General features: G+C 50.1%; 1 protein-coding gene across 1 annotated transcript; it reads right to left on the bottom strand.

Annotated features, from left to right (window-relative positions):
- Positions 1-27503: 27503 nt before the first annotated feature.
- Positions 27504-49343, bottom strand: LOC140389575 (cysteinyl leukotriene receptor 1-like). The gene is made up of 2 exons (XM_072473822.1): positions 49293-49343; positions 27504-31634 (listed from the first exon to the last, which is right to left on the bottom strand). The coding sequence occupies exon 2, from the start codon at positions 31616-31618 to the stop codon at positions 30470-30472; it is 1149 nt and encodes a 382-aa protein (XP_072329923.1). The 5' UTR covers positions 31619-31634; positions 49293-49343; the 3' UTR covers positions 27504-30469.
- Positions 49344-72089: the final 22746 nt, after the last annotated feature.

The raw sequence follows: 72089 nt of genomic DNA, 5'->3' as shown, positions 1-72089 counted from the left end.
CAACCACAAAGTTCTATGGACACAAGCATAATATCTGTTATTATCTTGCTTAAGATCTCATATGTCTGTCCTCTTATTGCCAATCAGCCATGATTGAATGGTGGAGTGGACTCGATGGGCCAAATGGCCTTACTTCCGCTCCTATGTCTTATGGTCTTATGGTCTTACCTATTATAATTGGTCACCATCTGTGACTACCTCATTTAAAAAAAAAAAATTTAAACCAAATATTTTGGACAAGACATCCGAGAAAACTGACACACTGTCACGCAGCCTGTGCGATCTACCATCCCAGTGTTTGAGGATGTAAATGGAATCTGGAAGCAACCTAAGGGTTGCCATAAAGAAACAAAAGAGTTTTGAACTTAAAGAGCCAAAATGGGGTGCGTATGGGCTGTGGCGGGTAAGAATGGGTGGAATCCCCGGGTAGGACGGTGACCAGTGCCGTGTGTGCTCTACCCGAGCACAGCTGACCCGAGGGGGCGTCTTCAGACAGGGTGGGGACAAGTGCCGTTTCTCCACTGCCTGAGCGACCGGCAAGAACGGAACGAATATGTGGTCGTCGTGGGGGCTGCCTCTCGTGATTACCTTCAAATCAGGAGAGTAGCTATGATTGGTTGTCTGCCAACAAACTAGTTCCTCTAAACGGTTGTCTGTCAACAAATTTAGCTGCCAGTGGGCGTTAAAAGAGTGGGCGTGGGGCCATGAAAAACTTTAAATGGACAAACAACATTTAACATTCACAATAACAAACAAACATTCATTACAAACATGGGGCAGGTTCCATCAGAAAGGACACGGTAACTCTCCATTGGTTCCGTTTTACCATCATCTGGACACCTCATTGCTCAGTAGCGAACAGAGTCGCAAAGGGATTCGTTTGGTGGGAGTCAGACTCTATGTCATCATCTTCTCCCGGCTGCCATACTCTTGACTGGAGTAGGTTTGCTAAAGCTGCGTGGGGCGAATTGTGGTCCATCTCATCATTCTGGATGAGCCTGAACGAATTGTCGCGGTGCCAGAATCTTGTGTCGAGGTTGGAGTTGCAAGGATTTAATCCGTCATCATCGGGTGGTGGGTCTGGGTCAGGGGCTTTAATGTACGTTATCTCGAAGGGGTTGCTGGAATCATCGCTGGGAGTGGGGCCTGGTGCAGGGGTGTAATTGTAGTGTGGTGTGCTGGGGTTGTCGCTATCGCCATTGCTGTCGCTGTCGCTGCTGGTTGAAAGAAGGGAGAGGCGGAGTTGTGCCCCTGGGGGTGGGGTCGAAGTCGTGTCTGAGGATGGGCTGGACTGGTTGGGGGAGGGTAGGAATGCGTAATTCATGGGCAGGGTGTGCTCATCTGCTGCTGCAAGCGAGATGGGGTGTGCATGGTTGTTCTGCGAGCCGTAAGCCTTAAGCTGGTTTATGTGAAATCACGCAGACTTGCCATTAGGATATGTGATCTTGTATACAGAGGGGCTGACTTTGTCAGAGATGGAGTATGGTCCAGAAAGTTTTGGGGAAAGGAAAGAACTGGGGTTGTATAGGGATAGCATCACTTGCTGCCCGACTGCAAACTCGGTGGCGTGTACCGTTTTATCAAAGCAAGCAGAGATTTAAAAAGAGCGGGAGCTGCGAGTCGGAGCAGAGATTTAAAAAGAGCGGGAGCTGCGAGTCGGAGCGGAGATTTAAAAAGAGCGGGAGCTGCGAGTTGGAGCAGAGATTTAAAAAGAGCGGGAGCTGCGAGTCGGAGCGGAGATTTAAAAAGAGCGGGAGCTGCGAGTCGGAGCGGAGATTTAAAAAGCACGGGATCTGCGAGTCGGAGCGGAGATTTAAAAGGCACGGGAGCTGCGAGTCGGCGCGGAGATTTAAAAAGCGCGGGAGCTGCGAGTTGGAGCGGAGATTTAAAAAGCGCGGGAGCTGCGAGTCGGAGCGGAGATTTAAAAAGCGCGGGAGCTGCGAGTCGGAGCGGAGATTTAAAAGGCACGGGAGCTGCGAGTCGGAGCGGAGATTTAAAAAGTGCGGGAGCTGCGAGTCGGAGCGGAGATTTAAAAAGAGCGGGAGCTGCGAGTCGGAGCGGAGATTTAAAAAGCGCGGGAGCTGCGAGTCGGAGCGGAGATTTAAAAAGCGCGGGAGCTGCGAGTCGGAGCGGAGATTTAAAAAGCGCAGGAGCTGCGAGTCGGAGCGGAGATTTAAAAAGCGCAGGAGCTGTGAGTCGGAGTGGAGATTTTAAAAGAGCGGGAGCTGCGAGTCGGAGCGGAGATTTAAAAAGCGCGGGAGCTGCGAGTCGGAGCGGAGATTTAAAAAGTGCGGGAGCTGCGAGTCGGAGCGGAGATTTAAAAAGCGCAGGAGCTGAGAGCCGGAGTGGAGATTTAAAAAGCGCGGGAGCTGCGAGTCGGAGCGGAGATTTAAAAGGCGCAGGAGCTGCGAGTCGGAGCGGAGATTTAAAAAGCGCGGGAGCTGCGAGTCGGAGCGGCGATTTAAAAAGCGCGGGAGATACGAGTCGGAGCGGAGATTTAAAAAGCGCGGGAGCTGCGAGTCGGAGCCGAAATTTAAAAAGATCACGGCCAGTTTCGGGAGCCGTTCGGAGGAGGAGGAGCAGTCTCTGTCAGGGAGAGAACCTGAGAACATCTGAGACCCTCAGAAGGTAAGAAGGTAAGTAAGTGATTTTTACTCATTTTTACTTTTATTACCTTTTCAAATTGTGTGTGTGGGGGTAGGAAACTGAAGTGATATCACAGAAAAGCTGTGACCTGAGTGGCTGGTTGGGAATCTACACTAAATTAAAAAAATTAAGCATTGGTAACTAATTAAACATAATTACTTAATTATAATTTAGTACTATATTTAGCTTTCACATTTATAGTAGAAATCTAGTGCTAGGAAACAGATAGTTAACAGTAACTTTATAAAATTTTAAAAAAAAAACTTTTAATTTTAATTTACTAATTAATTGACGCAATGTCAGTTAGAGGGGTGCAGTGCTCTGACTGTGAGATGTGGCAGGTCTGGGAGGCTTCCAGCGTCCTGGATGGCTTCATTTGCAGAAAGTGCACCCAACTGGAGCTCCTCACAGACCGCATGGTTCGGTTGGGGCAGCAATTGGATGCACTTAGGAGCATGCAGGTGACGGAAAGTGTCATAGATCGCAGTTATATAAATGTGGTCACACCCAAGGTGCAGGCAGAGAAATGGGTGACCACCAGAAAGAGCAGGCAGTCAGTGCAGGAATCCCCTGTGGTTGTCCCCCTCTCGAACAGGTATACCCCTTTGGATATTGTCGGGGGGGGATAGTCTAACAGGGGAAAACAGCAGCAGCCAGAGCAGTGGCACCACGGCTGGCTCTCATGTTCATAAGGGAGGGTCAAAGCGCAGAAGAGCAATAGTAATAGGGGACTCTATAGTCAGGGGCATCTGTGGACGTGAAAGAGACTCCAGGATGGTATGTTGCCTCCCTGGTGCCAGGGTCCAGGATGTCTCCGAATGGGTAGAGGGCATCTTGAAGGGGGAGGGCAAACAGGCAGAGGTCATTGTACATATTGGTACTAACGACATAGGCAGGAAGGGGCATGAGGTCCTGCTGCAGGCATTCAGGGAGCTAGGCAGAAAGTTAAAAGACAGGACCTCTAGGGTTGTAATCTTGGGATTACTCCCTGTGCCACGTGCCAGTGAGGCTAGAAATAGGAAGATAGAGCAGCTAAACACGTGGCTAAACAGCTGGTGTAGGAGGGAGGGTTTCCATTATCTGGACCACTGGGAGCTCCTACGGGGCAGGTGTGACCTATATAAGGAGGACGGGTTGCATCTAAACTGGAGAGGCATAAATATCCTGGCCGCGAGGTTTGCTAGTGTCACACGGGAGGGTTTAAACTAGTATGGCAGGGGGGTGGGCACGGGAGCAATAGGTCAGAAGGTGAGAGCATTGAGGGAGAACTAGGGAATAGGGACAGTGTGGCTCTGAGGCAGAGCAGACAGGGAGAAGTTGCTGAACACAGCGGGTCTGGTGGCCTGAAGTGCACATGTTTTAATGCAAGAAGTATTACGGGTAAGGCAGATGAACTTAGAGCTTGGATTAGTACTTGGAACTATGATGCTGTTGCCATTACACAGACCTGGTTGAGGGAAGGGCAGGATTGGCAGCTAAATGTTCCAGGATTTAGATGGTTCAGGCGGGATAGAGGGGGATGTAAAAGGGGTGGCGGAGTTGCACTACTAGTGAGGGAGGATATCACAGCTGTACTACGGGAGGACGCCTCAGAGGGCAGTGAGGCTATATGGGTAGAGATCAGGAATAAGAAAGGTGCAGTCACAATGTTGGGGGTTTACTACAGGCCTCCCAACAGCCAGCGGGAGATAGAGGAGCAGATAGGTAGACAGATTTTGGAAAAGAGTAAAAACAACAGGGTTGTGGTGATGGGAGACTTCAACTTCCCCAATATTGATGGGACTCACTTAGTGCCAGGGGCTTAGACGGGGCAAAGTTTGTAAGGAGCATCCAGGAGGGCTTCTTAAAACAATATGTAGACAGTCCAACTAGGGAAGGGGTGGTACTGGACCTGGTATTGGGGAATGAGCCCGGCCAGGTGGTAGACGTTTCAGTAGGGGAGCATTTCGGGAACAGTGACCACAATTCAGTAAGTTTTAAAGTGCTGGTGGACAAGGATAAGAGTGGTCCTAGGATGAATGTGTTAAATTGGGGGAAGGCTAATTATAACAATATTAGGCGGGAACTGAAGAACCTAGATTGGGAGCAGATGTTTGAGGGCAAATCAACATCTGACATGTGGGAGGCTTTCAAGTGTCAGTTGAAAGGAATTCAGGACCAGCATGTTCCTGTGAGGAAGAAGGCTAAATACGGCAATTTTCGGGAACCTTGGATAACGAGAGATATTGTAGGCCTCGTCAAAAAGAAAAAGGAGGCATTTGTCAGGGCTAAAAGGCTGGGAACAGACGAAGCCTGTGTGGAATATAAGGAAAGTAGGAAGGAACTTAAGCAAGGAGTCAGGAGGGCTAGAAGGGGTCACGAAAAGTCATTGGCAAATAGGGTTAAGGAAAATCCCAAGGCTTTTTACACGTACATAAAAAGCAAAAGGGTAGCCAGGGAAAGGGTTGGCCCACTGAAGGATAGGCAAGGGAATCTATGTGTGGAGCCAGAAGAAATGGGCGAGGCACTAAATGAATACTTTGCATCAGTATTCACCAAAGAGAAGGAATTGGTAGATGTTGAGTCTGGAGAAGGGTGTGTAGATAGCCTGGGTCACATTGAGATCCAAAAAGACGAGGTGTTGGGCGCCTTATAAAATATTAAGGTAGATAAGTCCCCAGGGCCTGATGGGATCTACCCCAGGATACTGAAGGAGGCTGGAGAGGAAATTGCTGAGGCCTTGACAGAAACCTTTGCATCTTCACAGTCTTCAGGTGATGTCCCGGAGGACTGGAGAATAGCCAATGTTGTTCCTCTGTTTAAGAAGGGTAGCAAGGATAATCTAGGGAACTACAGGCCGGTGAGCATTATTTCAGTGGTACGGAAATTACTGGAGAGAATTCTTCGAGACAGGATCTACTCCCATTTGTAAGCAAATGGACGTATTAGTGAGAGGCAGCATGGTTTTGTGAAGGGGAGGTCGTGTCTCACTAACTTGATAGAGTTTTTCGAGGAGGTCACAAAGATGATTGATGCAGGTAGGGCAGTGGATGTTGTCTATATGGACTTCAGTAAGGCCTTTGACAAGGTCCCTCATGGTAGACTAGTACAAAAGGTGAAGTCACACGGGATCAGGGGTGAGCTGGCAAGGTGGATACAGAACTGGCTTGGTCATAGAAGGCAGAGAGTAGCAATGAAAGGATGCTTTTCTAATTGGAGGGCTGTGACCAGTGGTGTTCCGCAGGGATCAGTGCTGGGACCTTTGCTGTTTGTAGTATATATAAATGATTTGGAGGAAAATGTAACTGGTCTGATTAGTAAGTTTGTAGACGACACAAAGGTTGGTGGAATTGCGGCTAGCGATGAGGACTGTCAGAGGATACAGCAGGATTTAGATTGTTTTGAGACATGGGCGGAGAGATGACAGATGGAGTTTAATCCGGACAAATGTGAGGTAATGCATTTTGGAAGGTCTAATGCAGGTAGGGAATATACAGTGAATGGTAGAACCCTCAAGAGTATTGAAAGTCAGAGAGATCTAGGAGTACAGGTCCACAGGTCACTGAAAGGGGCAACACAGGTGGAGAAGGTAGTCAAGAAGGCATACGGCATGCTTGCCTTCATTGGCCGGGGCATTGAGTATAAGAATTGGCAAGTCATGTTGCAGCTGTATAGAACCTTAGTTAGACCACACTTGGAGTATAGTGTTCAATTCTGGTCGCCACACTACCAGAAGGATGTGGAGGCTTTAGAGAGGTTGCAGAAGAGATTTACCAGAATGTTGCCTGGTATGGAGAGCATTAGCTTTGAGGAGCGGTTGAATAAACTCGGTTTGTTCTCACTGGAACGACGGAGGTTGAGGGGCGACCTGATAGAGGTCTACAAAATTATGAGGGGCATAGACAGAGTGGATAGTCAGAGGCTTTTCCCCAGGGTAGAAGGGTCAATTACTAGGGGGCATAGATTTAAGGTGAGAGGGGCAAGGTTTAGAGTAGATGTACAAGGCAAGTTTTTTACACAGAGGGTAGTGGGTGCCTGGAACTCGCTACCGGAGGAGGTGGTGGAAGCAGGGACGATAGTGACATTTAAGGGGCATCTTGACAAATACATGAATATGATGGGAATAGAGGGATACGGACCCAGGAAGTGTAAAAGATTGTAGTTTAGTCGGGCAGCATGGTCGGCACGGGCTTGGAGGGCCGAAGGGCCTGTTCCTGTGCTGTACATTTCTTTGTTCTTTGTTCTTGTTTTGCTTCTTCCGTGTCCCAAGTCTGACAGCTGCTGCGAGCTGGGCTGCCTTTACATTATCAATAATCTGCTTTTTCATGCGTGAGGGCGGTGACTGTGGGGCTGGCCAAATCGAGTCCTAATAAATACTCTGTCCCTTTCATGGGACGCCCGGTCATGGGGGTGTGGGGGGTGTATCCTGTGGACGTGGATACCGTGTTTCGCATGATCATTAAAGCAAATGGGAGAACTGTGTCCCAGGTGCTGTTGTGCTGTTGTACCATTTTTCTGAGGGTGGCTTTTAGAGTTCTGTTCATCCCCTCTACAATGCCGCTTGATTGGGGGTAGTATGCTATATGAAACTTTTGCTTTATTCCAAAAATTGTGAGGACGTTTTTCATCACTCGTCCTGTAAAATGGGGGCCCTGATTGGACTCCATACTGCGTGGGAGTCCCCATCTTGTAAGGATGTGCTGTGTTTGGATTTTAGCTGTCGTTTTGGCCATGTTTGTTCTGGATGGAAAAGCTTCCACCCATTTTGTGAAGGTGTCGATGACGACCAACACATACTTAAAACCATTTCTGCAGGGGGGTAGGGGTCCTATATAATCAATTTACAAATTCATCCAGGGGCCGTTAACGGGGCGGGTGTGACTAAGCTGAGCCTTTCTTGCATATCTGTCCGGATTGTTCGGGGCACAGATTAAGCAATTTTTAATGTAATGAGTAACATTGGCTTTTAAATCGGGCCACCAGCAGAGAGGTCTGAGGTGGGCTAGGGTGGGTTCAATGCCCTGGTGTCCATGATTGTCATGGAACTGACAAATAATTTGGTTCCTGTCCTGGCTGGGGACGACATAAATTTCTTTTTTTTAAATCACACCGTCATGTGTGGTTATCGCGTTTTTAAACTTATCATAAGGGGCTGGGAAGTTGCTTTTCAAAACTTCCCTGAGCTTCTCATCTTCTTTTTGAGCCTTTGCCAAATCTTGAATGTTGGTCTGTGAGACCTGAACCGCGTGCACTGGGGCGCTTTCGGGGGGGGGGGTTCCAAAAGTGACCATGCCTGGAACCTGCCTTCGCTAGGGCATCTGATTTAACGTTACCAGGGGGGGAAGACTGCGAACCTTAATAATGCCATATTTCCTATCTTTAGCTGTCACTAGGATATGCCGGAGTAATGGGGCGGAGGGTAGGGGCTTTCCACCTGCGGAAACGAATCCTCTAGTTTCCCACAGGGGTAGGAATTTAGTTAAACTGTTGCAGACATATAAACTGTCCGAATATATGTCAGATGGGGTCGGAAACGGGTCGGGGTGACGTACTGTATACGCTATGGCTGCCAGTTCTGCTGCCTGCGAGCCTAAGTGTCCTGGCAATTTTAACGAAATCTCTTCTGGGGCACGTCCCTGAGCGTCCTCTACATAAATACCGCAACCGGTAATTCTTTTCCCATTTAAAACTGTGGAGGAGCATTCCACATAGATTCTAAGGGGTGCGCACATGTCTGTGACCTGGGGTCTCTGGGGTGTAGTACCTGCTTTCCTGGGAGCTGACTTAGGTATAAAGGGTCCTGTATTATGTTTAGTGGAGATGATCTCACACTCATGTGGGGTACCTGCACAGTGTAAATTATCGGTTAGGAATGTGTGGGTCTTGGTTCTCTTAACTGTTATGTGCCGTCGCTGTAAAAGAAGGGTCCAACGGGCTGCGCGGATTTGGCTGACTGTGCCGTCCTTAAGTCGACCATTCAGTAGTAGCTGTGTTGGGTTGGGATGATAGGGTTGAGTCCTGTAATGTAGACGAAGTACTGTACTGCCCAAAAAACTGCGAGCAGGTGCCTCTTGCAGGCAGAAAATCTTTGCTCGACTGGATCTAATACGCGTGAGGCGTATGCCATGGGGCCTAAGTGATCATAGAATTCTTGGAGGAGCACGGCCGAAAGGGTCCGGACGGTGCTTGCAACTTCAATTGCGTACGGGGAAACTGGATCTGGGCCCTGTAATGCGGGGGCTGCCCTGAGTTTTTTTTTTAAAGCATCCACGGCATCCATGTGCTCGGAGAGGGGCGCTGCTTTTGTGGCGAAACCGTCGATATGGTTTTGGCAGTACCCAACCAGTCCTAGAAATGACCGGAGGGCTGTGACGTTATGGGGAAGGGGCAATTTGACGGTCGAGTCAATTCTCTTTTGCTCGATCACGCGTTTACCATGTGTGATTACTGTACCCAAGTAAATCACTTTCTCCTGCAAAATCTGGGCCTTCTTGAGGTTCACTTTACATCCAATCTGTTGTAGGAGTCCTAAACGTTCGGCGAGAAGCGAGATGTGCTCTCCCTTTGTGTCCGTCTGTAGTAGCATAGCAGATCATCTACATGTTGGACCAGACAATCGGGTCGGGACAATTTTGCTAATCCATTTGCCAGCTGTCGGTGGAAAATGGAAGGGGAGTTGTGGAAGCCTTGTGGAAGGCATGTCCACGTATATTGTTGTCCCTGGAATGTGAATGTGAATTTATATTGGCACGCTTTATCCAATGGAATGGACCAAAAGCCGTTGCTAATGTCCAAAACCGAAATAGATTTTGACTGTAGTCCCTGTTTGAGCATGGTCTCGGGACTCGTGGCTACGGTGGGGGCTGCCACTGAGGTTACTTTGTTCAGTTCCCGGTAATCAATGGTCAGTCGCCATGATCCATCGGGTTTCCTGACGGGCCAAATTGGTGCATTATTCTTGGAGGCTACTGATCGGAGTACGCCTTGATCAAGCAAACTCTGTATTACCTTTGAGATTTCTCCCTCTGCTTCTTGGGGAAAACCGTACTGCTTTTGGGGTCTGTGGTCGGGACCTGTAATATTCACTAAGCCAGCGATCTTGCCGCAGTCGTGCTTGTGCTGAGCAAATGCTGCTTTGTGTTGCTGCAGAACTTCCCTAACTTGTTTGTCCTGACTAATAGCTTGAGGGTTGAACCAGAAGTCTCCTACTGCACTGATTCTGTTTGCATACTCTCCAACTGTGAGCGTGGCGGGGGCTCGTGCTGCCTTTGCCTTTCTCCATACACATTTATTTACCGGATCAAATGATAGATTGTGGGAGCTCATGAAGTCAATTCCTAAGATGTGTTCGGCTGTCTGGGGTAGACCGACCAGAACTACGGGGTGTTTTGTTTTAATGTTCCCTATCTCGATTGCTACAGGGGCTGTGATGTGTCCCTGCTGTAAATGGCCTATAAAACCGCTGAGTGTGATGGTGTCCGTGGTGGGCCACGTGTCTCGCTGAAACATCATGGAGGAATTGAGCGTGTTGCGGGTCCCTCCTGTGTCCCAAAGGAATTCTATGGGGTGTCCCCAGACTGTGCCTTCCACTACCGGTCTACCGGACTTGTCCCAAAGGGTGTCGCAGACCCAAGTTGGGGAGCCCGAACACTGTCAGTCGGTGCCGTTCATATCTGCGTTCTCAGAACGGGTGCTAACGCTGTGGATTGGCTTTGCCCTATTCTTATTTAGGGTGCCTGTCTGTTGGTTTCTCTGCTGCTTCTGGGGTGCATTGCACTCTCGTGCATAGTGTCCTAATTGTCCACAATTGTAACACTCCTGGGATTTGGGTAGTGTGGGCTGTACCTGCCCTCATTTACCCATGCGGGGTTCTGGTGAGGCCTAACTGGATGCATGTCTGCCTGTTCTTCCTCTGTTTTAACAAATGCGGATTTGCCTTGGATGGACTGTTCCTAAGTGCGGAACAATCTCTTGAAAACCCATTTCTCGTTGTGCGCCTCGTAATTTGCGCAAGCCCTCGGATCTGCCTCTGTCGCATGAGAGACTAGGATGCGGGTCCATTTGGCCATATTATCTGGGGACAAATGGGCGCAGGCTAACTCTCCAAATACCGCTGTGAAATGAATCCACAAGCGTTCAGCAAACGCTGTGGGGTGCTCTATCTTTTTCTGCCTACACTTGTTTAGGCCTTCTACTTTGCTCTAGCCGATCGCATCTAGGATCGCTGTGTGCATTTCTTGGAGTGTGCCTCCTCCTACATTCTGTGGGTCGGGAAGGGCTGCCACGACTGAAGGGTCGAGGCTTAAAACTGTGAGCTTCACTTGCTCCTTTTCATCCAGGCCGTACATGGTCGCCTGCTGTTTTACTCTTGCAAAGTAATGGTGGGGGTCCGATGTGGGTAGGAATGGTGTAATCTTATCGCACGCGCCCCGTAATTGAGTGACTGTTAATGGGGTGGTGTATAGAAAATCTGGGTCTCCTTCTGTTGTGGCCCTGTGCTGTGTGGTTACAGGGTTCATAGGATTGTGTTCTGCCTGTGCAGTCGGGGGTGGGGGTGCTTTTTGTTCTTGTGGTTTGTCCTGCGTACATGTTCCATGTACATATCTATGGGCAGTCTTATTTAATCCTGCCAATCGGGGCCATTTTCCTGGTCTAACTGGGGTCCAAACGTGCTCTGAAACCCATTCTGAACGGAAAGCTGAGATAGCAATTCTGCAATTTGCTTCCGGCACTTTGCGTGATCTACCGAGCTCAGCCTTTGTTCCGTCGTGGAAGTGTGGCGTGCTCGTAGGGCTGCTTTTAAATCGCTGCCCTGTTTCTGTAACTGCTCAACCTGTTGTTCGGTTTCTTGGTAGGCCTTATCATATTGGGTCTGAAAACTACTCAAATGGGCGAGACAAGACTAGTGTGCCAGCTTGGCATCAGCCACCTCCTTGTCCCTCGCCGCTAACTGCTCTCTCAATTCCTTGTCCTCCTTCTCGAATTCGCTCACATCTCCTTCACTATTCCTGTCTCTCTCCTCAATCTCTCTACGGACCGTCCTAACGACCTCCTCTGTGCCTCGCAATTGTGCCAAGCAGGACACGATTGCCATCGGCTTGTGAGCTTTCCCTAACCTCTTCTTATCATGTTCTCCCACCGTGTATACCCTATACTCCCGGGACCTGGTTCATCACTGGAGCAGGATTCACTCCAAAGGGGCCATCCTTTCCCTTTGAGATATTTTCTGATCTCTTCTTCCCACGCGGGACACTGTCCTACTCTACTGGTCGCTGCGACCTTGAATTTTTGGGGGTTCGTAAGGCGTTCCATTTCCTTCATTGCCATTTCTCTCTCTATCTCTGCGGTCTCTACCGAATTTGGAACAGGAGGTGATAAAGTGGTGATGTAAACACGGGTACGGTGTACGCTAATTTCCGGCCTACATAATTCCCGACAGTTTTACGCAACAAAATCTCTGAGGTTTACCTTATAACCCTGTTAGTACGCATGCATTAACACACTTCCGAATCTTGGAGGTTTGATCAGTATCATTCTTACACTTGTGGTTTTTCTGTTTCCAATTGGATTCCAATTCAAATTTGGGTTCTCTCGGAGTGACTGGACCACTTCTAGGTCGAGTCCCGTCAGAGGTCGCCAGTAAATGTTGCTCTCTTTGGTTGGCTCTGAATATGGCGGTCAATATGGTCGCCTTCCTTAATCCCAATTTTGTTTGCTCTAGAGTCGCCAGGTATCTTTCGATACCGCCACAAGGTTCAAACCCGAATACTGATCGAAGAGCCAATACACCAGTTAGTTGGTTCAAAGTCAATACTATTTATTTACGCACACAGTAATATCCACTCATGCACAAAATACTACAGACTAAACTATCACTACTGCTAAAGCCTATACTTAGCTTCGGGCGCCCACTCAGTCAGAGGAACAATGGCCGTTGTTCGGATCTGAGGCTGCTGGGGTCGAAGTGGTGTCGGGGAACAGCTAAGGTCGTCCGTCAGGTAGCGAGCGTTGACCGTGGACTTACTTGCTTCTGGGGCAGCTGGTGGACGGGTGTCTCCGCTGTGCGAGCCAAGTCCAAGAGAGCGATTCTTTCTCTGGGCCTTCTTCTTATACCCGAAGGGGCTTCGCGTGCTTTTGGGTGGGCATTGAACTTAACCCCAATCAATTGGGCCATACCTTGATCACTGGTATTGATCCTGACCAATAAAGGGGTGGGTGCCCTAATGGCTGGGCATGTCCTAGGTGGCCATTGGCCTTGCTTTGTTTACGCTTTCGGTTTGGGGAACTGGCGCCGCGAGGTCTGGGGCCAGATCGGTTACTTAAGTATCTTCCTTTGTTCCCAGATATGGGCCATCCATATGCTAATGGGCCTACAGTTTCAGTCTTGTCTGGGAGCTGCGGCTCCAATATGCAGACAGGCTCTGTGCCTTGCTTTCTCAACATTGTCCATTTTTCCCTGCAATCTTTGCAAATGTCCACGTTGTATTCTGGAAGTGGCCATCCCAGATGGCTACATATCGAATGGTAAAGCAGGCTCGAGGAGCCGAATGGCCGACTTCTGCTCCTGTTTTAGGGCTGGAACTTTCTGGCCATTCACGCCGGCCCCGCCGATGGTCCAGGCCACTGCAGGTTTCACGGAGGCAAACAATGCATTCAAGGGGAATCCTGTTGCCAGTGGCGGGACCCGAAGATGCCACCACCAGACAATGGGGGCCGCCTCTGTCGACACGAAACACGTGGCGGGTGGAAGAAAGATCCCGCTGTCTATGTTTATATGTTCGGATGTAAATATGAAATGTTTCAAAATTCTGCAGAGTATTTGGGCTGCAATCCCTGGTCTCCCAGCCGTGTGTTTTCTCAGCAGTGGGAGATGGTGTGCTGTTCGCTGCCGATGGAATTTTCTTCCACCACAGTCAAGGGGAATTCCCATTGAAGCCACCCCACGCTGCCGGAACCCTGCGGAGGATTCTGGCTTTTGTGTCAGAGGGGTAGACAAAGGTGGGTTCCACCCTACCAAGAGCAAAGTTCAAATAATAAGAAATGTGTCACACCCTCAGAATACCGCTCAGCTCAGGGGCGCGTTTCTCTGAACCCCCGCCGGGTCAGAGAATCGCCGGGGGCTGGCGTGAATCTTGCCCCGAATTCTCTGCTACCAGAGAATCGGTGGGGGCGGGCTCCCCCCGGCGATTCTCCAGCTCGTGCTGGGCCGAAGTCCCGCCGCTGTCAACACTCGCCAGCCGGCGTGGATTGAACCACCTACCTTACCGGCGGGAGCAGACAGCGCGGGCGGGCTTCGGGGCCCTGGGGGGGGAGCGCGGAGCAATCTGGCCCCAGGGGGTGCCCCCACGGTGGCCTGGCCCACAATCAGGGCCCACCGATCGGCAGGCGGGCCTGTGCCGGGGGGCACTCCTTTTCTTCCGCCTTCACCATGGTCTTCACTATGGCGGAGGCGGAAGAGACCCCCTCCACTGCGCATGTGCGGGGATGCCGTGAGCGGCCGCTGACGCTCCTGTGCATGCGTCGCCCGGCGAAGTCCTTTCGGCGCCGGCTGGCGTGGTGCCAAAGGCCTTTCCCACCAGGCGGCGGGGCGGAAATCACTCCGGCGCGGCGGAAATCACTCCGGCGCGGGCCTAGCCCCTCAAGTTGAGGGCTTGGCCCCTAAAGGTGCGGAGAATTCCACACCTTTGTGGCGGCGCGACGCGGAGTGGTTCCCGCCACTCCATTACACTGGATTCCCCCGCCCCCCCGGGTAGGGGAGAATCCCGCCCCTGATCTTTATTGACTTGGTGAATTACTGGGGTAAATTCAAACCGGATTTGGCAACTTTGTTCCATCCATTGAATGAACTTCTGAGGAAGTGTTTTCCCTGAAATTGGACAAAGGTGTGTGGCAAAGCAGAAAGTAAATTGGCGGCTGGTACAATGCTTGGATATTACAATGTGATCACAAAGCTGACATGGATTAGGTGCTGTGATCTCTCATGTGTCACATTATGGCGAGAAGAGATTGCTTGTATTTGCCACAATGCCCATGAGTGCAGACGGAATGTGAAGCACGTGTTTGATTTTTGGAGTCAGAAAATGTCATCACTACTTGTTCTATGTATGGTCCAAAATTAAAACTAATCATAAACCACACTGCTGTTTTGAATCTAAAAAACTCCCGTACCCACGTTAGTTGCAGCCGGTGTAATGTCCACATTCAGACTACCACCCCCTTGTCGTGTTGGGTGCTCTGCTACACAGATGAACCAACACGGTTGCGGAAGGTACAACTCAGTTTTATTACTAACAGTATTATATAGTTTTATTACTAACAGCATTTGTAAACTGGTTACTGTGGTTCGTTCATAACCTGTGGACCAAGCCCTAACACTATCTTAGAGAGGCACTCAGCACATGGTGAATGTCTGAGTGGCTTGCTGTGAGCTCTGTGCCCTGAGCTGTCTCCTGCTGGAATCAATTGGAAGTGTTGTGTTCCCTGTTTTATAGTGTGCCTGTTCTTGAGTGTGATTGGCTGTGATGTTGCGCGTGTATTGATTGGTCCGTTGATCTGTCCCTCAGTGTGTGTGTGTGTTTGCACCATGATGAATATCATGACACCCCTCACAGCTGGAGCCCAACCAGTAGGTGACTTTCCCGTCACAGCAGATGACATTGGTAGAACAGCACACAGGGGCCTTCTATTGTTTGTTAAATTTAGAGTACCCAATTCATTTTTCCAATTCAGGGGCAATTTAGCGTGGCCAATCCACCTACCCCGCACATTTTTGGGTTGTGGGGACGGAGCCCACGCAAACACGGGGAGAATGTGCAAACTCCATACGGACAGTGACCCAGAGCCGGGATCGAACCTGGGACCTCGGCGCCGTGAAGCTGCAGGGCTAACCCACTGCGCCACCGTGCTGCCCATTCTATTGGCAGAAGTATACAAACCATATTTCGAATGGGTGGCCCGCACAGATACCAGATTTACAAATCAGGCCACTTTACGTGTGGAGGAACGATTCGTCCTTTCTGTTATGCGGGGCAGCCAGAGTTATAATTCCTGAAATGTGCAGACTGCCATTGCTACGTGATCGCCAAGATCAACACCTAGGGATTAGCATGACAAATGGTTTCAGCAGACTAATACCTCTGTTAAAGTAGTGACGAATGTGATATAAAACAGTTACTTTAGAGATATTAGTTAATGTAATGTAGAAAATAGGCCACTTTAATTCTGGTTAGTTCACAGACAAAGGATTTCAGACCGCATGGAAAAGCAGGAAGAGGTGTGTCTACGAGAGTGATGCTGAATAATAGGGGCCAGAGGAAGGGATTGGAAATGAGCCAATCAGAATAGATCAAACAGGTCAGGAGGGACATAGGATGACCTATGGGCGTCGAGTATGTGAAACTTGATGCCATTTGAATGTATCAGTACAGAGCTCTTTGTTTGATAACTTCACTTGATTCTGGAGGTACAGAGAGCGAGACGCATTCTGTACTGCTGTGAACTGAGAAAGCTTGCAAGCTGAATAAAATAACTAATGTTATACCTGCAAATCCATCTCGACTTTTATTGAGGCCAGACTGACGGGTAAAGAAACTGAGGATTTAACAGTAGAGGGCAAGGAATTTTTACATGGCATGTTAAATGTTTGTCGGCTATTTTCAAGGTCAAAATATTGCATTCTGACCCAAAGTAGGATTATCGAATCTGACAGAATGAAGGAGCTGTTGGCCTATTGCGTCAGTGTGGCTCTTTCGTGGGAGCTTTCCAATTTATTCCACTCTCCTGCCCTTTACCCACAGTCCTATCATTTTTTTCTCTTCCAAGTATTTATCCAATTACCTGTTGAAAATTATTAATCGATCTGCTTCCTTCAACATTATTGCAGAGCATTCCAGATCGTAACAATTCGCTTTGTAAATGTCTCCTTCCGTCGCCAACGTTTCACAAGATTTACTCTATCAAGACATTCTAGAATTTTGAACTGCTCTTCACAAATGTCCTCTTCACCTTTACTGCTCTGGAGAGAACAGCTACAGTTTCTCCAGTAGCTAAATAAAAGTCAACTCCCGTGTGTAACAACGACACCACGATAAATCTTTAAATCTTTATGGGTAGCGGGTAGTTTAGGCATCAGGCTCCTGATTGTGACGCTCTGCACCGTGCTGGCAGAAACAATGAGGGCCCTCCGATCAGTGTTGAACGGTTGAGTGGGATATCCACAGGAAGACTGCAGGCAGATCATGGGATCAAAGGATCATAGAGCACAGAATGAGGCCATTTGGCCCACCTTGGCTGTACTGGCTCACGCAGAGCTCTTCGGTTAGTCCCAATTCCTCCACCCTTTCCCCATGGCTTCATTTTTATGCAGGGATAAGGCAACAATTACATCACCAGGCCCCAAACACAATGGCTGGGATTCACCGATGCCACCCCACCCCCCCTGGGTCGGGTCGGAAAATCCCTGGGGAGAGGCGCGAATCCCACCCCGCCGCCCCGACGCCGGCTGCCCTATTCCCCGGAGCCGTTTCTCGGGCGGCGGCGGGATTCCCGCCACGCCGGTCGGGGGCCATTGACAGCGCCCCCCCCCGCCCCCCCCCCCCAGCGATTCTCCGGGAGCGGCCGTCCATTTTTTAAATGTTCCGCCGGCATGAATTACTCAGCTCACGCACGGCGGGACCTGGCATGTGAGTATGCGGGGGTGTTCCTCGGAGGGGAGTGGGGGGATCCAACCCCGGGGGGGGGGGCCATGGTGGCCTGGCCTGCATTGGGGCCCACCGATCTGTGGGCGGATTTGTTCCATGGGGGGACTTCTTTCTTCCGGGCCAGGCCCCTGTAGGGCTCCACAATATTGCCCAGGGGCGGTCGTGGAGAAAATACGCCGGCTGGTCTGCACATGCGCGAGACCACGCCGACCGTTGTGCGCAAGCAAACTCGCGCTGGCCCTTCGCCGCCGGCTGGAGCGGCGCCAACCCCTCCGGCATTCACCTAGCCCCGTAAATGTGGAGAATTCTGCGCTTTCGGGGGCTGTTGACGCCGGAGTGGTTGGTGCCGATTTTCCCGCCGGTGTGGGGACTTACTCCCCAGAAGGGAGAATCCCGCCCAATGTGAAGATGTCCTGTCATCCATTTTGGTGATGTTGGTTGCGGGATAAAGATTGACCAGTGCCATGGAATTGTTTGTCTGTGACTCTCCCTTTTGAAGACTCGCGCCAGCGGATAACCGGAGTGATTCTTGCTGCTGCTCGGAGAGGTGCTGATGTGCCATTCAATGGCACAGTTTTATCACAGGATCAGGCTTTACATTGGCCCTGAGATGGGCGGGGCCTAAACCAGCTGGCAGGTCTCCATCCTCAGAGATCGGGGAATACTGTTGTAGCACCCCCTCCATCCCTGGCAACCCCCCTCCCTCAATCGCTGGCAAGGGATCACCCTCAGGCCCCACCTCCTCCCTCCCCTTTCATCCCCCGCTCCTCAGTCCCCCCCTTCAGGCCCTGTCCCATGGCAGTGCCAACCTGGCACCTTGCACACCAAGGGGGGGGGGGCAAGATGTTGAATGCCCTCCTTCCACTTGTCTCCACGGTGCCGAGGGGCTCCTTCATGGGAGGTGGGGATTATGAGGGCTTGGGCTGGACTGGAGGGGCTCAGGCTGTGGGTCTTTCCTGGGAAGGGGGTCATTTGGCTGGTCGTCCCACCTGCAGCCTTTAAACCCTTTAAACTGACGGCATCAGTGGGTCGAGCATCGGGAAGCTCGTGGTAGCTCTTGCTCATTACCACACTTAGTAACCGCTCCATTAGATCGTGCCCACAACCCCTCATACACACAAACTCTCTTCTCCCCCACCCCTCACATACTCTCTCTACCCCCCACCCCTTATACTCACCCTCTCTTCCCCTCTCCCCTCATGCACTCCCTCTCTTCCCCCCACCCCTCACACACTTTCTCTCTGCCCCCCACCCCTTATACTCACACTCTCCATTCGCCCATGCCTTACACACTCTCTCTTCCCCCCACCCCTCACACACTCTCTATCTTCCCAAACCCCTTGCAAACATCCTCCTCCCAACCCCTCATACACACTCGCTTCCCCTACCCCCCCACACACACTTTCTTCTCCTCCACCCCTCACATACACTCTCCTCCCCCCACTCCTCACACTCAATCTCTCTTCCCCCCACTCCTCACACACACTCTCCTCCCCCCACTCCTCACACACACTCTCTCTTCCCCCCACCCCTCACACGCACTCCCCTCCCCCCACCCCTCACACACACCCTCTGCCCCCACCCCTCACACACACCCTCTGCCCCCCCACCCCTCCCCCCACTCCTCACACACACTCTCCTCCCCCACCCCTCACACACACCCTCTGTTCACCCCCCACCCCTCACACACACACTCCTCCCCCCCAACCCCTCACACACACTCTCCTCCCCTCACCCCTCACAAACACTCTCTCTTTCCCCAACCTCTCACAGGCCTTCTCTCTTCTCCCCACCCTCACATATACTCACACTTCCCCTCCCCTCGCATACACTCTCCTCCCCCACCCCTCGCACACACTTGCTCTCCCCCCCTCCCTATATCTCACTTTTCTTCCCTGTCACAACTTTTAAAAAAAATCAGAAATGGGATGTGGGCGTCGCTGGTTAGGCCGGCATTTATTGCCCATCCCTCGTTGCTCTTCAGAGGGTGGTGGTGAGCTGCCTTCTTGAACTGTCCATGAGGTGTAGGTACACCCACTGTGCTGTTAGGGAGGGAGTTCCAGGATGTTGTCCCTGTGACAGTGAAGGAACGGCGATATATTTCCAAGTCAGGGTGGTGAGTGACTTGGAGGGGAACCTCTAGGTGGTGGGGTTCCCCAGGTGTCTGCTGCTCTTCTAGATGGTAGTGGTCGTAGGTTTGGAAGATGTCGCCTAAGGAACCTTGGTGAGTTACTGCAGTACATCTTGTAGATGGCACACGCGGCTGCCACTGTTCATCAGTGGCGAGGGTTTGAACGATTGTGGAAGGAGGAGCAATCAAGCGGGCTGTTTTGTCCTGGATGGTGTCAAACTTCTTGAGTGTTATTGGAGCTGCACTCATCCAGGCAAGTGGAGAGTATTCCATTACACTCCTGACTTGTGCCTTGTAGATGGTGGACAGGATTTGTGAGGTGAGGAGGTGAGTTATTTGCCCTAGGATTCCTAGCCTTTGACCAGTCCTGGTAGCCACAGTATTGATATGGCTAGTCCAGTTCCATTTCTGATCAATGGCAAGCCCCCAGGATGTTGATTGTCGGGGATTCAGCGATGGTAATGCCATTAATTTCAAGGGGCGGTGGTTCGATCCTCTCCTGTAGGAGATGGTCATTGCCTAGCACGTGTGTGGCGCGAATGTAACTTGCCACTTGTCAGCCCAAGCCTGGACATTGCCCAGGTCTTGTTACCTTTGGACATGGACTGCTTCATTATCTGAGGAGTCGTGAATGGTGCTGAATATTGTGCAGTCATCCGCAAACATCCCCACTGACTGCTGCTATGAATTGGTGGGTTGTTGGAACATGGCATCTTTCCACCAGAAATTGCGACAGGAATGGACCCCATTCTACGTTTCATATCTGAAATGTTATATAAGAGAAGTATGGGAAATAGGACAATGTGAATAGTTCTTTCCGAGAGCTGTTTATGATGGGACAAAGTGCTTCCATCTGTGTTCTGGAATTCTACGGTTCCCACATCTCAGGAACGCTGCTGCTGATTAAATCCATTACTTCCCAACACGTTGAAGCAAGGAAGGAAATTATAATTTTAAAAAATTTCCAATTAAGGGGAAATTTAGCGTGGCCAATCCACCTCTCCTGCACATCATTTTGGTGAGACCCATGCAGACACCGGGAGAATGTGCAAACTCCACACGGTCAGTGACCGGGGACCAGGATCGAACCCGGTTCCTCGGAGCCCTGAGGCAGCAGTGCTAACCACTGCGCCACCATGCCGCCCAGGATGATAATTCTTGCTGCACCCTCAGCTATCGTTTCCTTCCCTTACTACCCATTCAATAAGGTAACACGCCCTAATTGCTGACCAATTTTCATTGTTTCATAATGTACACAGCTAATTTTAGTTATTGTGGCTATGCTTCAAATAGATTAAATAAAGCAATTAATTAAACCTCTGGGGTCGAAAGAAACTTTTATATTCCTGGAGAATTTAGCTTTGCTTGACCCAAGTCTTGAACCTTATAAAATATTTATTAGGTTGGGAAGCCTGAAGGGGTCACAGCCCTGGTGCTGAGATTCTATAATCTCGGCCATTGCCTTGATTTGCTCCTTCTTGCGATAACACAGAGGAAGAAATTACATCAATTGAAAAGCAGAGTACTTTTTTTTTCTCTGAGGGAGATGTTGGGGGGGGAGACTGAGATGGGAGGCCTCAGAGGTAGGTAATGGTGGGGGGTGGGAGAGTTGGGGATGAGGGTTGGGTGGCTGAGGGAGGAGGGGGTGAGGCAGGAGAGGATGGGGGAATGAAAGAGATGGATGGGATGGGAGAAGGAGGGTTGGAGACTGAGGGAGGTGGGATTAGGGGGAAGAGGAAGGGGGAGGATGATAAAGGTCGGGGTATAAAGAGTTGCGGGCCTGGTGCCCACGGCCTGGGTCTATAAGTAACAACCAGGCATCTCTAATTCCAGCTCCGCCAATGTAACAGCTGTTGGGATTTGCGCTTTCTCAAATTCAAACTCCTGAATGATGGGTGCCAACTACCGCTGCACCCATCAGAAGTGCAGGTCCCACCAGGCACCTTGGGCTGGGTCAACCTGATTACATTCTGCCCCTCCTCACTGTGCACAGACAATGCCACAAGCCACATGGGCAATGCACTGAGTGCTGAATTTGGTGCATTTGAGTGCTGTAATGAGAGTTTGGTGACTGAGGGAGTATAAGGGTTCATTTTTATCTAAAGTCTAGTCTTTCTTTTATTTAGTTAATTAACTTAAAAGTTGCTGTTTGGTTTAGAAGAAGGTGAATTTTCAATCTGCTTTAAACAAAGGTTCTACTTGAGCTGGGGCTTGTTAATTAGTTAATTGGATTAGGCCAGTTTTCAGAGGCTAGATTCACAGTATAAATGTGATGCACTACAGTGCAGACTTTGTTTGCACTGAGTGCTGAATTTGGTGCATTTGAGTGCTGTAGTGAGTGTTTGGTGACTGAGGGAGTGCTGAATTTGGTGCATTTGAGTGCTGTAGTGAGAGTTTGGTGATTGAGGGCGTGCTGAATTTGGTGCATTTGAGTGCTATAGTGAGAGTTTGGTGACTGAGGGAGTGCTGAATTTGGTGCATTTGAGTGCTGTAGTGAGAGTTTGGTGACTGAGGGAGTGCTGAATTTGGTGCATTTGAGTGCTATAGTGAGAGTTTGGTGACTGAGGGAGTTAGGTGAGGAGGGAGTAAGGTGCTCCTTTCATTTTGTTTCCTACATTTCTGCAAAGAGCGAGAAGGGAGCCAAGAGTTTACAGAGAGTGCAGCTGACTGGGAGCAGAGTCAGAGGGCGGAGGTCCAGTTGGTCCACAGGGCAGCTATATTCTGTAAGGTAAGAGGGGATGGAGGCTAGGCCAGTTGCTCCTCCTGTAGGATGTGGGTGGTGAAGGATACCGCCGGTGTCCCCGCTGACTATACCTGCGGGAAGTGCACCCAACTCCAGCTCCTCAAAGATCGTGTTAGGGAACTGGAGCTGAAGCTGGATGAACTTCGGATCATCCGGGAGGCAGAGGGGGTGATAGTGAAGAGTTACAGGGAGGTAACCACACCCAAGGTACAGGACAAGAGTAGCTTGGTTACAGTCAGGGGAAAGAAAACAAACAGGCAGACAGTGCAGGGATCCCTCGTGGCCATTCCCCTTCAAAACAAGTGTACCATTTTGGATGCTGTTGGGGGGGGATGACCTACCGGGGGAAGGCCCTAGCGGCCATATCTCTGGCACTGAGTCTGGCTCTGGGGCTCAGAAGGGAAGGGGGGAGAGTAGAAAAGCAATAGTAGTAGGAGATTCAATGGTTAGGGGAATAGATAGGAGATTCTGTGGTCGCGAGCGAGACTCCCGGAAGGTATGTTGCCTCCCGGGTGCCAGGGCCAGGGATGTCTCGAATCGTGTCTTCAGGATCCTTAAGGGGGAGGGGGAGCAGCCAGAAGTCGTGTGCACATTGGTACCAACGACATAGGTAGGAAAAGGGGTGTGGAGGTAATAAACGAGTTTAGGGAGCTAGTCTGGAAGTTAAAAGCCAGGACAGAGTTGTCATCTCTGGTTTGTTGCCGGTGCCATGTGATAGCAAGGTTAGGAATAGCGAGAGAGTGCAGTTGAACACGTGGCTGCAGGAATGGTGTAGGAGGGAGGGCTTCAGGTATTTGGATAATTGGAGCGCATTCTGGGGAAGGTGGGACCTGTACAAGCAGGAAGGGTTGCATCTGAACCAGAGGGGCACCAATATCCTGGGAGGGAGATTTTCTAGTACTCTTCGGGAGGGTTTAAACTAATTTGGCTGGGGAATGGGAATCGGATTTGTAGTCCAGCAAGGTAGCCGATATTGAGGACGCCAAAGTGTGTAGTGAGGCAGTGGGGAAGGGAACACTGACAAAGGAGAGCACTTGCAGGCACGGAGATGGGTTGAAGTGTGTATACTTCAACGCAAGGAGCATCAGGAAAAAGGTGGGTGAACTTAAGGCATGGATCGGTACTTGGGACTATGATGTGGTGGCCATCACGGAAACTTGGATAGAAGAGGGGCAGAAATGGTTGTTGGAAGTCCCTGGTTATAGATGTTTCAATAAGATTAGGGAGGTTGGTAAAAGAGGTGGTGGTGGGGGGAGGGGGGGGGGCATTGTTAATTAGAGATAGTATAACAGCTGCAGAAAGGCAATTCGAGGAGTATCTGCCTACTGAGGTAGTATGGGTTGAAGTCAGAAATAGGAAAGGAGCAGTCACCTTGTTAGGATTTTTCTATAGGCCCCCCAATAGTAGCAGAGATGTGGAGGAACAGATTGGGAAACAGATTTTGGAAAGGTGCATAAGTCATGGGTGACTTCAACTTCCCAAACATTGAGTGGAAACTCTTTAGATCAAATAGTTTGGATGGGGTGGTGTTTGTGCAGTGTGTCCAGGAAGCTTTTCTAACACAGTATGTAAATTGTCCGACCAGAGGGGAGGCCATATTGGATTTGGTACTTGGTAATGAACCACGGCAAGTGATATATTTGTTAGTGGGGGAGCATTTTAGAGATAGTGACCACAATTCTGTGACTTTCACTTTAGTAATGGAGAGGGATAGGTGCGTGCAACAGGGCAAGGTTTACAATTGGGGGAAGGGTAGATACGATGTTGTCAGACAAGAATTGAAGTGCATAAGTTGGGAACACAGGCTGTCAGGGAAGGACACAAGTGAAATGTGGAACTTGTTCAAGGAATAGGTACTACGTGTCCTTGATATGTATGTCAGGCAGGGACGAGATGGTCGAGTGAGGGAAACATGGTTGACAAGAGAGGTTCAATGTCTTGTTAAGACGAAAAACAAGACTTATGTAAGGTTAAGGAAAAAAGGTTCAGACAGGGCGCTAGAGGGATACAAGATAGCCAGGAGGGAACTAAAGAAAGGGATTAGGAGAGCTAAGAGAGGGCATGAACAGTCTTTGATGGGTAGGATCAAGGAAAACCCCAAGGCCTTTTACACATATGTGAGAAATATGAGAATGACTAGAGCGAGGGTAGGTCCGATCAAGAACAGTAGCGGGAGATTGTGTATTGAGTCTGAAGAGATAGGAGAGGTCTTGAATGAGTATTTTTCTTCTGTATTTACAAATGAAAGGGGCCATATTGTTGGAGAGGACAGAGTGAAACAGACTGGTAACCTCGAGGAAATACTTGTGAGGAAGGAAGATGTGTTGGGCATTTTGAAAAACTTGAGGATAGACAAGTCCCCCGGGCCTGACGGGATATATCCAAGGATTCTATGGGAAGCAAGAGATGAAATTGCAGAGCCGTTGGCAATGATCTTTTCGTCCTCACTGTCAACAGGGGTGGTACCAGGGGATTGGAGAGTGGCGAATGTCGTGCCCCTGTTCAAAAAAGGGACTAGGGATAACCCTGGGAATTACAGGCCAGTTAGTCTTACTTCGGTGGTAGGCAAAGTAATGGAAAGGGTACTGAAGGATAGGATTTCTGAGCATCTGGAAAGACACTGCTTGATTAAGATTAGTCAGCACGGATTTGTGAGGGGTAGGTCTTGCCTTATAAGTCTTATTGAATTCTTTGAGGAGGTGACCAAGCATGTGGATGAAGGTAAAGCAGTGGATGTAGTGTACATGGATTTTAGTAAGGCATTAGATCAGGTTCCCCATGGTAGGCTTATGCAGAAAGTAAGGAGGCATGGGATAGTGGGAAATTTGGCCAGTTGGATAACGAACCGGCTAACCGATAGAAGTCAGAGAGTGGTGGTGGATGGCAAATATTCAGCCTGGATCCCAGTTACCAGTGGCGTACCGCAGGGATCAGTTCTGGGTCCTCTGCTGTTCGTGATTTTCATTAATGACTTGGACGAGGGAGTTGAAGGATGGGTCAGTAAATTTGCAGACGATACGAAGATTGGTGGAGTTGTGGATAGTGAGGAGGGCTGTTGTCGGCTTCAAAGAGACATAGATAGGATGCAGAGCTGGGCTGAGACGTGGCAGATGGAGTTTAATCCTGAAAAGTGTGAGGTTGTCCATTTTGGAAGGACAAATATGAATGTGGAATACAGGGTTAACGGTAGAGGTCTTGGCAATGTGGAGGAGCAGCGAGATCTTGGGGTCTATGTTCATACATCTTTGAAAGTTGCCACTCAAGTGGATAGAGCTGTGAAGAAGGCCTATGGTGTGCTAGCGTTCATTAACAGAGGGATTGAATTTAAGAGCCGTGAGGTGATGATGCAGCTGTACAAAATTTTGGTAAGGCCACATTTGGAGTACTGTGTACAGTTCTGGTCACTTCATTTTAGGAAGGATGTGGAAGCTTTGGAAAAGGTGCAAAGGAGATTTACCAGGATGTTGCCTGGAATGGAGAGTAGGTCTTACGAGGAAAGGTTGAGGGTGCTAGGCCTTTTCTCATTAGAACGGAGAAGGATGAGGGGCGACTTGATAGAGGTTTAAAAGATGATCAGGGGAATAGATAGAGTAGACAGTCAGAGATTTTTTCCCCGGGTGGAACAAACCATTACAAGGGGACATAAATTTAAGGTGAATGGTGGAAGATATAGGGGGAATGTCAGAGGTAGGTTCTTTACCCAGAGAGTCGTGGGGGCATGGAACGCACTGCCTGTGGAAGTAGTTGAGTCGGAAACATTAGGGACCTTCAAGCAGCTATTGGATAGGTACATGGATTACGGGAGAATGATATAGCATTGATTAATTTGTTCTTAAGGGCAGCACGGTAGCATTGTGGATAGCACAATTGCTTCACAGCTCCAGGGTCCCAGGTTCGATTCCGGCTTGGGTCACTGTCTGTGCGGAGTCTGCACATCCTCCCCGTGTGTGCATCGGTTTCCTCCGGGTGCTCCGATTTCCTCCCACAGTCCAAAGATGTGCAGGTTAGGTGGATTGGCCATGATAAATTGCCCTTAGTGCCCAAAATTGCCCTTAGTGTTGGGTGGAGATCTTGACCTTGGGTAGGGTGCTCTTTCCAAGAGCCGGTGCAGACTCGATGGGCCGAATGGCCTCCTTCTGCACTGTAAATTCTATGATAATCTATGATTAATCCAGGACAAAGGTTCGGCACAGCATCGTGGGCTGAAGGGCCTGTTCTGTGCTGTATTTTTCTATGTTCTATATTCCATGTACTACCGGCCGGTGATTGGGTCAGGAAAGAGCGGAGCAGAGTGATTGACGTAAATTCTGCAAGGGATTTCAAAGTTGTCCTGTCCCTGATTGGCTGTTAGAGACTCGCTCATCATTTTGCCCCTCCATCCATCGTCATTTGGGGGCCCTGTGTCGAGGTGCAGTGTGTTTCATTGTAAATCCATCCCTGGCCTCATCCCAAAGACTGCATCTTACTTTGTATTACACTATAGAGTGTCAGCCTTTACTATGTGCTCAAAGAATTGAGAGTGTGGACATGGGGCGAAATTCTTCGGTATCGGCGCGATGTCCGCCGACCGGCGCCAAAAACGGCGCAAATCAGTCCGGCATCGCGCCGCCCCAAAGGTGCGTAATCCTCCGCATCTTGGGGGGGCCGAGCCCTAACCTTGAGGGGCTAGGCCCGCGCCGGACTGATTTCTGCCCCGCCAGCTGGCGGGAAAGGCCTTTGGTGCCCCGCCAGCTGGCGCGGAAATGACATTGCCGGGCAGCGCATGCGCGGGAGCGTTAGCGGCCGCTCACGGCATCCCCGCGCATGCGCAGTGGAGGGGGTCCCTTCTGCCTCCGCCATGGTGGAGACCGTGGCGAAGGCGGAAGGAAAAGAGTGCCCCCACGGCACAAGCCCACCCGCGGATCGGTGGGCCCTGATCACGGGCCAGGCCACCGTGGGGGCACCCCCCGGGGCCAGAATCGACCCGTGCCCCCCCAGGACCTCGGAGCCCGCCCGCGCCGCCTTGTCCCGCTGGTAAGAGAGGTGGTTTAATCCACGCCGGCAGGACAGGCATTCTAGCAGCGGGACTTCGGCCCATCCGGGCCGGTGAATCGCGGGGGAGTGGGCCCGCCCACTGGCGCGGCGCGATTCCCGCCCCCGCTGAATCTCCGGTGCCGGAGAATTCGGCAACCGGCGGGGGGGGGGGGGTGGAGAATCATGGTCTCAGATGCCAAATTTGCAGTCTATTGAGCTGCAGCTGAGAAAGGAAGCTAAATGAATTAGTCATCCAAGATAATATATAAAACAAAAATATATAATGCATATTACAAGGGAGCTACAATTTTTGAAATTTCACATTTACAGAATTAATACATAACACTTTAATATTACAGGAGCAATGAGAGAAAAATGCATCATGCGTTGTAAATTAACAACTTATTAAAATAATCGAGTAACAATCTGCATCTCAATCATAGAAAATAATACTTTCTCCTGTTATATTTCAATCATTTCACAAAAAAATCCGACAGGACATCAATTAATTGGTGCACACAGTTGCTGGTAAGGCATTGGGGTGTGTGGGGCTTGTTAATTCTGTGACGTCTGGGCATGCTTTCACATTATTTCTTCCTCCCTGTGGTGGTAGGTCTAATGTTGTGGGGATGTTGCGACCATCAATTCACACGAGACGGAGAATTGAAGTAAACAGTGGTTTTAATCAGCTAGAACTGTGCCTGCCTGTGACTGCTCTGTACTGAGTGCCGCCTACAGGCTGCAGCTCTATATACCTCCCCCGAGTGGGTGGAGCCACTGGCGGAGCCCACAAGGGCATCAACATAATACAATACAATGTAATGCAATTACAATGATGAATGGTAGCAGTAATACATTCACCACAGGGGAGCTTGCTTATTTTGTAGGGGTAGGGGGAGGCATGGTGGCTCAACAGTTAGTAATGCTGCCTCACGTGAAGGGCAGCACGGTGGAGCAGTGGGTTAGCCCTGCTTCCTCACGGCGCTGAGGTCCCAGGTTCGATCCCGGCTCTGGGTCACTGTCCGTGTGGAGTTTGCACATTCTCCCCGTGCTTGCGTGGGTATTGCCCCCACAACTCAAAGATGTGCAGGGTAGGTGGATTGGCAACGCTAAAATTGCCCCTTAATTGGAGAAAATGAATTGGGTACTCTAAATTTATTTTAAAAAGTAATGCTGCCTCACAGCGCCAGGAACCCGGGTTCAATTCCGACCTTGGGTGACTGTTGGCGTGGAGTTTGCACGCTCTTACCATGTCTGTGTGGGTTTCCTTCGGGTGGTCCGGTTTCCTCCCACAGTCCAAAGGAATGTAGTTTAGGTGGGTTGGCCATGATAAATTGCCCCTTAGTGTCCAAAAGATTGAAATGATATGAAATGAAAATCGCTTATTGTCACAAGTAGGCTTCAAATGAAGTTACTGTGAAAAGCCCCTAGTCGCCACATTCCAGAGCCTGTTCGGGGAGGCTGGTACGGGAATTGAACCGTGCTGCTGGCCTACCTTGGTCTGCTTTCAAAGCCAGCGATTTAGCCCAGTGTGCTAAACAGCCACGGATTGGGTGGGGTTACGGAGATGGGGTGGGGGACTGGGCCTAGGTACAGAGGGGGCAAGTGAAGACTCAATGGGCTGAACACTCTCCTTCTACATTGTAGGGATTCTATGAGCCTGGAGCTTCTGACTACTCAGAGGCACACTGCGCCACTAGACCTATTTTTGGCTGCATATGGCCTATGCCAAAAATACATGGCGAGATTGGCAAACAAAATCTTCTCAAGGTCACTGTTAAAAAATAAGGGGCCTGATTTAAACTGGACATAGGACAAAGAACATGGAACATACAGTGCAGAAGGAGGCCATTCAGTCCATCGAGTCTGCACCGACCCATTTAAGCCCTCACTTCCACCCTATCCCTGTAATCCAATAAACCCTCCTAACCTTTTTGGACACGAAGGGCAATTTATCATGGGCAATACACTTAACACGCACGTCTTTGAACTGTGGGAGGAAACCAGAGCACCCGGAGGAAACCCACAGAGACACAGGGAGAACATGCAGACTCCGCACAGACAGTGACCCACCGGGGAATTGAACCTGGGACCCTGGTGCTGTGAAGCCACAGTGCTATCCACTTGTGCTACCGTGCTGCCCAATGAGATGAGGAGAATTTATTTCCTCTGAGGCTTCTGAGTCTCTGGAACTCTCTTCCTCAAAAGACGGTGGAAGTGCAAGCTTTATATATTTTAAAGGCAGAACTGGAGAGATTCTTGATGAGCAAGGGGGTGAAAGGGTATTGGGCTAGGCAGGAATGTGGGGTTGCGGATAAGATCAGATCATCATGAATGCCGGAGCAGGCTGAAAGTGTCGGGTAGCTTACACCTGCTCCTAGCTCGTATGGTCACATGTATGTTCGTATGTGGAAGATCAACAATGATATTTAATTAAGTATATTTGGAGGTCAGAAACATAAAAATGTACAGACAAATAACAGAAAAGTATGTATGTGGAAGTTTTAGAATGACATTTCAAAATCTTTTACCATATATGATTGAGGAGGTTCCTTTATTTTCCCTCTTTTTGAAGTCACGCCCTACCATGGCCTCGACCGATGTGGCTGTACGGCCATTATATCCACTGAAGTGTACAAGATGCTCTACAAGATGCACTGCAGCAACTCCTTTGACAGCCCCGGTGACCTCTACCCCTTAGAATGACAAGGCACATGGGAACACCACTGCCTGCAAGTTCCCCTCTAAGCCATAAACATCCTGACTTTTAAGCAATTTGGCCATTCTTTCACTGTAGCTGTGTCAAATTTCTGGAATTCCCTCCCTGACAGCACTGTGGGTGTACCTACACCAAATGGTCCACGGCAGTTCAAGCAAGTGGCTCGCCAGCACCTTCTTGCGGGCAATTGGGGACGGGCAATAAATTCTACTCTTGCCACATGCCGTGAGCGAATTGCTAAAAAAAAAGGTGAAGTGACTAGGATGGCAGCCCTTGCAATTCCCCCCTCCTCGCCCTGGCCCCACACCTCTTGACAACTCCATTCGGTGGCACCGGTCAGATGTTGGACTCTCGCCAATGTGAAGAATTGTGGAGAAATTTGCATTTTCCCAATTGTCACCATCGTGCCACTCAACTGGTTCCTGTTGAAAGAACTTCAAAGAAACAAAATTGGTCAGTCAACCAGCTACTCAAGAACAGCATTCTCCCCTAATCTAACAAGGGAGAAGGGGGGAGGGGGGATGGTGGGGGTTGAGAAGTCACTGTGGCAGGTCTGCTGGATGTAAAAGTCCACTTTCCTCGCTGGCTGTCCCATCCGGTGGCCCTTGGTCTCCTGCGTCGGGCAAGGTCTCTTTCGGCTTTAATGGCGCTGCGATTGCTGACTCCAGCTTCCTGCACTGCTGCACGAAAGACACGCTAACGCAGAGCTTGCTGCTGGAAGAGCTGTACGAGGCGCTGGGTTCCTTTTTCTTGAGCCACACTTTGACAAACGTCCTGAATCCTTGCCCCACAAAAATATAAAGCAAGGGGTCGAAACAGCTGTTGGCCACGGCCAGGCACAAGGTCGCCACAACGGATTTGCGGAGGATGTGTTCCAGTTCGCAGTCGATGGGGTGGTGGAGGACCAGGAAATGCAAGTGCACTGTCCTTTGGATATGGTAAGGCAGGAAGCAGAGAAAAAACACCCCCAGGACCAGCACAATCATGGCCAAATCCCTCTTGACCTGCCTTGACTGCCAGCTTATTCGCATTAAGTGCTTTATCATCAAAGAGTAACAGACAAGAATGATTGCAAAAGGGACAAGGAATCCAACGGTCAGCGCAAAGTAATTCATCTTTGTGATGCGACTCCAGGAAGCCACGTGCACAGGATCAAAGCATTTGACTTTACCTTCGAAGGTCTGGCTCCCTGCCAAAAGGAAGGGAGCCGTGCTCACGCTTACAAATAGCCAGATGACGATGCACACAATTATGCACCGCCGGAAAGTGAACACCCTTTGATGCCTTGTGTGATGCGCCATGCACAGGTAGCGAGATATGCTGAGGCAAGTCAGGAATAGGATGCTGCAGTACATGCTGACGTAGAACGTGTAGGTGGAGATCCTGCACAGAAAATCTCTGAATGGCCAGTCACCCTTTCTGGCATAATAGACAACCCTCAAGGGGAGACTGAAGGCAAAGAGCAGGTCAGCAACAGCAAGGTTCATTAGGTAGACGGTGCTGGCATTCCTACTCTTAGCGATGCGGTGGAACACAAACAGAGCCAATGAGTTCGAGAGGAAGCCAACGACAAACACAATGCTATACACGGTAGAGTAGACCAAGTATTTGTACTGGGATTTGTCCAGGCAGGATCCATTTGTTTTGTTGCCACTTGTAGAACTTTGGTGAAGGACTGTGCCCTGCATCTTCCTTTTCTTCTCTCTGTCAAAAACATCAATAGTTATTTTGTTAGTCACCAGTAATGTATGTGTGTGTGTTACTCACACTCAGTCCCAGGGTCAGAAAGGTATAGGGTGGAGATCCATTCCAGAGGCATGAACACCTAATCCAACTCCACCCTCTCAATGCACCCCCGAGGGACTGCACCACAGATCCAGGGGTCATCCTTTAGTTGCAATGTTAAACCGAGGGCCCCCTCTATTTTCTTTCAGGATACCGAACCAGGCCCCAAACAATTTGCAATTCGTGAAACTGTGAGGAAGGGATACTTCACCCCCGGAGTGATGACTCTGGCCAATAGGTATCTTTTATGTTGAAACACATTTTAAATTAAAAACAGAATTAACCACGTTAACATCAAAGAAATAGCTTTACAATTAACAGTTAAACCGTTCTTAAATAAAAAGAAAAGCTTTAACTTACACATTCACCACCCATATTCCAACAAAGCAACAGTTAAAAAGCCACTCATAAATAAAGTTAGCAATCAGATTTACTTGCTGTTCTCTGTGCAGACCTTTGGAGAGAGAGCCGTTCAGGAACAGCCTGAAAATCTTTCTGTTGTGTCGCACTCAAAACATATGGCAAAACTGCCAAAACTGCAGACAAACCTGGTTCTTCCCATTAATTACATCATCTGTATCCTACTAAGATGTCCCATGACCTTTTCAGCTTAGACTAAATCCCACTCCCTCATAACGCATCTATACTTCAGAGAATCTCCTTTCCACAAACAATATTCCATTAGTAAACATATGTAAACAAGTAAGTAAATGGTTAAAATCAATGATTACTATACCTTTACGACTCCTTAGTCACTGCTTTAGCAGACATAATGACTGTATGTAATTGAACCCAGGTTTTTTTTAATAACAGTACTGCAACAAAATATAAGATATAATGTAAAATGCTTCCTACTTTCATCGCTTCTCAGGTGGACACAAAATATCCCACAGCACTATTTTGAACAAGGGCAGCAGGGAGAAAGAAAGAAAGAAACCCAGATCCCGGAGGTATAGCAAGTAAGTACGTCGATATAAAGAATAAAGTTACGCACAACACAGCGAGGAAGGTTTGCATTGGCCAACAGAATTATGTGCATCTCAGGCATTGAATTCTCAGCTTCAGACAGGGTCAGGAAAAGTAAGATAGGATAGAAAGCCTCCTGTGCTGTGTAGTAACACCTCGCTTTATCCCTCGCCTACTGTTATCGGTGGATAACCACATGGATCAGTGCTCGGGCGACAGCCAATCACATTCTATAACAATTATTTAGTTGCTGGGCCAAATGTCATATTTCAAAAATTGCTGACAACACAAAACTAGGTAGCAATGTGAGTTGTTGAAGATGCAAGAAGACTTCAAGGGGATTTCACCAAGCTAAGGGAGTGAAGAAGGGATATGTGGAATATAATGGGCGGATTCTCCCAAAAAATGACTAAGGGTGCAATTCAATGGGGAAAAAAATCTATGTCCGGTTTTGGGCATGTTTAGGGGGGGTGTTCCTCAGCAGCTGCATTGCCAAGTAACACCTCGCTATTCAACAGCATTTGGCTATTTTTTTGGCCTCAGGGAGTCTCTCTCCACCGAGGCCACACTTGAGTTATTCCCTACCGACGAGCTCAGCATGAAAGGCTCCTCGCAGATCGGGGCGCAATTTTGTCCGGCTGACCTGATCTTTCACCCCTATTTCAGCACCCCCCTCAGTTTTTGTGCCCCCACCCCCCACCCCCATACACAATCTCTGAGAGGTGCCCAGGAGCAACCCCCCCCCCCCCCACCCACCACCTGATATGGCCCGATTTCTGACAATGCCAACTTAGGACCTGGATACCCTGGTACTGCCACACTGGCACTCTGGCAGTGCCCCTGTCAGCCTGGAAGTGCCACTCGGGCACCCTGGCAGTGGCAACCTAGCACCTGGGCATCCTGGTACTGACACTCTGGCACTCTGGCAGTGCCCTTGGCTGCCTGAAAGCATCACTCATGATGGACAACCTCCCACATCACTAATGTTCCGTGTGATCCCGCCCCTCTCATCACGCAGGCATGAGGGTGACCTGGCCCCAGACCCATCCATTCTTATGGACACTGAGGGGCATCCCACCCTTGCAAGTGAGCATACCCCTCTATGGGGCCACTGAGGGGTCCACACTTTCATTCCCCCCTTTAAGAACCCCCCCTTCACGCCCACCTTCATAACCCCCCTTCATAACCTGCTCTCACACCCCCATTCTTCAAGAAGCCCCGTCACCCCCCCTTTCAAGGCTACCTCAGGCCCTGCACCTTGGCAGTGCAACTGGCACACTGTCAGTGCCAACATGGCAGCCAGACACTTACCCTGGTGCCCTGGCAGTGCCAACCTGACAACACTGCAGTGTCAGGTTGGCAATGCCAGGGTACCAGGTTGGCACTGCCCTGATACCATGGGCACTGCCAGGGCACTGCCTTGCCCTGTCCCCAACCACTCGGGAGGCTCCGAACCCCCAGTGGCCATCATGACTGGTCTCCGTTTGTGGAGACCAGTACTAATTCGTGCCGATTTGAGGACACCTTGACTGCAGGTATCCAGGAGAATGTAGCCTCAAATGGTCTGCGCCTATTGGCTCATTTAAATGTGATTATCAAGCTCACGGCCAGTGAGGGCATGATCCGGATCGCGCTTGGCGTAGCGAGTTGGGTGCATCGAGATCGGCTCAGCGTCCAGCACAAAAAATATTTGGGCCTCTTCCGCTATGCAGCGGGGTCGGTGCTGGGCACAATGGGGTGGGAAAATTGCATCCAATGTGAATAAGAGTCACCTTTGGTCATCAAAAAACAGAGAGGCAGAGTTTTTTCTTAAATGGCCAGAAGTTGGAGAGTTTAGCTAGCCAAAGGGACCTGGGTCTCCTTGTTCATGAGTCACTACAAGTTAGCATCCAGGTGCAGCAAGCAATTCGGAAGACAAGTGGTATGCTGGCCTTCATGGCAAGGGGATTTGACTACAGGAATCTTGTTGTCTTGCTGCAGCTGTGCGGAGCCTTGGCGAGACTGCACCTGGGGCTGTATTTTACATGCATCTGCAAGGCATGTTTTTGGTGGGGGGAAGCATGTAAAACAGAGTGGGGTGTCCACCCCACCTCCTTCCTGCTCATCCCCATAGTACAGGGGGGGGTGAACAAGAACAAAGAAAAGTACATCACAGGAACAGGCCCTTCGACCCTCCAAGCCCGTGCCGATCATGCTGCCCGACTAAACTACAATTTTCTACACTTCCTGGGTCAATCCTGGGAGAATGGGAACCAAAGTCGACAGCATGCCAGCCATACATAAATAGATCATCAAGAGTATATTTGGCTTGTTGCCAAGTCAATTGACCCCTTTATTAACCACCCTCACCATTAGACGCTAGGGTTCAGCAGTCGGGCAGGAGTAGCCAGCCTGATTTCCGGGAAGGAAGGGGTGCATGCTATCTTTGGGAGCTTCCCATTGCTGATTTGGTAGGCGGGAGGGGGATGAGGAGGGGAGGAGGGGTAAGGGTGACGGGGGGGGGGGCGGATCCCCTCAGATAAAACTCCCCTTTCTTCCTACCCACCTGTTGCTATAACCACATCACGCACACCTTTCCACCCTCACCCCGCCCACCTTCCTAACATGTCCAAATCTTCCCTGCCCAAGACGTCAGGTTTACCTGACTCTGGGATCCATTGGACTTTCTTCTTGTTCCTGACTGCGATCCCAGCAGCTTCCACTCGTGCGCTCTTGGAGCTCCTGGAGCTGGTGGTGCTACGAGCTAATCGGATTGGACAGCAGCTCCCGAGGGTGGGGATTCTTCCCTGGTGAGGGATGGAAGTCTTACACTGCCCCTAGTTATTCCAGCCACTGTGCATTATATCTGAAGGGTGGGCAAGGCATTGAGCAGGTCAGAGGGGAGGCAGGAAGCGGTGGCCTAATGGTATTGTCACTGGACTAGTGAACCAGACACCCAGAGTACTGCTCTGGGATTCCAGGTTCAAATCCCGCCACTGCAGATGGCGAAATTTGAATTCAATAAAAATCTGGTGTTAGAAGTCTAATGATGAAACCATTGCTGATTGTCGTAAAAACCCATCTGGTTCACTAATGTCCTTTCGGGAAGGAAAACTGCCATCCTTACCCGGTCTTGCCTACATGTGATTCCAGACACGCAGCAATCTGGTTGAGTCTTAACTGCCCCCACAAGGGAAATGCGGAATGAGCAAAAATGCTGGCGCAGAATGCAATGCCCACGTCCCATGAACGAATAAAAGAAAGTTCCACTTTAATTATGCTTCCAGACTGCTGCCTCACGGCGCCGAGGTCCCAGGTTCGATCTCGTTTCTGGATCACTGTGTGGAGTTTGCACATTCTCCCCGTGTTTGAGTGGGTTTCGCGGGTTTCGCCCCCACAACCCAAAGATGTGCAGGTCAGGTGGATTGAACAAGCTAAATTGCCCCTGAATTGGAAAAAATGAATTTGGTACTCTAAATTTAGTTTTTAAAAAATTATGCTTTTTGGGACTTGATGGGTATGGTGTTGCAACTTCCTCCCAATCCCCCCCTGCCCCCCTAATATCCGGCCCCTGGGGCATTGTGTACAGTTTTGGTCTCCTTATCTAAGGAAGGATATACTTGCCACAGCGGGTGATCAACAGAAGTTCCCCAGATTAATCCCTGGGTTAGCAAGGTTGTCATCTGAGGAGGAATTGAGGCAATGGGACCTATATTCTCTCGGGTTTTGGGGAATGAGAGCTGGTCCCATTATAACCGACACAATTCTTACAGAGTGTCGCAGGGTAGATGTAGACAGTGACTGGCCGGTGAGTCAAGAATTAGGAGCTACAGTCTCAGAATAAGGGGAAGGCCATTTAAGACTGAGATGAGGAGGATTTCCTTCAGTCAGAGGGTAGTGAGTGTTTGGTGTTCTCTACCCCAGAGAACTGTGGACGCTCAATCATTGAACACGTACCAGACAGAAATCAATAGGTCTCTGGATACTAGTTACGCCAAGGGTTGTGGGGAGAGTGGGGGGGAAGTGAAGTAGAGGTAGATGATCAGTCGTCATCTGGTTGAATGGTGGAGAAGGCTCGACTAGCTGAATTGTCTGCTCCTGCTCCTATCTTCCAAGAATTTGCATCCCCCCACAGGCGTCATGTAATATGATTTTTTTTCCTCCCTAATTCCCTCAGCAGGTGCCTTGTGGCATAGATCCAAGTCAAGTGATTGGAATTTTCAAACGGGTGAGGTCCTTACACCTGACAGACAGAGGAAGCCTTCATCTCATTAGTTTGGGGTAAATCAGAAGCCAAATCTCACTGCACTGCATCTCCCAGTTTCACAATGAAGGGACCCGTTAATCTTTTAATTGTATACTAATTGTGTTTAATAGTAAGTAGGTGGGGTACATTAATTGGAGTTTCACTTGAGCACACACAAAGAGGAACTTCCTGAAATGGTGGTTTCATTAAGTTAGCAGGAAAGTGTCTCACTCTAATTAATTACAGGACTGAGGTAAAGATTTACTTCCACCAACCGGTTTTCTGGAATAAAGCAGCTTCACTGGGAGCAGTGACGGAAGCAGTCAGCACACATTCAGTTTCCCTCTGCTCATGAGGAACTTAATTCAAACTCTTTGACAAAGAGTCATTGGACTCGAAACGTGAGCTCTTTTCTCTCCCTACAGATGCTGCCTGACCTGCTGAGATTTTCCAGCATTTTCTCTTTCGTTTCAGATTCCAGCATCCGCAGTAATTTATTTTTATCCAGTGTTTAACTCACTGCCATCTCTCTTCCAGGAATGCCTACTCTGAAGAAGTACTGCTCTTCACTCCGACAGGATTTCCGCATGTCCCTTCCCCACTATCCACCTTAACTACTTTCCATTTCTCTCTTAGTGTTGGACAAGATATTTACCAAGACTCGCTTCCACAGCCATATTTCCTTCCTCAGTGACTGTCTTCGTCTCTGACTTACCCCACGGGGATTTCAACTTAAATTCCACCCTGTATGTAGCCTCCAGGATTACAGGTACCTCCATGATATACAACTTTCAGCATTCAACATTTAGCACGGTAGCATTGTGGATAGCACAATTGCTTCACAGCTCCAGGGTCCCAGGTTCGATTCCGGCTTGGGTCACTGTCTGTGCGGAGTCTGCACATCCTCCCTGTGTGTGCGTGGGTTTCCTCCGGGTGCTCCGGTTTCCTCCCACAGTCCAAAGATGTGCAGGTTAGGTGGATTGGCCATGATAAATTGCCCTTGGTGTGTCCAAAATTGCCGTTAGTGTTGGGTGGGGTTACTGGGTTATGGGGATAGGGTGGATATGTTGACCTTGGGTAGGGTGCTCTTTCCAAGAGCTGGTGCAGACTCGATGGGCCGAATGGCCTCCTTCTGCACTGCAAATTCTTTGATAATTCTTCCAACTGCTGCTCTCGCTGCATCCTGAAAGCCACACTCAGTGCCATGCGCCGCCACATGAAAACACTCCACATCTCTCTCCATCAGCACCGTCTTACTCTCTCTCTCAAAGCTGTCCCTGTCCCCAGTTTCATTTCATCCTTCGCATCATTCGACTCCTTAACAAGAATCTTCTGTTTCTTACAGATGTTAAGGAACGCAAGCTTCAACAACTCATCAACACCACTGCCCATCCTAGGCCCTCCACCAGTCCCCATTTCTCCCAGTCCCAGCCCTTGCCGCGTGTTCACCATACCCTCCGACCTCCCCCTCTCTGAGGCTGAGCGTGCTGTTCTCAGCAAAGGACTTAGCTTTGTACCCTTATGTCCCCACCTCAATGAATTCTGGGTTCGACATGATGTTGAACTCTTCTTTCGCCGCCTTCGTCTCCGTGCCCACTTCTTTGGGCAAGAATCCTCCCCCCATTCCACTGATCCTTTCATGTGCCTCCAACATTCTGCCTCCAAGTGGACCCCCCCCCCCCCCCACCCCCCACCCCCCCGCTAGGACAATTACCTGCCCTCGATCTTTTCATTGAGAACTGTCAGCGGGACATTGGCCGTCTTAATTTTTCTGTCCCCCTCACCCATTCCAACCTCTCTCCTTCCGAACTTTCTGCTCTTCACTCCGTCAGGTCCAACCCGACTCTGTCATCAAACCTGCCGACAAAGGGGACTTCCGGTTGCGGCCATGCCTGGATAGGTCGCACGTTCGGCAGCTCCCGCTGGGAACGGACTTTTGGGCTCTCTAGAGGGACCCCAACAGCAATTGTTTGACGGCTTCCAGTGTGGGAAGGTGACAGCAAGGTCCCCCCGACATTATATGGATTGGACTAGGAGTGGAGCGGTGAAAAAAGGGATCTTGGAGCAGCGAAAAGTGAGAGGGAGAAAGAGGAAGATGGCGGCGGGTGGAGACCTAGCGGCATGGGCGCAGTGGCCGCAGGAGCAGCAGGGGTTTCTTAGACGCTGCTTCGAGGAGCTGGCGCCAATGAAGGCGGCGATTGAGAAGCTAGTGGAGACCCAGAAGGCCCAAGGGGCGGCGATCCGAGAGGTGCGGCAAAAAGCCTCGGTGAACGAGGATGAGATCTTGGGCCTGGCGATGAAGGTGGAGGCACACGAGGCGCTGCACAAGAGGTGGGCGGAAAGATTTGAGGACCTGGAGAATAGGTCGAGGAGGAAGAATCTTCGGATTCTGGGTCTCCCTGAAGGAGTGGAGGGGCCCGATGCCGGGGCATATGTGAGCACGATGCTCAATGCGCTGATGGGCGCGGGAGCCTTCCGAGGCCCCTGGAGCTAGATGGGGCGCACCAGGTCCTGGCAAGGAGACCGAAGGCCAACGAGCCACCAAGGGCTGTAGTGGTGAGGTTTGACCGCTTTATGGACAGAGAGTGTGTCTTGAGATGGGCCAAGAAAGAGCGGAGCAGCAGGTGGGAGAACAAGGAGATCCGAATCTACCAGGACTGGAGTGCAAAGGTGGCTAAGAAGAGAGCTGGCTTTAATCGGGCTAAGGTGGTGCTCCATCGGAAGGGGGTGAAGTTCGGTATGCTGCAGCCAGCGTGATTGTGGGTCACGTTCCAGGATCAGCACCACTATTTCGAAACGCCTGAGGAGGCTTGAAGTTTTATACAGACTGAAAACTTGGACTCAAATTGAGGGTTTTTGTTGTGTGGGGGGATGTTTGCTGTATATATGGTTTTAACTACGTGTAAGGAATGTTCCTTTGGTTGGCTGCTGGATGGGGATGGGTGAAGGGATTTGATGGGGAGAGTGTGGGCGTCGGTGCTGGAGGGAGGGGAGGCCCGGGGATGGGGAACTGAGGTAAGGCCGCAAAAGGAGCTGCGCCAGAGGGGGCGGGGCCGGCTCAGGAAAGCGCGGGCTTGTTCCCATGCTAGGGAAGGACGGAGGTGGGGGTCGGGGGGGGGGGGGGGGTGCGGTACTGGAGAGGAGCGCACACTGACTGCCAGGGAGGAGGGGGAAGGGGGATTCCCACACTGGGGGGGTCGATGGGAAGGCGGGAGAGGACAGGGAAAGCAGGAGTCAGCTGACTTACGGGAGTGTTATGGGGGGAGCAAAAGAGCTAGATATGGATCTAGCGGGGGGAGGGGGGGGGGAAGAGAGGGGGCATAGGGTTGCTGCTGCATTGGCCAAAGGGGAACTGGAAATAGGAGAGGTGGTCGGGGCGGGGTTCGCCGTCTGAGCGACTGGAGGGTGCGGGAGGCGCGGGCACGTGACTGGCCTAGAAAAGGAGATGGCTAGTCAGCAGCAGCCCCCCAATCCGGCTGATAACTTGGAATGTGAGGGGCCTGAATGGGCCGGTTAAGAGGGCCCGAGTGTTCGCGCACTTAAAGGGACTGAAGGCAGACGTGGTCATGCTTCAGAAGACACATTTGAAGGTGGCAGATCAGGTCAGGCTGAGAAAGGGATGGTAGGACAGGTATTCCATTCGGGGCTGGATGCGAAGAACAGGGGTTGCAATACTGGTGGGGAAGCGGGTGTCGTTTGAGGCAAAGAATATTGCAGTGGATAATGGAGGTCGATACGTGATGGTGAGGGTTGCAGGGGGTGCGGGTGGTACTGGTAAACGTATACGCCCCGAACTGGGATGATGCGGGATTTATGAAGCGCATGCTGGGTCGGATTCCGGACCTGGAGGTAGGAAGCTTGATAATGGGGGGGAGTTTCAACACGGTTCTGGATCCAGCATTGAATCGCTCTAGGTACAAGACTGGGAAGAGGCCGGCTGCGGCCAAGGTGCTTAGGGGGTTTATGGACCAGATGGGGGGAGTGGATCCATGGAGGTTTGCCAGGCCCCTGGCCAGGGAATTCTCATTCTTTTCCCATGTACATAGAGCCTACTCCTGGATAGATTTTTTTCTTTTGAGTAGGGTGCTAATCCCGAAAGTGGAGGTTTCTTGGACCACGCCCCGCACTGGGTGGAGCTGCAGTTAGGAGAGGAGAGGGATCAGCGCCCGCTGTGGCGTCTTGATGTGGGATTATTGGCGGATGAGGAGGTGTGCGGGAGGGTGCGGGGGTGCATTGAGAGATATTTGGAGGCCAATGACAACGGAGAGGTGCAGGTGGGGGTAGTCTGGAGGCGTTGAAGGTAGTGGTCATGGGAGAGTTAATCTCCATCAGGGCTCACAGGGAGAAGAGAGAGGGCAGGGAGAGGGAGAGGTTGGTGGGGGAAATCTTAAGGGTGGACAGGAGATATGCAGAGGCCCCCGAGGAGGCACTACTCAGGGAGCGGCGAAGCCTCCAGACGGAGTTTGACCTGTTGACCACAGGGAAAGCAGAGGCACAGTGGAGGAAAGCACAGGGGGCGACGTACGAGTATGGGGAGAAGGCGAGCCGGATGCTGGCACACCAGCTTCGTAAGAGGGAGGCAGCGAGGGAGATAGGTGGAGTTAAGGATAGGGGGGGGAATATGGTGCGGAGTACGGTGAGAGTAAATGAGGTATTCAAGGACTTCTATGAGGAGCTGTACAGATCTGAGCCCCCAGCGGGGGAAGAGGGGATGCGACGATTTTTGGATCAACTGAGGTTCCCGAGGGTGGAGGAGCAGGAGGTGGCTGGTTTAGGGGCGCCAATTGGGTTGGAGGAGCTGGTTAAAGGATTGGGGAACATGCAGGTGGGGAAGGCCCCGGGCCAGATGGGTTCCCGGTCGAGTTTTATCGGAAATATGTGGACCTGCTAGGCCCGTTGCTAGTGAGGACTTTCAATGAGGCAAGGGAGGGGGGGACCCTGCCCCCGACATGTCGGGGGCGCTGATCTCTCTGATCCTGAAGCGGGACAAGGACCCACTGCAATGTGGGTCGTATAGACCGATCTCGCTCCTCAATGTGGATGCTAAGTTACTGGCAAAAGTGCTGGCTACGAGAATTGAGGACTGTGTCCCGGGGGTGATCCATGAGGACCAGACGGGATTTGTAAAGGGCAGGCAGTTAAACACTAATGTGCGGAGGCTCCTCAACGTGATTATGATACCATCGGTGGAGGGAGAAGCGGAGGTAGTGGCAGCTATGGACGTGGAGAAGGCCTTCGACCGGGTGGAGTGGGAGTATCTTTGGGAAGTGTTGCGGAGGTTTGGGTTTGGGGAGGGGTTCATCAGCTGGGTCAGGCTGCTATATAGAGCCCCGGTGGCGGGTGTGGCTACGAATCGGCGGAGGTCGGAGTACTTTCGGCTGTACCGAGGGACGAGGCAGGGGTGCCCCCTGTCCCCCTTGCTGTTTGCATTGGCAATTGAGCCTTTGGCCATGGCACTGAGGGAGTCCAGGAAATGGAGGGGATTGGTCCGAGGGGGAGAGGAACACCGGGTGTCGCTGTATGCGGACGACCTGTTGCCGTATGTGGCAGATCCAGTGGAGGGGATGGCGGAGGTCATGCGGATCCTAAGGGAGTTTGGGGACTTCTCGGGCTATAAGCTCAACGTGGGGAAAAGTGAGCTCTTCGTGGTGCATCCAGGGGACCAGGGAAGGGGGATAGACGACCTACCATTGAAGAGGGCGGAAAGGAACTTTCGGTACTTGGGGATCCAGGTGGCTGGGAGTTGGGGGGCCCTGCACAAGCTCAATTTGATGCGGTTGATGGAGCAGATGGAGGAGGATTTCATAAGATGGGATGTGCTGCCACTCTCGCTAGCGGGCAGGGTGCAGTCGGTTAAAATGATGGTCCTCCCGAGCTTTCTCTTTGTGTTCCAGTGCCTTCCCATTATGATTATCAAGGCTTGTTTTAAGCGGGTAGGTAGGAGCATCACGGGTTTCGTGTGGGCAAATAAGACCCCGAGGGTAAAGAGGGTGTTTCTGGAGCGTAGCAGGGACAGGGAGGGCTGGCGCTGCCGAATCTGTGCGGCTATTATTGGGCAGCCAACATGGCGATGATCCGAAAGTGGGTAATAGAGGGAGAGGGGGCGGCATGGAAGAGGTTGGAGATGGCGTCCTGCAGGGGCACGAGCCTGAGGGCGCTGGTGACGGCACCGCTGCCGCTCTCGCCGACAAGGTACACCACGAGTCCGGTGGTGGCGGCAACGTTGAAGATCTGGAGGCAGTGGAGGCGACACAGGGGTGAGGTGGGAACCTCGGTTTGGTCCCCGATTCGGGAGAACCATCAGTTCGTCCCGGGAAGGATGGATGGGGGGTTTCGGAGCTGGCATCGGGCAGGGATTAGAAGAATGGGGGACCTGTTTATAGATGGGACGTTTGCGAGCCTAGGGGCGCTGGTGGAGCAGTTTGGGTTACCCCCGGGAAATGCGTTCAGGTATATGCAAGTGAGGGCGTTTGTGAGGCGGCAGGTGAGGGAATTCCCATTGCTCCCGGCACAGGGGATTCAGGACAGGGTGATTTCGGGTGTATGGGTCGGAGAAGGCAAGGTTTTGGCGATCTATCAGGAGATGAAAGAAGAGGAGGAGGCCTCGGTAGAGGAGTTAAAGGGCAAGTGGGAGGAGGAGCTTGGGGAGGAGATAGATGAGGGTCTGTGGGTTGATGCCCTGAATATGGGTTAATTCCTCTTCCTCTTGCGCCAGGCTCAGCCTAATACAATTTAAGGTTATTCACAGAGCGCATATGACAGGGGCGAGGTTGAGTAGGTTCTTTGGGATGGAGGACTGGTGTGGGAGGTGCTCGGGAAGCCCGGCGAATCACGTCCACATGTTCTGGTCGTAACCGGCACTGGACGGGTTCTGGAGGGGTGTTGCGAGGACTATGTCCAAGGTGGTGAAAGTCCAGGTCAAGCCGAGCTGGGGGTTGGCACTATTTGGGGTAACGGATGAGCCGGGTGTGCAGGAGGCGAAAGAGGCCGGTATCCTGGCCTTTGCGTCCCTGGTAGCCCGGTGGAGGATCTTGCTATTATGGAAGGACGCGAAGCCCCCCAGTGTGGAAGCCTGGATAAATGACATGGCAGGGTTCATTAAGCTGGAGAGGATAAAGTTTGCCTTGAGAGGGTCTGCGCAGGGGTTCTTCGGGCAGTGGCAACCGTCCCTAGACTATCTCGCGGAGCGTTAGGAGGAGGTCAGCAGCAGCAGCAACCCAAGGGTGGGGGTGGGGGGGGGGGAGTGGAGGGTGTCTCTTTCGTGGGGGGGTGGAATTCGGGTGGGTGGGGGGGGGGGGACTTCCCCAAGGGTACCTTTGAAAGTCTTATGGGGGGGTTACTATATACAGGGGAAACCCAATGTATAAGTTCTGTATTATTTTCGATTGTTGTGTTTGTGTTCTTTTTTCTTTTTGTTATGGGGGGTTTGTTAAAAATTGTGTTGGAAAAATCTGAATAAACATATTTTACAAAAAAATTTTAAAAACTGCCGACAAAGGTTGTCGTCTGGCGCACTGACCTCTACCTCGCAGAGGCTGAGTGTCAACTCTCGGATACTTCCTCTAACCTCCCCCTGGACCATGATCAGACCACTGAACATCAAGCCATTATCTCCAACACCGTTAGCGATCGGGGTGCCTTCCGCCTACGGCTTCCAACCTCATAGACTCCCAACCCCGGACCACCCGCTTTTACCTACTTCCCAAAATCCACAAAAAGGACTGTCCCAGCAGGCCCATTGTGTCAGCATGCTCCTGCCCCACCGAACCTATTTCCTCTTATCCTGACTCCATCCTCACTCCTCTGGTCCATTCCCTCCCCACCTACATCCGGGATTCCTCTGATGCCCTGCGTCATATTGTCAGCTTCCAGGTCGCGGGCCCTAACCGCATCCTATTCACCCTGGATGTGCAATCTCTCTACACCTCCATCCCACACCAGGATGGCCTGAGAGCTCTTCGCTTCTTTCTCGAAAAGAGGCCCGGACAATTCCCATCCACCACCACTCTCCTCTGCCTGGCTGAACTCGTTCTGTCTCTCAACTACTTCTCCTTTAACTCATCTCAAAAAAAAAAAAATGGGCTTTGACAAAGAGTCATCGGACTCGAAACGTGAGCTCTTTTCTCTCCCTACAGATGCTGCCAGACCTGCTGAGATTTTCCAGCATTTTCTTTTTCGTTTCAGATTCCAACATCCGCAGCAATTTGCTTTTAATTCAAACTCTGCCGCGCCAGTGAGTTGGACATGCTAATGCTCCCAGAAACTGGTCCAAAACATCCCTCATTCTTAGGCAGGGGGAAGGGAGGGAGAGCTACATCTTCGCTGAACATCCTTCTGGTATATTTTGTTGCCGGTCAGGGGAAAATCTGATCAAGAGGATCAGTTAACATACGATGAACGTCTGAGGATCCTGGGATTATATTCATTGGAGTTTAGGAGGTTGAGGGGAGATCTAATAGAAATTTACAAGATAATGAATGGCTTAGATAGGGTGGATGTAGGGAAGTTGTTTCCATTAGCAGGGGAGACTAGGACCCGGGAGCACAGCCTTAGAATAAAAGGGAGTCACTTTAGAACAGAGGTGAGGAGAAATTTCTTCAGCCAGAGAGTGGTGGGTCTGTGGAATTCATTGCCACAGAGGGCGGTGGAGGCCGGGACGTTGAGTGTCTTGAAGACAGAAGTTGATAAATTCTTGATTTCTCGAGGAATTAAGGGCTATGGAGAGAGAGCGGGTAAATGGAGTTGAAATCAGCCATGATTGAATGGTGGAGTGGACTCGATGGGCCGAATGGCCTTACTTCCACTCCTATGTCTTATGGTCTTATGGTCTTATCACTTTTTATTATTAATTTATGGCCGTAAGCATCGCTCGCAAGGCCAGCATTTGTTCCCTTGAATATTAAGGTGGAGGTGAAAACCCTTCATGAATCGTTATCATCCTCGTGGTATAAGTACATTCACAATACCTATCCAATTAGTGCCACACTCCACATTCCTTTTCCAACAGCCCTGTAAAGTCATTGAAGGTGGCAGGGCCGGGAGAGAGAGCAGTTAATAAAGCGCACAGTATTCTGGGCTTTTTTAATAGGGGCAAAGAGTACAAGAGCGAGGAGGTTATGCTGAACCTATACAAGACACAGGTTAGGCCTCAGCTGGAGTACTGTGTACAGTTCTGGGCACCATACTACAGCAAGGATGTGAACACATTGGAGAGAGAGCAGAAGGAATTTATAAGAATGGTTCCAAGGATGGGGGACTTCAGCTATGAGGATGGATTGGAGAGGTTGGGAATGTTGTCCTTGGAGAGAAGAAGGCTAAGAGGAGGTTTGATAGAGATGTTCAAAATCATGAAGGAGCTGGACAGAGCAGAGAGGGAGAAGCTGTCCCCCCTCGTAAAAGGATTGAGAACGAGAGAGCAAAGATTTTAAATGATTTGCAAAGGAAGCAAACGAGATGTGTGAAATAGTTTTTTCACACGGCGAGTAGTTCGGATCTGGAATGCTCTGCCTGGAAGCGTGGTGGAGGCCGATTCAATCGAGGTGTTCAAGAGCGCATGAGATAATTATTTGAATAGATTAACGTGCAGGGGTGCGAGGAAAAGAATGACACTGAATCATGATGCTCGTTTGGAGGGCCGACGCTGACACGACGGGCTGAATGGCCTCCTTCTGCGTCTTAACAATTCTGCGATACCCCTTTTCAAGTACTTAATCAATTCTCCTTTAAAAGCTACTGTTGAATTAATTTCCACCACTTTTTCAGGCAATGCAATCGAGATGATGACAACTCGTTGGGGCTGGTTTAGCACAGGGCTAAATAGCTGGCTTTTAAAGCAGACCAAGGCAGGCCAGCAGCGCGGTTCAATTCCCGTAACAGCCTCCCCGCCGAACAGGTGCCGGAATGTGGCGACTAGGGGCTTTTCACAGTAACTTCATTTGAAGCCTATGTGTGACAATAAGCGATTTTCATTTTCGTTGAGTAAAAAAAAACACTTGGATTCTGTAGGCAATTATCATAAATCAAAATTATCACTAAAACAAATTATTTGGCTAAAGCTGTTCCTGGGGTTCTGCTGCACACAAATTTAACTAAATGCGTTTCCTACATTACAACAGTGAGAAATCAATTAATTAATTGTGAAATGGTTTGAGACATCTTTAGGTCATGAAAGATGCTGTCCATGCAGGTTATTATTTTTATATTATGTCGCTCCATATCATGGTACATCCATTAGCATTGTTTGTGTTGAAGATACACAGAATTAAGCCCCGTTCCCCGGTCAGAGCACAGAATAACGGATGATTTTAAGCCAGTGACTAAAATACATGCTGCAGCTATATACTTTGCACGTTTAATGTAAGAAAACATCCCAAGCTACTTGCAACAAAACCGGTGCAGTGTTATTTGTTCATGGGCTGTAGGCATCGCTGGCTAGGCCAACATTCGTTGCCCATCCCTCACTCCTAATTACCCTTGAGAAGGTGGTGGTGAGCCACCTTCTTGAACTGATGCAGTCCATGTGGCGTAGGTACACCCACAGTGTTGTTCTGGAGGGATTCCAGGATTTTGACTCGCGATGGACAAGGAATGATGATGAAATTCCAATCCAGGATGGTGTGCAAATTGACTGGTGGTGTTCCCATGCACCTTCTGCCCTTGTCCTTCAGGGTAGAGATCATGCATTGGGCAGGTGCTAGTTGCTTTCTTCATTATTTTCTTCAGCAGGACATATGTTGTGTGAATCTCCTTGTTCCACGCTGCCTTCCCTTCCTCCCGTAGCCGAGATGTTCCCAAGGAGCCTAAATTGGTGCTCACTAAACATAAACCTCTTGAATCACCTCCTCTACTCTTGATAATGTGCTTCCTTCATCTCTTTTTACAGCAGCTTATGGGTTGTTTACCAGCTTTCTGGATATGAAACGATGACAGTAGTCCTAATAATGTGATCTAACAGCTGGGAGAGCTGGGAAAGCTTTGTCCATACTAAACATGCACAGACCCATTTGTAAAGAATTAATTGCTCTGATCCTCTATCATAAAAATTTGCCTATTGAAAATGAGTGGGTTGCAACAGCTGAAAACGACGCACCACAGGTTATAGTCATTTGTTACTCAAATTGTGATCTTAATAACCATCTGGAGGGCAGAACATGACAAAATACAGGAGTCCGGGACATTCCTGAATGATGCAAAACATGGAGTTTCAGCAACTCTAGGAAGTCCATCTGAACTTCCACATGACAAACTGTTTCTACTGCTGGGAGGGCCAATAACCAAAGGGACGCAAATCTAAGATCATCGGGAAAAGAGCCAATTAAGAGATGAGGTGAATTTTCTTCCCGCAGCGACTTGTCACGATCTGGGATGCCGCTGCCTGGAATGGCGGCTGAAGCAGAATCATAGAATCATAGAATTTACAGTGCAGAAGGAGGCCATTCGGCCCATCGAGTCTGCACCGGCCCTTGGAAAGAGCACCCTATCTAAGCCCATACCTCTACCCTATCCCCACACCTCCATCCCATCCCCGTAACCCCATCTAACCTTTTTTGGACACGAAGGGCAATTTATCATGGCCAATCCACCCAACCTGCACATCTTTGGACTGTGGGAGGAAACCGGAGCACCCGGCGGAAACCCACGCAGACACGGGGAGAACGTGCAGACTGCGCACAGACAGTGATCCAAGCCGGGAACCTGGAACTGTGAAGCAACTGTGCTAACCACTGTGCTGTCGTGCTGCCCATCGCAAGTTGCAAAATTTGAAAAGGTAACATTTGCAGGGTTATGGGGAAAGAGCAGGCGAAATTGGACTAATTGGGTAGATCTTTCAAAAGGCTAGCATGGACATAATGAATCGAATGTCCTCCTTCAGGGCTGTAAGATTAGTTGATCCTAAAAATCTGTATCAGCCATCGGCTTCCAAATGCCAGTGGAACGAGCACGGTAGCATTGGGGTTAGCACAATTGCTTCACAGCTCCAGGGTCCCAGGTTCGATTCCCGGCTTGGGTCACTGTCTGTGTGGAGTCTGCACGTTCTCCCCGTGTCTGCGTGGGTTTCCTCCGGGTGCTCCGGTTTCTTCCCACAGTCCAAAGTTGTGCAAGTTAGGTGGATTGGCTATGCTAAATTGCCCTTAGTGTCCAAAATTGCCCATAGTGTTGGGTGGGGTTACTGGGTTATGGGGATGAGGTGGAGGTGTGGGCTTGGGTAGGGTGCTCTTTCCAAGAGCTGGTGCAGACTCGATGGGCCGAATGGCCTCCTTCTGCACTGTAAATTCGATGAAATCTATGAAATTAGCAATCTAGATTTAAAATAATAGTTTTTGAGTTCAGGAGCAGCCTATTAGACATTATTGCATTTTCAACACTTCGTAAAAGGCAACACTCACATTTCAGGTCGTCTCCAAGTGAATTGATGTGTTGGACAGCTGCTGGCTGACGTCTATCCTGCCTGAACCCGATTACAGCTCTGCTTCCACCTCAGAAGGTTTTGCACTGCTATTTATCTGACTAATACCAGTGTGGTCAACAGTGCTGTCTCCACCCACACAGCTTTCACAACACGCAGTTTCCAGGCGACGCCATATCAGGAGTACCATATGTAGCAGGGAACGAAAGGAAAAGAAGTGAACTGCAAAAAACCCAAACATGCAGACATTATGTAGAAAACTCACCGCTCCATGCCAGAAATGTAAACTGATCAACTAGTGTGGACCGCGTGGGTTATTTCCTAATTCAAAGTTAAAGATACGTAGCTGAGCTATCCCTCTGGGATATTGGATGTCCTGCAGGTTTCTCCTCAAAACCCATCTGCATTAAAAAAAAATGCAGCTTAGTTCTGACTAAAAGACACCAGGAGACTAAAAGGGGGGGAAAGCTTCTAGACAACAGGGGCAGACAGCAAAGGAGATTTGACAGCGACTGCAGAGGAACAATCCTTGCAGCCTTTCTTATTTTTTTTTTTGCGATGTTTTAAGTTGTTTTTGTTCTTTTTTACCCTAATAAGGAAGGTTAGATGTCAATGCTTCTCACTGCTTTCCTGTTCGCAGTCCAAGTTCTGCTTTCTAATTTCCCTTTGCCGTTCCTCTTCATTTTGCAACCAAGGCCTTGGATTCCTGGTACAAGAAGTGAGGGTACATTTGAATTAAATGTTAGCCATGACTCAGTGTACTGTGGTCTGAAGACTTGACTGTGCAAGATCGAGCACAAAAGTCCTGGCTGTCTGCTAACCACCGCCCCCCTCCACCCAACACTTCCTAACAGCCACTATTCAGACGTGATGTCTTGCAGATTATATGATAAACAGTTTGCTGCAATAAAAAGTAACAAACGTCTATCTCTTAAGACAGAGCAAGGGCGTCCTCTTGGCCAATAATCATCCCTCGACCAATATCGCTGAAAAGCAGAATGCGTGCACGTTACTATTTGTGGGGCCTGGCTGTGCACAGATTGGGTTCTAACATAACTATATCTTAAAAGCGGCAACGTGCTTTTGGACATCCTGCGATCAGGAAAGGCGCTATATGAATGCAAGTCTTTCTTTCAATTCAGTCATATGTACTCCCTCTCTCTCTGCACGGTGATACCACATTGATTTAAAAGAACTTTAGTTCCTCTGCACGAATAGGAGTTAGAGAGCTTTCAGGTGAATGCGTTAAGTTTGCGTTAGAATCCCTTGACATAAATTTGAGATTCCTTGTCAGACACATGTTCAGAGTTATAAAGGATGAGGTTTGGGGAAATGGCAGGAAATATTTCTTTACATAGAGGAGGTAATAAATATCATAGAACATATTCGAATCCCTGCAGTGCAGAAGGAGGCCATTAGACCCATCAAGTCTGCACCGACCCTCCGAAAGAGCAGTCTAACCTAGGCCCAATCCCCCACCCTATCCCTGTAACCCCACGAGGGACAATTTAGCATGGCCAATCCACCTAACCTGCACATCTTTAGACTGTGGTTCCAGACTCTCCCACAAGGGGAAACAACCTTGCAGCATCTATCCTTAATGTCTCAATAAGATCGCCTCGCATTATTGTGTACAGGCTCAACCTCCTGAACGTCTCTTCATAAGAAAATCCCTCCAAAGCCAGGATCAGCCTAGTGAACCTTCTCTAGACTCTTTAGATAAGGAGATCAACTATTCCAGCTGTGCTCCAACTAATGCCTTGTATAGTTTTAGCAAGGTTTCCCTATATTTATACACCATTTCCTTTGAAATGAAGGCCAGCATTCCATTTGCTTCCCTTGGTGAACTTGAATGATAGCTGTTTTTGATTTATGTGCAAGGATGCCAAAATGCCTCTGAGCTGAAGATTTCTGTGGTCTTTCTCTATTTGAATAATATTCAGCTCCTTTATTCTTCCTACCAAAGTGCTTAACGTCACATTTTCCTAAATGATATTCCATCTGCCAAGTTTTTGCCCAATCGTTTAGCCTGCCTATATCCCTCTGTAGACCCATTGTATCATCCCCACCACTTGCCTTTCCACCTATATTTGTGTCATCTGCAACTTGGCAACAGTACATTCACTTCATACGTCTAAGTCATTAATATATATTGTAAATTTACTCAGTGTTCCCGCTGTTCTTTGAGATAAGAAATTTCTTGGGGTTTTTCCACTAGCACCTGGCTATTTGATCCTTCAACTCTCTTTAAGCACCTCATGATTATGGACACCCCTGCTCAAGGATGGGCCTAATTGCTTTCTTGTTCAGTGACTCCAAAATACAAAAGTACTCTTGGATTTTGCTGCTCGCCTACAGCCTCTGGGAAATTATGTCTCTGCTTTTCAAAGCTACGTCTCGGCTCCATCAGCAACTGCTGGCAGCTTTCTCTCTCCGTCTGTACCCAAGTTGTCCCAATTTCAGATACAAACTGCCTTTGTGGAAATCAGAGTGTGGGATTCTGTGATCCTGAGGCTAAGTGTTGATGCCATCGGAAATGCCGTCGCCGTCGGAAATGCCGCTCCAGCTGCCGTCAACTGGGCGCCGCGGGGCCCGTGCATGCGCTGTGGTGCCAGCGCCAACGCGTGCATGCGCAGTGGCTCCCTTCTCCGCGCTAGCCCCGACGCAACATGGCGTAAGGCTACAGGGGCTGGCGCAGAAGAAAGGAGGCCCCCAGCCCGCCGATCGGAGGGCCCCGATCATGGGCCTGGCCACAACGGAGGCCCCCCCGGGTTTGATACCCCCCCCCCCCACAGGCCACCCCCGGACCCTTCCACGCTGAGGTCCCGCCGCTGAGAGCAGGTGTAAATGGCGGCGGGACTCGGGTTTTTTGCAACGGCCGCTCGGACCATCCCGGACCGGGAATCGGCCCGGGGGGGGGGGGGGGGCCGCGTAGAGCAGCCCCAGACTGGCACCGCGCCGGCGCCAATGGCGCCACTTCTCCTCCCTGCGGAGAATCACGTCCCGGCGGTGGGGCGGCGTGGCGCAATTCGCGCCGGTCGCGGGGAATCTCCGGCCCGGCCCCGGGCTGAGAGAATCCCGCTCTCAGAATCCCTGCAGTCAGAAGGAGGCCATTCAGCTCATCGAGTCTGCACTGACCATCTGAAAGAGCACCCTACGTAAGCCCATGCCCCCACCCTATCCCCATAACACAGTAACCCCATTAACCTTTTGGACACTAAGTGGCAATTTCACAAGGCCAATCCACCTAACCTGCACATCCTTGGACTGTGGGAGGAAACCGGAGCGCCCGGAGGAAACCCACGCAGCTGCAGGGACAACGTACAAACTCCATATGGACAGTCACCCGAGGGCGGAATTGAACCCGGGTTCCCTGGCACTGTGAGGCAGCAGTGCTAACCATGCCGCCCGGAATACACAGCCAAACCCAAATCAAAAGGTTATTGTTGTGGTATGTATTAGGGGTAATATGGTACCTGTGAAGCCGAGAGGCTATTGGCTGACAGGTCCCGGGTCCTGGTTGGATCTGCCGCCTTCTGGCTCCGCCCTGAAGGCGGAGTATAAGAGCTCGGGTTCTCCCAGCAGCCGCATTCTGTAACTGAGCTGCTGGGGAACAAGTCTTGCTTAAGAAAGCCGCGATTGATTTCACCTCTTCTCGACTTGAGTGAGTAATTGTTGCGCTACAGTTACTTTCCTGCAGCCTATCCCCATGGGAATGTGCCTCATCTGGGAATGTCCCAAATAGAGATTTCAAAGATTTAACTTCAAGTACATAAACCTGTCCTTTGATCTGATTGGAATATGAATACTCCACAACCTCCCTTGTTTATCAGTTGCTTTCCAACCTTTCTTCGACGATGAAATTACATGAAAATGTATAACTCTCGGGGATAACTGCAGTCCTGCCAGACTCACTGGCTCCATTCCAAAACTAAGTGTGGATCACCTATATTGCCTATTGTTTCTGCACCTCTAACTATAACCTCTTTAACTAACGGATGGTCAAATGGGCAGAAAAGTGGCTTTTCACAGTAACTTCATTGCAGTGTTAATGTAAGCCTACTTGTGACAATAAAGATTATTATTATACTATAAAGATGGAATTTAATCCTAAAAAGTGTGAGGTGTTACACTTTGGAAGGTGCAATTTGACAAGGAAATATTCAATGAATGGCACCACACTGGGACGTCCTGAGGAACAAAGAGACCGTGGTGTGTTTGTAAATAGATCTCTGATGGCAGAAGGGCTGGTTAATAGGGTGGTGAAAAGGCTTACGGGACACTCACTTTATCAATCGTGGCAGAGATTACAAAACCAAGGAAGTCATGTTGGAGTTGTATAGAACTTTGGTGGGGCTGCAGCTGGAGTACTGTGAGCAGTTCTGGTTGCCACATTATAGGAAGGATGTGATTGCACTGGAGGGGGTGCAGAGGAGATTCACCAGGATGTTGACTGGGATGGAACATTTAAGTTGTGAAAAGAGGTTGGATAGACTTGGGTTGTTTTCGCTGGAGCAGAGAAGGCAGAGGGGCGACCTGATCGAGGTGTACGGGATTATGAGGGGCACGGACAGGGTGGATAGGGAACAGCTGTTCCCCTTAGTTGAAGGGTCAGTTACGAGGGGACACAAGTTCAAGGTGAGGGGTGGTAGGTACAGGGGCGATTTGAGGAAAAACTTATCACAGCTGGAATGCACTGCCTTGGAGAGTGGTCGAGGCGGATTGCCTCACATTCTTTAAAAAGTCCCTGAATGAGCACTTGGCGCGTCTTAACATTCGAGGCTGTGGGCCAAGAGCTGGAAAATGGGATTAGGATTGGCTGATCTGGTGCCTTTCATACGGCGGTGCAGACACAATGGGCCGAAGGGCAATTTCTGCACTGTGTTTTCCTGTGATTCTGTAATGGTGGACCACGCTTTCAATGGTAATTACCTGAAGGGGATTTTCGAGTTACTCAGACCCAGTTGCTCCAATTTTCCTTCTGTTACAAACTTCAATCCCCAAACCACAAGTTACATTCCCATAACATTTGAATCATTAAATTGAGCCAGTTACGAGGGGGACACAACTTCAAAGTGAGGGGTGGGAAGTTGAGGGGGGAGTTTGAGGAGAAACATCAGATACTGCCCCGTTATATTGATAGGGCAGATAATTCACCTACATTATTGTTTCCAGGCCACAGCTGCCCGGTTTTTTGACCTGACTGATTTTAGGTTGCAGTCAGATGAGAGACAAGAGGATCTGTGTTGACGTCTGATCAGAATCACAGAATATTACAGTGCAGAAGAGGCTCTTCCATCGGGTCTGCACCGATGCAGGAAAGAACCTGACCCGCCCACCTAATCCCACTTGCCAGCCATTGACCCATAACCTTGTATGATATGGCGTGCCAAGTGCTCATCCAGCTACTTTTTAAAGGACGTGAGGCATCCCACCTCTATCACCCTCCCAGGCAGTGCGTTCCAGACCCTCACCACCCTCTGGGTAAAAAAGCTTTTCCTCAAATTCCCCCTGAACCTCCCGCCCCTCACCTTGAACTTGTGTCCCCCTCGTAACTGACCCTTCAACTAAGGGGAACAGCTGCTCCCTAGCCACCCTGTCCATGCCCCTCATAATTTTGTACACCTCGATCAGGTCGCCCCTTAGTCTTCTCTGCTCCAGAGAAAACAACCCAAGTCTATCCAACCTCTCTTTAGAACTTAAATGTTCCACCCCAGTCAACATCCTGGTGAATCTCCTCTGCATCCCCTCCAGTGCAATCACATCCTTCCTATAATGTGGCGTCCAGAATGGCAAACAGGACTCCCGCTGTGGCCTTGCTAATGTTCTATACTGCTCCAACATGACCTCCTTGCCTTTGTAATCTATGCCCCGAATGATAAAAGCGAGTGACCCATATGCCTTTTTCACCACCCTATTAACCTGCCCTTCTGCCTTCAGAGATCAAATGAGGACAACCTCTTGCAGAGAGGCGAGCTCACTCATCACGGCTGACTCCTTGATGAGGATGAGGTGATGTTACCCTTCCTGCAGAACCATAGAGCTTGTGCACCTATTTATCCTTGCTCCCATATCTAGTGAAGCAGAGGTATAGCACTGAGCTCAGGTCACACACCCTGGAATCCACTAAGCCTCGACTTTGCTGTTAGATGAGACTTACAAATCTGTTGATGCTCTCTGCACGGTCTCCTCCTCCTGCCCGGAGTGCTGGATCATTTCAGCTTCACCAAACAAGACCAAACACCATTAGACCCCTCTTTCAAATGACAGGTGTCTTGTCCTTTATCTAGGCAAGCCGGCCAATTAGATAAGCATTTTTTTTCAGAAGTGTAAATTTCTGCCTGACCTAGACCACCAGTACATGGCTGATGTTCGTAAGATGGCTGCAGTGGTGGACGAGGACGATGATCATAACATCTTGAACGTTCCGTCAGATGAAGAGAATGAGGCAACTGCACTCCGTGTACAGATCGTCAGTCACCCTACTTAGTAGAGCCACTGACAATGTAATCTGTGCATTCACAGTAATGAAACTTAGTGCCCCAGACAAGGGTTCATCCCATCTGCCCACCAGGTTGAAGATTAATCGATTTTTCATCATACTCCACTCCGTCCAGAGTCCATCTCAACCGTGCCTTGAAGGCCTGGTTACAGAGAGCCTTAATGTTGAGGTACTTGCAGGTTCCCTGTTCGTGGAAACCAATGGTATGTCAATTCAACTGCTAGAGGTCCAGTGTTGGATGGTAACTTCACCATCTACGTTAGTGGATCTCTTCCTTCCTCTGGTCCATGCAGAGCAAGATGAGCCCCTGTACTTCACGCACTCTCAAGGTCAAAAGCAATCTGGCCACGGGATTTTCTCAGGATTACCCCACCATACGGTCTTGCAGACCTCAGGACATTTGCAGTTGAATCGTCCTCTCTTATTTTTGGATCGGAAATGTATGAACAAAGAACAAAGAAAAATGCCAGCACAGGAACAGGCCCTTCGGCCCTCCAAGCCTGTGCCGATCCAGATCCTCTATCTAAAACTGTCGCCTATTTTCTAAGGATCTGTATCCCTCTGCTCCCTGCCTATTCATGTATATGTCTATATACCTCTTAAATGATGCTATCATGCCCGCCTCTACCACCTCCGCCGGCAATGCGTTCCAGGTACCCACCACCCTCCGCGTAAAGAACTTTCCATGCATATCTCCCTTAAACTTTTCCCCTCTCACCTTCAACTCGTGACCCCGCTCTGGGAAAAAGCTTCTTGCTATCCACCCTGTCTATACCTCTCATGATTTTGTAGACCTCAATGAGGTCCCCCCTCAACCTCCGTCTTTCTAATGAAAATAATCCTAATCTACTCAACCTCTCTTCATAGCTAGCGCCCTCCATACCAGGCAACATCCTGGTGAACCTCCTCTGCACCTTCTCCAAAGTATCCTCATCCTTTTGGTAATGTGGCGACCAGAACTGTATGCAGTATTCCAAATGTGGCCGAACCAAAGTCTTATACAACTGTAACATGACCTGCCAACTCTTGTACTCAATAACCCTTCCGATGAAGGAAAGCATGCCGTATGCCTTCTTGACCACTCTATCGACCTGCACAGCCACCTTCAGGGTACAATGGACCTGAACACCCAGATCTCTCTGTACATCAATTTTCCCCAGGGCTTTTTCATAAAGTTCGCTCTTGAATTGAATCTTACAAAATGCATCACCTCGCATTTGCCCGGATTGAATTCCATCTGCCATTTCTCCGCCCAACTCGCCAAGCTATCTATATTTTGCTGTATTCTCTGACAGTCCCCTTCACTATCTGCTACTCCAACAATTCAGAGTCATCTGCAAACTTGCTAATCAGACCACCTATACCTTCCTCCAGATCATTTATGTATATCACAAACAACAGTGGTCCCAGCACGGATCCCTGTGGAACACCACTGGTCACAGTTCTCCATTTTGAGAAACTCCTTTCCACTACTACTCTGCCTCCTGTTGCCCAGCCAGTTCTTTATCCATCTAGCTAGTACACCCTGGACCCCATGAGACTTCACTTTCTCCATCAGCCTACCAGGGGAATCTTATCAAATGCCTTACTGAAGTACATGTATGTGACATCTACAGCCCTTCCCTCATCAATCAACTTTGTCACTTCCTCAAAGAATTCTATTAAGTTGGTAAGACATGACCTTCCCTGCACAAAACCATGTTGCCTATCACTGATAAGCCCATTTTCTTCCAAATGGGAATAGATCCTATCCCTCAGTATCTTCTCCAGCAGCTTCCTTACCACTGACATTAGGCTCACCGGTCTACAATTACCTGGATTATCCCTGCTACCCTGCTTAAACAAGGGGACAACATTAGCAATTCTCCAGTACCTCACACGTGTTCAAGGATGCTGCAAAGATATCTGTTAAGGCCCCAGCTATTTCCTCTCTCACTTCCCTCAGTAACCTGGGATAGATCCCATCCGACCTGGGGACTTGTCCACCTTAATGCCTTTTAGAATACCCAACACATCCTCCCTCCTTATGCTGACTTGACCTAGAGTAATCAAACATCTATCCGTAACCTCAACATCCGTCATGTCCCTCTCCTCGGTGAATACCGATGCAAAGTACTCGTTAAGAATCTCACCCATTTTCTCTGACTCCACGCATTACTTTCCTCCTATGTCCTTGAGTGGGCCAACCCTTTCTCTAGTTACCCTCTTGCTCCTTATAAATGAATAAAAGGCTTTGGGATTTTCCTGTTTGCTATTTCATGACCCCTTTTAGCCCTCTTGATTCCTCGTTTCAGATTGGTCCTACATTCCCGATATTCTTCCAAAGCTTTGTCTGTCTTCAGTCGCCTAGACCTTACGTATGCTTCCTTTTTCCTCTTAGCTAGTCTCACAATTTCACCTGTTATCCATTGTTCCCTAATCTTGCCATTTCTATCCCTCATTTTCACAGGGACATGTCTGTCCTGCACTCCAATCAACCTCTCTTTAAAAGCCTCCCACATATCAAATGTGGATTTACCTTCAAACAGCTGCTCCCAATCCACATTCCCCAGCTCCTGCCGAATTTTGGTATAGTTGGCCTTCCCCCAATTTAGCACTCTTCCTTTAAGACCACTCTTGTCTTTGTCCATGAGTATTCTAAAACTTACGGAATTGTGATCACTATTCCCAAAGTAATCCCCGACTGAAACTTCAACTACCTGGCCGTGCTCATTCCCCAACACCAGGTCCAGTATGGCCCCTTCCCGAGTTGGACTATTTACATACTGCTCTAGAAAACCCTCCTGGATGCTCCTTGCAAATTCTGCTCCATCTAGACCTCTGACACTAAGTGTATCCCAGTCAATGTTGGGAAAATTAAAATCTCCTATCACCACCACCCTGTTGCTCCTACATCTTTCCATAACCTGTTTACATATTTGTTCCTCTATCTCACGCTCGCTGTTGGGAGGTGATAGTACAGCCCCAACAGCCCCAGCTACCCAATAATTGGCCTTTATCACATATTTTTTCCAGCGTTGCGGGCAAGATTCTCATTGCAAGCCTCTCCCATGAACTACAAGTCTTGCCTTGCAATCAACAGTTTGCTCGGATATGGGCTGCCTTCACCCACACCTCCAACTATTCTGAGTCTCCTCAGAATAACAAGGCACAGTCGTTTAGCAAGCAGTGCAGACATAAGCCCCATCAGCAGCTTTCTGAATCTGTCATTGTGGATCTGGATCACGCTCTGCCTCAGCACACACATCCTCACTTCCGCAAGCTCCTTTTGGAGTCTGGTGACGTCTTCAATCCAGCATTCCCAGGTTACATTGTGAAAACTGGACCCTTCACGGCCCGCGTCAATGTGGGACCTGCACAACCTCCACAACAAGAGGGTCACCTCCCCTAGTGTGCCAGAGAGAAACCTGTTGAATTGCAGCAAAAATTTAATGACCTTGAAAACCTCGGAGCATTTGCTCAGCCTGAAGATGTGGGGATCACTGTGGAGTGCCTTAACCTGGTAATTCTTATGAAGAAGTCGAACCGGGGTTTTCAGCTTGTCAGAATGTTCACTAATGTTGGGCGCCACCCAGTAAGCTGCAATCTTCTCTCATGCCAGACGTTGATTCAAACTTACGCAAGATTGTCCAATGAAAGCTCATCACCGCCACAGGTCTGCCTGGCATCTTTTACCAAATTCCATTGGTGCAACCTTCCATGCAGTACTGTGGAGTGGTCATACCCTACACAGCTGTTTGTGCATGCACTCGATCTACCATGGGCATGCCTGGATCTGAAACTGCCCGTGAGGAATTGATATCGTGATATTGTATGTCCTAGGTGATCGCCCAGTGGAGGGCATGGAGGTTCAACTTGCGGACCACATCTACTGCGGTGGTAACATTCCTGAAGAACATCTTCGCACCCTGAAACGGCCATGACTTGCTCTGTCACAAGGTGATTATCTGCTGCGAAGAGTGTCATCGGCCCTCAGACTACAACTCTTCTGGGTAGGTTATTTATTTATTTATTTTGTTCCACCGCAGAATCGTAGACTTCCTGCAGTGCAGAAGGAGGCCATTCATTCCATCAAGTCTGCATCGACCCTCTGAAAGAGCACCCTACCTAGGCCCCCTCCCACAGCCTATCCCCGTAACCCCACCTAACCTGCTCACCTTTGGACACTAAGGGCCAATTTAGCACGGCCAATCCATCTAATCTGCATATCTTTTGACTGTGGGAGAAAACCGGAGCACCCGGAGGAAACACACGAAGACAGGGGGAGAACGTGCAAACTCCACACGGACAGTCACCCAAGGCCGGAATGGAATTCGGGTCCCTGGCGCTGTGAGGGCATCAGTACTAACCACTGTGCCACCGTGCTGCTCTTGTGAGCGAGCCTACACTGCCAGGCAACTCTCACTATCTGCTCTCAACTGGAGAAGGTTTCTGGCATGAGATCGTTCATCAGAGCCTGAAAGGTGCTTTCTCAATGAACTCTCTCAATGTGCCTATTACACAGCCCCGCTGAACTGTCCAGTTGTGCATTGGCTTTGTCCATGAAATAGACCCCTGGCTTTCAAAAGGACTGATTCTGCCCTTTGTTTCTGCCCTGTTAGGAGATAACCTGCTTCAGGAATAATGCACTGGCACTGAGCTTGGGAGATCGGAGAACACCCACAAGAACCTGGTAGCAGAGAAAGCCTTATGGGTTGGAGAATCCAAGGCATGAATCACACAATGGCCCGATCGTACCTTTAGCACTGTTCATCACCCCTGCATGTCTCAACTCTTGTCTTCATTCCCAGGGTCTTTCTGCCTGAGATATATGGACACTTTGGAATTATTGTTCACCAATGTTCTGTCAACAGGTTAGTGGGCTGGACTTTCCGTTTGAGAGACTATGTGCTGACGCCGGCATGGGAAAGTGGCGTTTTACGCCCGAAAAACATTGCAAAAGTTGCACCGATCCGCCATCTGGTGGGGGGCTAGCAGGCACGCAGCTTACAGCCCCTGGCTTTAGCTGCGGACATGGCCGGAGAATTGCCGGGTCCGTGGCGTGCGCGGACCCGGCCTGTCAAAAACTGCCCCCCTTTGGCCAGGCTCGCCACCTGCGGACCACCCCCCACCAGTGCCCCCAGCCCCCGCCAAAGCACCTCCCCCTGCCCACGGAACGGCTCCCACCAGACTGTGACGGCGCTGAACTCACGCCACGCCGGGTTCCCGAGAAAACATAGCACACGTGTCCCACGCCGTCGGGAACTCGGCACATCGGGGGTGGAGCATCGGGCGAGGGCCTCAGCCGACATCCTGAGGCTGCCTATACGGCGTGCGGCGTACCTGCAGAGTATGCTGTTTTGGAGGGGCGGAGCATCGTAAAAGCGGCGCGCCCCGGATTCCGCCGCAAACGGGGATTCTCCGGCCGATCATCGAACGTGATTTCGGCGTCGGAGGTCCGAGAATCCCGCCCAGTGAGTCGCGAAATCAGCTCCGCCAGTTCAGTCAGCCACACAATCAGAGGCCCTCCGCTAGGTGTGCAGCCAACACTCACTTTAGTTCATGTTGGCCTGGTCTACCTTCACATCGATTGCGCCAAGTCACAAGCTCGCCTACGTTACTTGCTCACCGTCGATGCTAGCTGGTGCAATCGTCACAAATTGATTGATTGATTGATTGATTTTTGATTGATTGATTTATTGTCACATGTACCGAAGTACAGTGAAAAGTATTTTTCTGTGGCCAAGGGAGCGTACACCGTACACACACAGTGGACAGAAAAGAATAATCGACAAAGTACGATTGTTGCTATTCCTGCACCTGTGTTTTGGACTGCCTTGGGAAAGATGTTTTTATTCCTTGTGTTTATCATTTTGGAGTAGGAAATAGGAACACCCGAGGGGGCAGGGGTCGGAGGGCAGGCCGTCCCGAGGAACGAGCTGTCGCCCAGATGGGTTTGGGATTTCTGGAACGGACTGCCCATTAATCGTGGAGATGCAGTCACAGAGTCAGGGACTACATGAGGCGTTTACAGCGAGCATCCAGTACCTGCAGGTGCATTTGGAGGAGGCCAACCATGTGCAGGAGAGAAGGTGGTGCCGGCCATGCCTGCCACCCAGGCCAACACCACACAGGTGGCGTCCGTGTTGGAGGCATTGGGGGTGACTGTTTCAGCTATGGATCAACATGTCCAAGGTCGGGGCATTCTGCGTGGGCACTGGCCGAGGCCTAGGGCAGGGTTGCCATCTTACAGGCAGCCATGTGCCAGAGCCACCTGTACATCACAGCAGCGCTCCTGAGCATGGCCCAGTCACAGTAGGCCAAAGCTGGGAATGTCATCGGTATTGCCCAGCCGCTGGCCGACATGGCACAGACCCAGAGGGAAAAGGCCCAGTCACAGAGGGGGATGCTGTAGACACTGGCTGATGTGACAGAACCCCAGAAGATGGTGGCACAGTAAATGGTGATGTGGCCCCAGTCCCAGAGGGAGCTGGTCCACTCCCTGTGCTCCATGGCCATGAGCGTGTGGATCCTGGTCGAGACCAGAGCGTGCCTCCAGGACTGGCAGCACCACGTGGGGGGAGCCTCTGGGGAACCACCTAACGTTAGAGCCCATGAGACAAGAAAGTTAGACACTAGTAAAGTTGGCACGGGTGCAGGGCACAGTTTATTATCGGGGCTAGGGCATGTATGTGTTCACAATAAACAGCTGTTCACACTGTTACAACCTGCCTCAGTGCTCTGTCAGATGAGTGTGAGGGATGAGCTGGTGTAGGCTGACCAGAGAGGTGGGGGGGGGGGGAAGGGGGGGGGGGTGGAATCTGCGGACGTTGTGGGTGGCCCCTCCCCACCACCCCGGCTGCCCGACCCCACCACCGTCACCCGAGGGAATCGATGGGACCATGTGATGGAATGGCCAGCTGGCATGCAGGGGTCACCCAGATGGATGGTGGAAAATGCCACCGTGAAGAGGAGTCAGACGCTGGCGTACAATGCGGAGCACCAGAGGTCATCACAGAGCGGGCTGTCATCATCTTCCATCCCATGGACCGGACATGCTGTTACCACCAAACCAGGGCCTTCGCACTCCAATGCAGTATGTAAAATGGAGGGATTTGCAAGCGGGGAGTGGGGCGGGGAGGGTGCTTTGGGGGGGCTAGGGAGGGGGTGTAGGGTGGGATGCGGTGTCCGTGCCCTTGGCCAGCCCCCCCCCCCCCACTCTCCACCATCCTAGTTGGTGAACTTGGAGGAGATCAGAGCGGCCCGTGCACATTGTCCCTGGCGCACACGTCGTGTGGCCTCCCCTGCCTGCCTGGGCCCCATGTCCTGCCCATCCCCCCCGTCCCCCACATCTTCCTCGTCGGACGAGGCTTCCGTGTTAATCAGTTGCTTGACCGTATCCTGTTAGGATCTCACACGCATCACTTCCCGGTGATGAAATTTATGTTACAGTTAACTTGCTGGGTCACATTCTTTTGAGCAATGAAAATATTTCAAAATATTTTCACTGCTGTGCTAATTTTGCTGCGGGGCAAGATGCCGTGAAACCACCAAGTGTGGTTCAACGCCCTCATTAATACGTCAACCTTACTGAAGGCATTGAAACAATGCAATGCAGTTATTGTTCTGTGACCAACCAGGTCTGCCTATTTTTTCCAATGTAATTTGACTCATTTTCCCACAGGGGTACTGACTCATGATGCTGGCATAATGGGCTGGAAATCCCAAGACAATCTTATTAAAATGAAAAGGCAGGTTTAAGAAGGAATGCTGGTCCTTTCCAGTTAGAAGCCGAGTAATGCAAGAATGTTTTGAGACAGGAAACAGCTCGAGGACTGTAAAAGTTGCTGAACATGAACGCTGAAACAAATATTTATAGCACAGGCTTGGAGAGCACAACTGGACAAATCAACAATAGTCGATTAATGGCGCAAACCAGGCCTTCCAACCCTCTTGGACACTGATTTAAGGTGATTTGCAAAGGAACCAGAGGCGACATGCGGAAATGATTTTACGCAGCGAGTCAGTTCGGGTCGGGAATGCATTAGCTGAGAGTGAAATGGGGGCAGATACAATTAGACATTTCAAAAGGACACAGTCATTCCCAGTAACGGGGGGTGCGGCAGAATGAAGACACTCTTGTGTCTGAGTCAGAAGGTTGTGACCTCATGCCTTAGCCCAGAAATACGAGATCATGGTATCATGCTGATAGTCTTGGTGAAGCACAGAAGTGATATTGTTCTGCGGAAGGTACCATTTGTTTGAATGGGATATTAAACAAACGTCATGTTTCCCCTCCCAGATGAATAACCGGTGCAATGGCATCGTTCTGACGAAGAACAGGGGAGGTCTCCGCAGTGACCTGGCCCACATCTACCCCTCAAACAATCTCATTCCAATCCGATTAGCTTGCTGTTGTTTGTGGGATCCTGCTGTGCATAGGTTGGCTCCTATGTTTCCCACTCTAACAATGACATCATTTCATGAGGACTTTATTATTGGCTGTGACATTGGGGTGGGACGCAGTGTCCATGCCCCTGGCCAGTCCCCCCGCCCCCCCCCCCCCCCCCCGCCCCCCCAATATCCTAGTTGGTGAACTTTTAGGAGATCAGAGCGTCCCGTGCACGTTGGCATTGGGACATCCCAACGTTTTGAATGGTGCCACACAAAAGTCTTTTGTTTAATCTGGCAGGAATTTGCAGTGGTTATTGATTAATAGGCCGAGCTAACAACTGACTGATCAAACGTAACAGTCTTATTTTCTGAAAGGCTCGGTTTTGCGGCATGGCCTCCACTGCTCAGACCATGCATGGGGTAACTGGAACATGATCCCAGTCATTGAACTGGACAGAAAACTCTCCATGGCGAGAGCAGGCTTTGCCCTGGTATGGAGGGCGCCAAGGCCCAGGGGGCACCTTGGGCACATGTGCTCCAGCTGCATTTGGAAGTGTCCAACAGGGAATCTAAGGTGCCGTCATGAGCGATTCATTTCCAGAGGGTTCCCGGGATGTGTCATACCCCAAAGCAACCGTGATTTTTGAAACTTAATTAATAAGATTAATTCTGGGGTTGGCAGATCGGCACGAATCGCTCATCGCTTGTTGCCCCTTGAGACGGTGGTGGTGCATTAAACAGTGCAGTTGGTGTAGTGGAAGACTGCCCAGAGTGCTTTTAAGTCAAATGTTCCAGGAAGTTGAAGACTGAAAACAGCCATATTATCGTGCTGAATGTTGGAGCTGGCTCGATGGGCCACATGGACTACTCCTGCCCCTATTCCTTGTGTTCTTGTCTTTTGACCGAGTGACAATAGAACATAGAACATAGAACAATACAGCGCAGTACAGGCCCTTCGGCCCACGATGTTGCACCGAAACAAAAGCCATCTAACCTACACTATGCCATTATCATCCAATAAACTTTTAAATGCCCTCAATGTTGGCGAGTTCACTACTGTAGCAGGTAGGGCATTCCACGGCCTCACTACTCTTTGCGTAAAGAACCTACCTCTGACCTCTGTCCTATATCTATTACCCCTCAGTTTAAAGTTATGTCCCCTCGTGCCAGCCATATCCATCCGTGGGAGAAGGCTCTCACTGTCCACCCTATCCAACCCCCTGATCATTTTGTATGCCTCTATTAAATCTCCTCTTAACCTTCTTCTCTCCAACGAAAACAACCTCACGTCCATCAGCCTTTCCTCATAAGATTTTCCCTCCATACCAGGCAACATCCTGGTAAATCTCCTCTGCACCCGCTCCAAAGCCTCCACGTCCTTCCTATAATGCGGTGACCAGAACTGTACGCAATACTCCAAATGCGGCCGTACCAGAGTTCTGTACAGCTGCAACATGACCTCCCGACTCCGGAACTCAATCCCTCTACCAATAAAGGCCAACACTCCATAGGCCTTCTTCACAACCCTATCAACCTGGGTGGCAACTTTCAGGGGTCTATGTACATGGACACCTAGATCCCTCTGCTCATCCACACTTTCAAGAACTTTACCATTAGCCAAATATTCCGCATTCCTGTTATTCCTTCCAAAGTGAATCACCTCACACTTCTTTACATTAAACTCCATTTGCCACCTCTCAGCCCAGCTCTGCAGCTTATCTATATCCCTCTGTAACCTGCTACATCCTTCCACACTATCGACAACACCACCGACTTTAGTATCGTCTGCAAATTTACTCACCCACCCTTCTGCGCCTTCCTCTAGGTCATTGATAAAAATGACAAACAGCAACGGCCCCAGAACAGATCCTTGTGGTACTCCACTTGTGACTGTACTCCATTCTGAACATTTCCCATCAACCACCACCCTCTGTCTTCTTTCAGCTAGCCAATTTCTGATCCACATCTCTAAATCACCCTCAATCCCCAGCCTCCGTATTTTTTGCAATAGCCTACCGTGGGGAACCTTATCAAACGCTTTGCTGAAATCCATATACACCACATCAACTGCTCTACCCTCGTCTTCCTGTTCAGTCACCTTCTCAAAGAACTCAATAAGGTTTGTGAGGCATGACCTACCCTTCACAAAGCCATGCTGACTATCCCTGATCATATTATTCCTATCTAGATGATTATAAATCTTGTCTCTTATAATCCCCTCAAAGACTTTACCCACTACAGACGAGAGGCTCACCGGTCTATAGTTGCCGGGGTTGTCTCTGCTCCCCTTTTTGAACAAAGGGACCACATTTGCTGTCCTCCAGTCCTCTGGCACTATTCCTGTAGCCAATGATGACATAAAAATCAAAGCCAAAGGTCCAGCAATCTCTTCCCTGGCCTCCCAGAGAATCCTAGGATAAATCCCATCAGGTCCCGGGGACTTATCTATTTTCAGCCTGTCCAGAATTGCCAACACCTCTTCCCTACGTACCTCAATGCCATCTATTCTATTAGCCTGGGGCTCAGCATTCTCCTCCACAACATTATCTTTTTCCTGAGTGAATACTGACGAAAAATATTCATTTAGTATCTCGCCAATCTCTTCAGACTCCACACACAACTTCCCATCCCTGTCCTTGACTGGTCCTACTCTTTCCCTAGTCATTCGCTTATTCCTGACATACCTATAGAAAGCTTTTGGGTTTTCCTTGATCCTTCCTGCCAAATACTTCTCATGTCCCCTCCTTGCTCGTCTTAGCTCTCTCTTTAGATCCTTCCTCGCTACCTTGTAACTATCCATCGCCCCAACCGAAACTTCACACTTCATCTTCACATAGGCCTCCTTCTTCCTCTTAACAAGAGATTCCACTTCCTTGGTAAACCACGGTTCCCTCGCTCGACGCCTTCCTCCCTGTCTGACCGGTACATACTTATCAAGAACACGCAGTAGCTGATCCTTGAACAAGCCCCACTTATCCAGTGTGCCCAACACTTGCAGCCTACTTCTCCACCTTATCCCCCCCAAGTCACGTCTAATGGCATCATAATTGCCCTTCCCCCAGCTATAACTCTTGCCCTGCGGTGTATACTTATCCCTTTCCATCATTAACGCAAACGTCACCGAATTGTGGTCACTGTCCCCAAAGTGCTCTCCTACCTCCAAATCCAACACCTGGCCTGGTTCATTACCCAAAACCAAATCCAACGTGGCCTTGCCTCTTGTTGGCCTGTCAACATATTGTTTCAGGAAACCCTCCTGCACACACTGTACAAAAAACGACCCATCTATTGTACTCAAACTATATCTTTTCCAGTCAATATTTGGAAAGTTAAAGTCTCCCATAATAACTACCCTGTTACTTTCGCTCATATCCAGAATCATCTTCGCCATCCTTTCCTCTACATCCCTAGAACTATTAGGAGGCCTATAAAAAACTCCCAACAGGGTGACCTCTCCTTTACTGTTTCTAACTTCAGCCCATACTACCTCGGAAGAAGAGTCCCCATCTAGCATCCTCTCCGCCACAGTAATACTGCTCTTGACTAGCAGCGCCACACCTCCCCCTCTTTTGCCTCCTTCTCTGAGCTTACTAAAACACCTAAACCCCGGAACCTGCAACATCCATTCCTGTCCCTGCTCTATCCATGTCTCCGAAATGGCCACAACATCGAAGTCCCAGGTACCAACCCATGCTGCCAGTTCCCCTACCTTGTTTCGTATACTCCTGGCATTGAAGTAGACACACTTCAAACCACCTACCTGAACACTGGCCCCCTCCTGCGACGTCAAATCTGTGCTCCTGACCTCTATACTCTCATTCTCCTTTACCCTAAAACTACAATCCAGGTTCCCATGCCCCTGCTGCATTAGTTTAAACCCCCCCAAAGAGCACTAACAAATCTCCCCCCCAGGATATTTGTGCCCCTCAGGTTCAGATGTAGACCATCCTGTCTGTAGAGGTCCCACCTTCCCCAGAAAGAGCCCCAGTTATCCAGAAATCTGAATCCCTCCCGCCTGCACCATCCCTGTAGCCACGTGTTTAAATGCTCTCTCTCCCTATTCCTCATCTCACTATCACGTGGCACGGGCAACAACCCAGAGATAACAACTCTGTTTGTTCTAGTTCTGAGCTTCCATCCTAGCTCCCTGAAAGCCTGCCTGACATCCTTGTCCCCTTTCCTACCTATGTCGTTAGTGCCAATGTGGACCACGACTTGGGGCTGCTCCCCCTCCCCCCTAAGGACCCGGAAAACACGATCCGAGACATCACGTACCCTTGCACCTGGGAGGCAACATACCAAACGTGAGTCTCTCACGCTCCCACAAAATCTCCTATCTGTGCCCCTGTCTATAGAGTCCCCAATTACTAATGCTCTGCTCCTCTCCCCCCTTCCCTTCTGAGCAACAGGGACAGACTCCGTGCCAGAGGCCCGTACCCCATGGCTTACCCCTGGTAAGTCGTCCCCCCCACAAGTATCCAAAGCGGTATACTTGTTTCTCAGGGGAACGACCGCAGGGGATCCCTGAACTGACTGCTTTTTCCCAGTCCCTCTTACAGTTACCCACCTATCTCCAATCTTTGGTGTAACTAATTCCCTGAAGCTGCTATCTATGACCCCTTCTGCCTCCCGAATGATCCAAAGTTCTTCCAACTCCAGCTCCAGTTCCCTAACTCGGTCTTGGAGGAGCTGGAGATGGCAGCACTTCCTGCAGGTAAAATCAGCAATGATGGAACGGCCAATATATTTCCAAGTGAGGATTGTCTACGACTTGCAGGGCAACTTTGAGGTAATAATAATCCCATGCTAGTCCTTCGCGGCTAATTTTAAATGTGCATTTCAATTAAATTAACCTGCTACGGTGCCAGGCTGGCATTTTTGGCCCGGTGGCGATCAGACCGGGAGGGAGTCCTGTGTTGGTGTCTGAGGGGTGCGCGGGGTGAGCCGGGGCACATAGTCTGTTGGGGGGTGGGGGATGGGGGGGTCGCTCTAGGGGCACCAAGATCTAGACGCCATTTTAAAATGGTGTCTCAATCTCTCGCTACACTGAGGAGTTCCGGCGAGCGGAGCTCCTCAGTGATCAAAACGGGGCTATGTGCAGCCTTGGCCACACGTTGCTCGATGAGGCGCCCTGATGTGTTGAGTACTCCGGATCTGTGGAGACTGCGTTTACCTGTAGCCACCTAAATTGGCCAACTTCCGATTTAAAATGGCGAACGGCAAAGGCTGATGGGAAAGTCAGCCAACATAGACAGAAACCAGCAGCTGCAGGTTTGCTGTGTATTTACCTCTGCAAAGGCCAGCCAACATCGATACCAGCGACCATCAGCATAACAAAGTAGTAGCCATCTGCATACTGATGAGCAATCCCCGGGAAAAATAAGTAACATTTTGGACACACAAAGCAAAGCCAGACTCCTCGGCGCCAGCAGGAGCCAACACAAAGGAGGTGAACGAGCACCTCAAGACCGCCCATCGATCAGGGAACCGCTCCAGTATTGGAGAAAATCGAACCAAGCGATTGGGACAAAGTCCAATCACTTGGGACCAGGTACAGGGTCCGCCCCGAAAGGTGGGAAGCCCCTGGGGACTATAAGAGTTAAGCCCCAAGTTCAAATCGCTCTCTTCACCTCTTCTTCCTGCCCGGGTCACCCAGCAACACGAACCAACATTGACCGTGACCGGTGCAGTGATCATCGACTGACGTAAGTCTTAATTCAACGCTCGCTACGGGATAGGCGCTCCTAGCTACCAATCTGTACCAACTTCGAATCCCGCAGGCTCAGAACCCGAACGAAAGGCCATTTGTTCCCCTGACCTGGTGGGCCAATCCGAAGTTAAGTACAGGCCTGTTAGTTGTAGAAGTAGCTTAGACGTAGAATTTGTGCACGAGTAGCGATTACTGTGTATAATAAATGTGCTTTGATTTAAATCTTACCAATCGGTGTATTGGGTTATTGATCATTACTCAGACTTGTACCTCGTGTCGGTATCATAAAGATATCTGGCAGACTTCCGGGTGCGGCGATGACCAGCTGAGTCGCACGTTTCGGCAGCTTCCGGTGAAACGGACTTTTGGGCTCTTGATAGGAGCCCCAACGGCAATTTTGACGGCTAAAAACACTGTGCGGTAAACCAGAAGGGAATCCCCCCTGGACACGGATGAAAAAAGGAGGAGAAAGTGGCCGGATTGCAGTGGATCCTTTAGAACAGCGGCAAGGAAGGCAAGCAAAAACCAAGATGGCGTCGGAAGGTGGCAGTTTAACATGGGGCCCTGAACAACAAGAGTTCTTGAAATGCTGTGTGGAAGAGCTCAAAAAGGAAATGAAGAAAGAGCTGTTGGCCCCGATATTACAGGCGATTGAAGGGCTAAAGGAGGAACAAAAAACCCAGGAGCGGGAGCTTCGGGTCGTGAAGGCAAAGGCAGCCGAGAATGAGGACGACATACAGGGCCTGGTGGTGAAGACGGAGACGCATGAGGCACATCAGAAACGATGTGTGGAAAGGTTGGAGGCACTGGAGAACAACGCAAGGAGGAACAACCTGAGGATTCTTGGTCTTCCTGAAGGTGTGGAGGGAGCGGACGTCGGGGCATATGTGAGCACGATGCTGCACTCGTTAATGGGAGTGGAGGCCCCGGCGGGTCCGTTGGAGGTGGAGGGAGCATACCGAGTGATGGCGCGAGGGCCGAGAGCAGGAGAAATTCCCAGAGCCATAGTGGTGAGATTCCTCCATTTTAAGGATAGAGAAATGGTCCTTAGATGGGCAAAGAAAACTCGGAGCAGTAAATGGGAGAACGCGGTGATCCGCGTTTATCAAGACTGGAGTGCGGAGGTGGCGAGAAGGAGGGCGAGCTTTAATCGGGCCAAGGCGGTGCTTCATAAAAAGAAGATAAAATTTGGAATGCTGCAACCGGCAAGACTGTGGGTCACATATCGAGGGAGGCACCACTACTTTGAGACGGCGGATGAAGCGTGGACTTTTATTGTGGAAGAAAAACTGGAATGAGCGGGTTATTAAAAAGAACGTTTGAACAAAGTGGTGGGGCGAATGTGGGGGGCAAAGAGGGGGGTTAAAAAGGGGGGAAAGAGGAGTTTTATGTACTAATCCTGCGATGTGGTAACTTTTCTCTCTCCCACAGGTGGTGATGGGGGGAGGAGGGGAGGTGGAGGAGATGGGGCGTTGGCCATTGGGGGCGGGGCCAAGGGAGAAGCGCGGGCTTGGTTCCCGTGCTATGATAATCATGGCGGGAATAGGGAAGCAGGAAGTAGGGGGCTTCGCACGGTGCGAGCCGAGGTCACGGGGGGAAGCCGAGGTCGGCCAGAGTTTGCTGAATTCTGGGAGCAACATGGGGGGAGTAATTACGCTAGCGGGGGATCTAGCGGGGGGGGTGGGAGGGGGGAATTACTGGGTTGCTGCTGCTGGGGAGAGGGGGGAGCTGATATGGGAGGAGATGGGTGGGGGGGCACCGCCTGGGGGAGATACAGCTGCGTGGGAACCGGGTGAGGAGCTGGAAAAAGGTGATGGCTAATCGACAAGGGTGGGGGGTAGGAAGCCCCCCAACCCGGCTGATCACGTGGAACGTGAGAGGGCTGAACGGGCCGATAAAGAGGGCACGGGTACTCGCACACCTTAAGAAACTTAAGGCAGATGTGGTTATGTTACAGGAAACGCACCTGAAACTGATAGACCAGGTTAGGCTACGCAAAGGATGGGTGGGGCAGGTGTTCCAATCGGGGCTAGATGCGAAAAACAGGGGGGTGGCTATATTAGTGGGGAAGCGGGTAATGTTCGAGGCAAAGACTATAGTGGCGGATAACGGGGGCAGATACGTGATGGTGAGTGGCAAACTACAGGGGGAGACGGTGGTTTTGGTAAACGTATATGCCCCGAACTGGGATG

The sequence above is a fragment of the Scyliorhinus torazame genome, chromosome 14, assembly GCF_047496885.1.
Source record: "Scyliorhinus torazame isolate Kashiwa2021f chromosome 14, sScyTor2.1, whole genome shotgun sequence".
Classification (NCBI taxonomy): domain Eukaryota; kingdom Metazoa; phylum Chordata; class Chondrichthyes; order Carcharhiniformes; family Scyliorhinidae; genus Scyliorhinus; species Scyliorhinus torazame.
This window is presented reverse-complemented; position numbering and strand designations above follow the sequence as displayed.

Coding starts and splice junctions, on each gene's coding strand:
- LOC140389575 (XM_072473822.1), bottom strand. CDS start 31,618: ATGCAGGGCACAGTCCTTCACCAAAGTTCTACAAGTGGCAACAAAACA.